Source organism: Mustela nivalis, assembly GCF_964662115.1.
Source record: "Mustela nivalis genome assembly, chromosome: 4".
Taxonomy (NCBI): Eukaryota; Metazoa; Chordata; class Mammalia; order Carnivora; family Mustelidae; genus Mustela; species Mustela nivalis.
In genome coordinates, this window is record NC_139023.1 from 6952591 (window position 1) to 7005028 (window position 52438).

General features: G+C 44.4%; 2 protein-coding genes across 3 annotated transcripts; both read left to right on the plus strand.

Annotated features, from left to right (window-relative positions):
- The first annotated feature begins 4258 nt into the window (after positions 1-4258).
- LOC309862788 (endotoxic shock protective protein U9-ORF-like) lies at positions 4259-26831 on the plus strand. 2 transcript variants are annotated; one of them, XM_082727040.1, is made up of 5 exons: positions 4259-4894; positions 15868-15930; positions 16748-16798; positions 24433-24468; positions 26532-26831. In XM_082727040.1, the coding sequence occupies exons 2-5, from the start codon at positions 15877-15879 to the stop codon at positions 26649-26651; spliced, it is 261 nt and encodes an 86-aa protein (XP_082583166.1). In that variant the 5' UTR covers positions 4259-4894; positions 15868-15876; the 3' UTR covers positions 26652-26831. The 2 variants fall into 2 exon arrangements, with proteins under 2 accessions (XP_082583166.1, XP_082583165.1); XM_082727039.1 differs by lacking the exon at positions 4259-4894 and adding an exon at positions 13930-13994 and having other exon boundaries at positions 15863-15930.
- Positions 26832-30450: 3619 nt separating this feature from the next.
- LOC309863013 (uncharacterized protein) lies at positions 30451-46466 on the plus strand. Its single transcript, XM_082727446.1, has 4 exons — positions 30451-30663; positions 36735-36800; positions 43524-43604; positions 45851-46466. The coding sequence occupies exons 2-4, from the start codon at positions 36744-36746 to the stop codon at positions 46298-46300; spliced, it is 588 nt and encodes a 195-aa protein (XP_082583572.1). The 5' UTR covers positions 30451-30663; positions 36735-36743; the 3' UTR covers positions 46301-46466.
- The last annotated feature ends 5972 nt before the right edge of the window (positions 46467-52438 follow it).

Here is a 52438-nt window from a genome sequence, read left to right on the forward strand (position 1 = left end):
TTTAGAAAGAACAAAATGTCTATTAAATGTTAACATAAATTACATATTTTTAAACTTTTTATTTTTAAATAATTATAGACTATAAGGAGTTAAATAATGCGGAGAGATCCCGTGTTCCCATCACCCTCCCCCAACTCACTTCACTACAGTGAATTGTCACAATCAAGAAATTGATAATAAATAACATATATTAAAGAAAATCAACTATATATCACAGAGCAGAAAAATAGAAGAGTGGCATAGTTTTAATGTCTGGCTTATTGGAAGACAGCTGGATTACTATATCTGCTTCCACAGGCAATCTGCTGTGATGCAGTTTGTTGGCTGAAGTATATGAAGGAAATCCAGCCTCACATAGATATGTAATTGAAAAAGAATAGAGTATTTTAATAACCTTTTCAGATCATTGTGTGTAACCAATCTTCTCCGACACTACACCAGAATTTGACAAATATAGTTTATAGACAAATATTGACATATATTTGACATATATAGACAAATATAGACAAATAGTTCTTAAACATTAGCAGAAATAAGTAATTTAAGCCATAACCATAAACGTTTCATGCAGGCAACACCATACAGCCAAAGACCACAAGGAACACACCTAAAACTGAACAAAGTTAGGTTTGCTGGATGTTCCAACCTAGCCAGTAGCAGCCCAAGCTGAGAACACATGGAGCAGAAGAATCACCCAGCCGAGCCCCGTTGACCAACAGAATCATGAACTATAATAAATGGTTATTGATGTCCTAAGCCACTAAGTTTCGGGATAGTTGCATAAATAACCCAAAACATTGACAATTCAGGGAACTAAAATTTAGCCATGATAATCAAAATGGAAGGATAATTTTAGGAAGTGCTCACACTTACCCAAAACATTGTTTTCTAAAGATATACTAATATTCTTTTTCTGCTTTGAGATTTTTGACATGTCTTCAATTTGTAAGTATTTTGGGGCTTTGTTGTCTATTAAACAATTATGCCTGCCCCCGGACATAGAATACACATGCAAGTATAATTAATGGTCCATAAATCTTTAACAATCTTTAAATGTGAGCGTTTATTTCTGTAGAACTCAAAACTTCTTTAGTTTAATTAATTAAAATTATTTTAATTATTTTTTATTATTACTTTTAAAAATATTTCATTTATTTATTTGTCAGGGAGAGGGAGAGAGAGAGAGAGAGCACACAAGCAGACAGAGAGGCTGGCAGAGGCAGCGAGAGAAGCAGGCTCCCTGCCGAACAAGGAGCCCATGTGGGACTCCATCCCAGGACTCTGAGATCATGACCTGAGCCGAAGGCAGTGGCTTAACCCACTGAGCCACCCAGGCGTCCCTTTAATTAAGTATTTTAATTAATTTAATTTAATTAAGTATTTTAATTAATTAATTAATTTTTAAAAAATTTATTTATTTGAGAGAGAGACAGAGAGAGTACAAACAGTGGCAGGAGCAGAGAGAGAAGCAGACACTCCACCAACCAGTGAGCCCAAAGTGGGGCCCAATCCCAGGACCCTGAGATCACAACCCGAGCCAAAGTCAGACACCAAACCAACTGAGCCACCCAGGTGCCCCTGTATTTTCATTTTAAAACAAAGGCATAAAATTCTCAATCTCAAGGTTATTGTTTTGAAACATTTCCCAGTTACAGACTCAGAGAGTCTTATGAATTGTAAGGGACTTTAGATACTAAGTACAGTCTCAAAACCACTTCCTGGCAGGTGTCTGCTGGGATGCTCCAGGGAGGAGGTCACTGCGCTTAGAGGCTGCCCAGCTCCATTTGGAGAGAGATGTACGTGTTAAGAAGTTCTCTCTGGTGTCCAACATCAGGCGAGTATGAGGATCTGGAGTCAGAAGGTTTGGACTTCAGTTCTTGGCTATGGGATCTGGGAGGTCACCTGTCTGACTCCCGGAGATCCAGCTCTTTTGGGGGCAGAGAGTAGCCCTAAATACCCACATAGGTGTGTTGAGATTTGGGGGCAAATTAACATAAAAACAGAAGCAGAATTATCTTGATATAACCCTCACCTTAGTCTTAAACTAAATGTTACAGAGCTGAAACTCCTTATTACTAACTGATTATAAACCATTTTATTTTTTCTCCCCAAAAGAAGATAATTTTAGGCATGCATTTCTTTTTGCAAACACATTAGAGCCATTAATATATTTCTTTTTATCTTAATTTTAAATAGTTCAAGTGTACTCACTTGGGTTTTTTTTTTCTTTCTTTTTCATTAAATTTATATTTCTGGTATCTTATATATGGGAAATGATATTGGTTCTTCAATTACAGTATTGTGGTTATGTTTTCTTTTAAAAAAGTGTTCAAACTTGGGCGGGGGGGGGCACCTGAGTGGCTCAGTCGGTTAAGCATCTGCCTTCGGTTCAGGTCATGATCCCAGGGTCCTGGGACTGAACCCTGCATCAGGCTCCCTGTTCAGGGGGGAGTCTGCTTCTCCCTCTCCTCTCCCTGCTGTGCTCTCTCTTTCTCTGTGTCAAATAAATAAAACCCTTAAAAAAAAAAAAAAGTGTTCATACTAGGACACCTGGATGGCTCAGTTGGCTAAGCATCTGCCTTTGGCTCAGGTCATGATCCCAGGTTCTTGGGATTAAGTCCCGCAGGAGGCTCCCTGCTCAGGGGGGAATCTGCTTCTCCCTCTCCCTATGCCTCTCCTTGCTCATGTTCTATCTCTGTTTCTCTCTCTCAAATAAATAAATAAATAATGTTTAAAAAGTATCCATACTTACCTGGTAGGGGAAACACCATGATCACAAAGGTGGTTTTCCCAGGGCGAGACTTATCCATTGCACAATGGATGTGCTGACTCCTGCAATTTCCCCAAATGGAGGAAACGCAGCATAATTTGTGGTAATGGGGGACTGCATTCACACTGTCCCCTAAAAAAATAAAATAAAGCATCCACAGAGTTTGGGAAACACTGGCCTTGCAGAAGAAGTCTGAACTCTATGATCTAGTCTGCATCCACCTCTGTAGTCTCAAAACTGAGCAGCTTCCCCAAACCTTTCTAGCCACTTGGATCTCCGTATGATCCCGCAATTATACTCAACCTCACAGTGTTTCCTGGATCCTAAATGGCCCATGTCCCCTTTGGCCCAGCCTCATTCTTCAAGACCCCGCTCAAATGCCTTCTCCTCTGTGAAGCCTTCCAGTGACCCATCCCCTCCTCAGTTGCTCACCTTGGGTTCCTTCCGGTGGAGCTGGAATCACACCGTCGCAGCAGTGACTGGCTTCTGTCCAGCCTCCACTACCTCCTTAGAAGCACAGGGCAGGTGTCATGTCCTATTCGCCGGATGTCACTGGCAACTCGCCAGGCACTAACTAAGCCCTCCATAAATATCATCTGAGTTAGTGAACATTAATAAAGGCCAAAAATATCCTTGTTTCTGAACTGGAATCCACCACCAGCTTACAAATTCAGCATGCAATATCTCTGGAAGACTCATGGTCAGAAAAAAAAAGGAAAAGGATCACAGTGAAGTCAACCTAGTCAGGGCAACAAAAATTCCTTAAAAAAATTAAAAAACCCACAAAGATTAAAAAACAGCTACACAAAGATTTTTACTTAGGTGATGACCTGGTGGTATCATGAGGACAGGGACACAGGCAGTGTAAGGGCCTGCTTAGCCTGAGGGAGTCATTTTGCCTTTATGCAGTGAACTGAGATTGACCCCACCCCTACCAGAGGAATTTACTTGCAAAGCCCAGATACAAGGGCGGGTCAGGCCAAGTGGAGACACCCAATCAGTGGGGCACGCATATATCTACTAGGGTAAATTGAAATCCAATTGGCCACCCGTGTGTAACCTAGCATGACTGTGCAGTTTTCTCTGGGTCTTGCAATCTCATTGGCCACCTGTGCACAGCGCCCCAGCACTGAAGAGAATGCTCTGCAGTCACGTTCCCTGTCCCGCTCCAGCGGTGGTCCGGGGACCTCCCCGGTGCAGTGGCCCAGGAACATCGTGAGCGACATCCTGCGAGCACTCTTACCGCCAAGGCTGCTATTACTCAGTGTCCTCTGAGGTTTTCTAATCCTCCTGGGACAGTTTCGGAATTGAAAAAAATACAATAAAAATACACGTCTAAAAACTAAAAAGGGGCCTCCGCGCCTCAGTAAAGCGTGCTTTTCACGCCACCAGGTGTCGCTCTGAGCAAACGCCCTGAGTCTCCACCGCCGAGGCCAGAACGTGCTGTGGCTCCTGGTCCTTCCGCCGGAAACCGCGCCAGATCCGGTGTCAGGGAAGGCGGACTTCCGGGAAGCGACCCGTCGAGCTCCCGGCGCCGGTGGCTGCGTCGGGAGGGGGAGACAGGGAAGCGGACTGGTGAAGCCTGGACCTCGGGGAGGCTGGGCCGGAGCCCGGAAAGGGATGCTCGCTCGCCCGGCACTGCCCGCAGCTCCTTCTCACGTCGGCCGTAATCTCCGTGCGTGTGGGCCTCCCTGACCTATGGCCTTGTCTCCAAAATGGCTGCCTTCGGGCAAGACCTTCCGGCGCCCAGCAAGGAGTTTGGGGAGAGGCAGAAAATCCAGGTGGAATCTGACCAGAATCTGACCAAATTTCCGGCACTTACTAAATTACAGGAGCTACGAGGCCCAGAGGAGGGTGCCAAAGGACAGCAGGAGTGTGTCGTCCAGCAAAATCCAGGATGGGGACCGTCCCGGACAAACGACCTGGTTTCTTCAAAAATAAATTATGGAGAGACAAAACAAAACGAGAGGAAAGGGCGGCCCTCAGATTAAAAGGGGATCAAGGTTCATATCAAGCAGTTGCAGTGTACTTGTACTGATCCGATCCACTTGGATCCCTGATCAAAGACACTGTAAAAAAAAAAAAAAAAAAAAAATCAGAGATGTGTGACTACTGACCAGGTGTGTGATGATGTGAAGGGAATATTATTCATTTTTAGGTATGATCATGATTTTGAGATTACTTTGCTTTCAAGTCTTTAGAGAAACATACTGAAATATTTACTGGGATTTGTTCCCAAATAGGAAGCAGTGGATGAGATTATAGATGAAGTCACACTGGCCCTGAGTTGATCATTATTGAGACTGGTTGATGATTACATGAAAGTTAATTATACTGTCCTCTTTACGTTCTTTGTTTGAATTTTTCTGTAATGAATTTGAAATTAGACATCCGTGTTCAGGTAGAGGGAGCAGGTTCCACACTGGCCAAAGCAAACAACCAAAGGAGATCTCTAAGGCACAGCTGGAACTAGAGGAGAACCATCAGAGTCATGGAGCTTCTGAGTGGACAGGAGTTGAATAAACACAGTTGATTCATTTTGTGGGAGTGGGGGGAGGGGAATCACCACATCTCATTCAGCCTCAGTTTCCTCATCTGTAAGATGGGCATCGTACAACAGTATTTTCCAGGGGAGGAAATGAGAGAAGCATATGAAAGAGTGTTCTGAACACAGAGATCATTGGGAGATGGAGAGGAGAAGGGAGTTGGGGGAAATTGGAGGGGGAGAGGAACCATGAGAGACTGTGGACTCTGAGACAAATGAGGGTTTTGGAGGGGAGGGGGGTGGGGGGATGGGTGAGCCTGGTGGTGGGTATTAAGGAGGGCACGTATGGCATAGAGCACTGGATGTGGTGCATAAACTATGAATCTTGGAACACTGAAAAAATAAAGTTAAAAAAAAAAAAAAAGAAGTGAAACCCATAGTAAAGTACTACCCAGGTACTAATAGTCGTTTATGTGATAACCCTAGCTCATTTATTCACACACATGTTCCATAAATGTTTATGGGATGCCAGAGGCTGTGTTAGGCACCACAAATACAAAGATGACAGGTTGTTAGCTCTGCTTTGTCTAATTCAGTGTTTCTCAACCCTGGATGTGCACTAAGGATCCCAATGGCTGGGCATCACCCCAGAACAATTGAACCGGAATCTCAGTATGGGTCCTGGCATAGGGATTTTTAAATTTTTTAAGTTTCACAGGTGATTGATTCCACTGTGCATCCAGGTTAAGAACACTTTGCTTGATCTTTGATCAAGGAAGGGCAATGAGCTGTCATTGCAAAGATAGGGTCTTGGTTTATGTGGTTCTCAGACTTTTAATGAACGGAGGGGTCCTCTAGGTGTTCACTTCCTGGAAGGACAGGCTTTGTCCAGCTCTAGAGCCGTGCTGTCCTCTGGCCAATCTGACCTCCTCATTTGACACAAGAGTAAGACAATTCTGGATATTTCCCATGGAATCTCATGTTGGGCTTTTCTTCCTGATAGGGAATTTTTCTTCTCTGATTATAGAAGCTTTTGGGTTTTGTAAACTTCCCAGTTTCAGGCATGAGCAAGAGAGATGGGTCAGAATTCCTGAGTCACATGCCGGGTCAGACCTTTCCGAGTTTGCACCCCTGAGTCATGCTAAACACTGAAACCACGGGACTGGAGGTAGGACAGCAGTGAACCTGGCCGCACCATTCGACCCAGCACAGAATTCCCCGGCAGCAACTTCCTGTTCCATCTTCCTGTTTGTTCAGAAGGCTCTGGAAGGAGAGAAGCAGGATCAGTGGAAATGCCTAAGAAAGGAAAGAAAATCTTGGTTAAGAAAGTAAAACTTCCGAGAGACAAGATAAAATAATGTTGGGAGAGCAGAGCTCCCGACTCTCCAATCTCTGTAGTAGAGGTAGGAGTTGTAGAAAACCATGGAAGTAAAGATCGACTTGCAGTGGCGTCTCACTGGACTTCTCTTTACACATCCAGGCACCTTTCTCCCTCAACACACAGGTTCAAATGCAAGCACCTAGAGGGATCTTCCTGGGCACAGAGGAAGCCGAAGGGGAAAAAAGCTCACCTTGTAAAATCACAGATGCTAAGTGAAATCCCAGCTCTGACCTTACCTGCGGTGCGGCCTTGAGTAAAACGCTCAAGTATTTTCCTATCTGTAGAGTAGGGTTCGTGATAGTACCCACTTAATAAGTTGCTGGAAGATTAAAGAAGATAAAACTTGAATGCAATTAGGTGACGTAATGAATGCTTAGCACAATGTCCACTGAATAATAAACTATAATTAAGTTTTTCAGAGGATCTACTGCCGGAAGTCCCCTAGGCCATTGTTTCTTGTACTTCTTTGTGCATATTGAATCACCTGGAGACCTTGTTAGAAGCATATTCGGGGCACAGAGTTCTAGTTTGGGAAGATGGAAAAATTCTGGAGTGGGGTGTGAGGTTGCACCACAATGTGAATGTACTTCGTGCCCCTGAACTGTACATTTAAAAATGGGTAAGACGGCAAACTTTATGTACATTTACAATATATTAAAAACTTTAAAAAGTAACAAAACCACACATTCAGTAACATTTCTAGTAAGCTCCCAGGCTGACGATCTGGTTTGAAGACCACCCTTTGGGCAGCAAGTTCCTCTAAATAATGAAGGCCTACCATCCCATTCACGCCGCGCTTTATGGTTCACATAAGGCATTTCTATATCTCTAGTCTCTGTGACCCCCACAGTAACAGCACATGCAACAGTAGCTAGAGCAAATGTAATTCTTCCTCACCTGCAGACAACACCTTGATCTTGGTAGTACGGCTTAATATAAAATCAGGGCTGCTTCTTTATATGGGCAAACAGGATCTTGGGGGACTCTCCAGTTTTTGCTGTTTTGCTGCATTTTTTAAGCCAAGTCTCCCACAAAAATGCTTCCTACATCAATTTAGGGCTTTTCTTCACCATTTATGTGTGTGCTTCAGACTACAGATGGGCCCTGTGGCCCAAATTGGGCTGCCTGGGTGGCTCAGCCTGTTAAGCCTCTGCCTTCTGCTCAGGTCATGATTGCAGGGTCCTGGGATCGAGTCCCGCATCAGGCAACTTGCTCAGCAGGGAGCCTGCTTCTCTTTCTGCCTGCTGCTCCCCCTGCTTGTGCGCTCTCTCTAATAAATAAATAAAAATCTAGAAAGGAAGGAAGGAGGGACGGACGGACGAACTTGGCTTGGGTACTTGCCTTCTTCCCAGTCCCGTAGGAAGCATCTCAAACATTTTCTTTGTATCTACGCTTTTACTGATAGGACACATGGAAAAGTGCTGTGTCATATCTCTTGAGCGTGGGGCATGACAGCATTTGCTGAAATTCTTGTCTAGTTGTCTAGACAACTTGTCTGGTTGTCTAGACAACTAACCATTCTGTCTGTTTGTCACTGCTACGAATCTGCAAGTGAAAACAGAGCTGGGATCTCCCCACTACCCTGTGTGAGCCGCACAATTTATGACGCCCCCAAAACATCAGTTCTCCAAGCGTATCCTACTTAAGCTGGCTGGAGTGTCTTCTCCAGAGAGCTACAAATAGGGCCCTAATTAGTGCATTGGCTAACAGCTGTTTTCTGTACCAGACATTCATGCAAATTTAGATTTGGGCTGTCATTATTGTACATCTTTCCTCAGAGTAACCTGCAGTAATATAACCATTTCCCAAGCCACTTGGGAACAAGTACGTGATCCCTGGGCAATCCTCAATCGACTCAAGAGTAAGTTGTCCTGTCTGCTCTCCCAGTACTAGAAGGAACCGAACTATTGTGGAGGCCAAAGTGCCTGCCGCTGCCCACACCCCTGCCCATAATAGGTACCATAGCAACCAGCAGCAGTAGGAATTCTCAGGGGTTTCAAATCTTAAAAGAAAAGAGGCAGGATAGGCACTTCCGGATTCAAGTCTCTTAGAACAGAGGCTCTTCACTTTAAAATCATCTGGGAAGGCAATTGTTTTTTACAAATATGAGGCCTGAGCCCCATCCCAGATCAACTGAACCAGAATGTCTGGAAACTGGGCATCATCAATTATTTTAAAAAGCCAGTCTAATGTGTGGTCATGTTGAAAACCTCTCCCTCAGAGTTTCTGCTTTGTCTTATTTTTACCTTGCTCAGTGCAAAAATGGTAGTCGAAGACAAAGAGGCTGGAACTGTGATCATCAAAACATGAGATGCCAAGGTTTTTGTTCTTTTTTTAAGGATTTTATTTATTTATTTGACAGAGAGAGATCGCAAGGACGCAGAGAGGCAGGCAGAGAGAGAGAGGAGGAAGCAGGCTTCGTGCTGAGCAGAGAGCCCGATGCGGAGCTCGATCCCAGGACCCTGGGATCATGACCTGAGCTGAGGGCAGAGGCTTTAACCCACTGAGCTACCCAGGTGCCTTCACCAAGGTTTTTTAATGACAAAACAGGAGCCCTTGTGTCTGAGCTAAGCAGCAGTTTGAACCATGGCAGTGATGTTGCAGGTGTGTTTGCCCCCAGAGAGGGGATGATTTGCTCCCAGGTAAGAGTTCGAATCAAGAGCCGCCTGCCACCCGGTGATCCCTGGATTGCTGACCTGCCGCTTAAGGGAAGGCCCTGGAGGGCAGGAGAGCCCCGTGAGCCTCCCTCAAGGAAGTGGTTACCAAATACTGGCTGACACATTGAATTTTGAAATAAAAAGCATTTTAACTATAAAAGAGATTTCAAAACTTAAGTCTCTTTTCCTGAGAGATCAGTTGGGAATTAACTGTACAATGAAGTATTTGGCCAATATAACAGAACTCTGTAACACGATAAATGAATTTGCCTAAGACTTGAATTCTGGATTTTCTGTAGCCTTTTCCGCACTCACACTCTCCTCCATCAGGAAGACTGTTTGGACATGCTTTAGAAAAATGACATCCCCAAAGACAAAAGGTAAAACCACACAGCTTACATTCCCTAAATCTATTCTCCTGAGTGGATTTAAAAAAAATTTTTTTTAATTTTTTCACTTTGAGAGAGAGAGAGAGAGAAGAGCAGGGGGGAGGGGCAGAGAGAGGGGCAGAAACGGACTCCCTGCTGTGCAGGGACCTCAACGGTGGGCTCGGTCCCGGGATCCTGGGATCATGACCTGGGCCAAAGCAGACACTTAACCGACTGAGCCACCCAGGCACCAGCTCCTACATTGATTTAAAGCCATATTTAAAGCTTAGAAGCAGGATCCTCCAAACCTGGACAAATAATCAGCTTTGTAAAATGTGCTGAATCAGAATCACCAAGGATGGGGCCTCGGAAGTTGGAGACAGCGCGCTTACTTCCTCTTGCCGCTGTAGCAAATTACCACACTCGGTGGCTTCCAGCAACACAAATAATTGTCTTCCGGTTCCATAGGCCAGAAATCCCATCTGAGTATCGCTGAGTGAAGGTCAAGGTCTCGGCCTGGCTTCCTTCCTTTCTGGAGGCTCTGGGGGAGAGCTCGTCTCCCTGTCTTTTCCAGTTCTCGAGGCCGCCCTCATTCCTTGGCTCACGGCCCCTCCCCCTGCAGCCAGCAAGGGCAGGACGAGCTCTCCCCATTCCACTTTGCTCTGATCCCTTTGACCTCCCTCCTGTGCTCCTCCGTGTTTGAAGGCCTTCGTGATTACCTTGAGCCCATCTCGGTAAAGCAGGGTAAGCTCGACATCTAAGGTCCTTAACTTAATCATGCCTGCAAACTCCCCCTTGCAACATAAAGTAACACGTTCACAGGTTCAAGGGATTCAGGTCTGGACGTCTTTGCGGAGGGCCATAATTCTGCCCCCCACTCCCACAGGTGGTTAAAACTCCCCAGATTAGTCTGAGGACTGTCACTTGGGAACCACTGCTGGAGTCAGACTCTCTCCACGCCACAGCTCTCTGTCCCAGCCTCGATCTCCTTTTGCTGAGATTCTCATGGTTCTGGCCCCAAATGCATTGTCACTCCTGCCTCCACCCTCCATCTCAGTGGAGAGCAAGACCATCAGGTGATTTTAATTTATTCTCTCACAAATACGTCTTATCTCTGATTCACTTTCCCCATTTTACGTAGAGAACAATTTAGTTCTGAGCCCTTACTAATCAATAAATGTCTCTTCAGATAGAATTCAGTCGGGGATTAGTTAATATAATACAATAGTCCCTATAGTTTCTGTCAGAAAATTTATCAGTAGTCCATATATTTAAGAATTTAAGTTGAATATTCAAATTTTTAAAAAATATCCTTTTTACCTGGGATCTTTTGGTTGAAAAGAACTAACTCTTGTTCATTCACATAAGCTGGTGAGGGGGGAAGATTTCTTATAAAGATAGAGATGAACCAATTAGAGAGCTGGAATCAAAGGGCAGAAAATGTAGTAGTTTGGCATCATTCACCTTGGAATTGGAGAGAAAAGAGAGATCTTGTGATCCAATATCATTCTTAGAATATCAGCATTAGAATGACCTCTACCCTAATGTGGTCCCCTCAGTACTACCCAGCAAATTCTTCTCACTTTGGAATAAATGGTTCTTGCAAGGCTAGTTTAGTGGTGATGAACTCCTTTAGCTTTTGTTTGTCTGGAAACCTCTCGATCTCTCCTTCAATTCTGAACTTTGCTGGGTAGAGTATTCTTGGTTGGAACTTTTTTCTTTGAGCTCTTTGACTGTATTGTGCCATTCCTTTTTATTGCCAAATAATATTTCATATTGTGGCTATACCACAAATTCTTTACCTGTTCATCAGTTGATGGGCGTTTAGGTTTTTTCCACTTTTTGGTTATCATGAATAATGCTGCTACGAACATCTGTTTACCAGTTTTTATGTAGATACATAATTTTTAATTCTCTTGAATATACAGAGGAATGAAATTGCTGAAGTGGTGTGCTTTTCTATATAGTCCAAATTTTCTGAGGGGCCTATGTTGGTTTTATGAGATGAAATAAATTTTGTTGAAAAATTAAGTGTGCCCTTATCTTTTCATTTTGAGAACATAGATTAGCAATCTAAAACAGCTTCACCTCCCCCTCCTAGTTCTCCAATGCTTCCTCCTCCTCCTTCTTATTCTATTAAGTTTTTTATGAAGTGGCTTCCTGACTTAGTCATACCTACTAAGCTCAGGAAAACCTACCTTTGTGCCAGCCTTGGCAAGTTAGCACCCAGTGGCTTATAACACTCGTCTAAAACCACCAGAAACACATCAGTGACGCAAATGTTCTGTACCTCCCACTGGATTTCCCAAGTGGTGGCAGAACAAAACTTCAATCATCCAAGATCATTCTAAATTACACTGATATATCATGCCCGCTTTTCTGAGTGGGTAGAAAATCTTTTCATGATTGAGTTGTCCCAGAAAATTAGTTAGAAACCCCATTCTCAGTCCCTGCTTTAGTCTGTTTGCATACTGCTAAGGGTTGGCCCCAGACATCTTCTCTTGTGCCAAACCTGTCTTCCCACTTAACTATATAAGTCTTGGTGTCTTCTAATCAGCTAAGGGACACTGTTTGCTCAAATGCCCCCTAACTATACGATGTTCTACTGGAACATGGTTCTTGGCACACTGGCTTAGAAGCAATGAGGTTCCATAAAAAAATCAAAAGACGCATGCAAAGACCACTGCAACATGTGACAGATAAAATTTTCCATAAACGGATAAGGAAAATATATGTTACACAGTTCTTAAAATGAGCATCAAATACACTGACAGAAATATAATTTGACATATAGACATGTGATAAGGCAAATAGAGTTCATCATTAACAATAGAATCCAGTAGGTGTGTGTATGTGGATGTCCACTGTATTTTTTCCAACTCGGCTCTATGTTTCAAATTTTCCATAATAAAATATTGGGAGGTGGAGGAATTGGATTAAGGTGGTCAAAAGGTACAAACTCCCAGCCACAAGAGAAATTAGTACTGGGATGTAATGTAGAGCATGATGACTATAGTGAACACCATTGTGTGCTATGTTCGAAAGTTGTTAAGAGAATGGATCCTAGGAGTTCTCAACACAAGGAACTTTTGTATCTATATGAGATGATGGATACTAACTCAACTTATTGTGTAATTATTTCACAATATATGAAAGTCAAGTTATTACAGAGGTACACCTCAAACTTATTCAATGTTATAATTTCAATTACATCTCAATAAAACTAGAAAAAAGCACTCTATGTACTTTTCCCCATCTTTTTTTTTTTTACTTAAGATTATATTTTGATGATTACTTCATGGTACTCTATAGAAGTAATCTCCATGCTTTTTTATAGCTGTGTGAGTTGTAATAGGAAGTTTATCTTATAAATGGGGAGGAGGGAGATTGGCTCAGAGGATCCTGAGACCAGAATCACACAAGGAAGTACATAAGGCTTGGCAGAGGAATGCTTTCGCTGAGCTCTTGGTGTCCCGCGGATGTTACTTCAGACTGAATAGCCCAGACTTTGGTAAAAACGCCACAGACACTGAATTGTTCTGTCTGGAACACGGAAGGAAAACCTACAGATGTGGAAAGTATAGAACTTCTCTGAAAAGAAATAGATTTTTATCCTGTCAGACGTACTACAGCAGGAGATGAATGGATTTTTGTTGAAGGAGGGAAGAATTTTCTTCTTCTTCTGGAATTGAGTTAGCTAGCCCTGGACTCTGAGATAAAGAAAATCTGATTTTCTTTGTAGGAACTGAACTGATGTTGAGCGGGTAGAGACAACATAGGGGCTGAACGTGGACTGGACACCAGGGGCCTGACTCTCAGGCTAGTGATCCCTCCATCTACCCAGGTCGGATGTCTCTACCTCCCCACTGAATGAGATGGCAGAACAAGACATCTTCTGTAAATGCATGATTCATGCAAACTTCAATGGGTTTATTTTAAATCTATTAAGTAGAAATCCTCAAGGTCTATCTCCTAACCAGACTAATACATCATGGTACTTTGCTAGTTGTTGCAATTATTCTTCCTCATTGTTCATTAACAAAACCCGAGAGTCTCCTGAAAGAATTATTCATGCCTCAAGAATAACCACAAAAATGTACTGTGAGCGCAGACAAGGGTCTCAGCCCCACAAAGAAGGAGACTTGGGCTTACAAGGGAAATCCCAGCCCTATGTAAATGAAAATCATCAGAACTCATGTCTTTAATGTGCTAATATTATACGTCATTAGTATCTGTATATATAAATATCTTTTGATTACCCAGATCGTGTGAAAAACGAGGCTTCAGGGTAAGCATAGTGATATCGGACATTTCATTTTTCCTGGTGTACAAGGTAATACCATTTTATTTTATTTTTTTTAAGGTAATACCATTTTAATTATCAATTATATTTTCTTATAAAAGATATGGATGACTGGAGAGGTTGAGAATTAAAGAACTGTATTTAATTTATTGACCATAACATTTTAATTTACTTTTTTAGTCATGGCATATGTTTTTATTGGATTCTGTAAATCTTGTCCCATATAGTCACATGTATACATACTTTAAATATGTTATTTTGATGTTTGTTCTGAGATATAGTAGGACTTTAAAATAGTGACTGAAAACAAATTATAGAAAAATAACAGCGACAAAAATTCTACATAAGTGAAATTTTTAAGGTTATTTTTCAAATTCACATTTTTCTTTCCCTCCTCAATATTTTTAGCAATGTATATAAGGAGAATGAGGTGACCATGAAGGATGTAAGCCTTCCTAGCAGGCAATAGTATTTACATAAACTCAGGTCTTCATATCATCTTCTTGAAGGCTCTCCCCATTTCAAATGTTTAATGTTTGAAGATGGATTTTTAATCAGCTGTTGGCAGTTTTGCTGAGTGTGTATTCTCTTCTGGTATTTTGCAGATCTAAGACTGGTTGGTATATGTTCTTATTTTCTGTCTTGATTTGTTTTAAGATTACATTTATAGCCTTCTTTGTGAAAAGTATTTCAAATGGTAGAATTTTTGTAATAAACACTTACTAAGAATGACATTTCTTACTCACAGAAATAAATCAGTTTATATATTCTTGAGGAAAATTAGAGTATTCTGCTTAATGAGAAATATAGCAACTACGTTTATCTTCAAAAAGCCTGATCTCGCGGTGCCTGGGTGGCTCAGTGGGTTAAGCCGCTGCCTTCGGCTCAGGTCATGATCTCAGGGTCCTGGGATCGAGTCCCGCATCGGGCTCTCTGCTCAGCAGGGAGCCTGCTTCCCTCTCTCTCTCTGCCTGCCTCTCCATCTACTTGTGATTTCTCTCTGTCAAATAAATACATAAAATCTTAAAAAAAAAAAAGCCTGATCTCTCTTCTCTTCCCTCAAAACAATACAAAGAGACATTTTGTATATTTTTTAAAGGCATATTATAAACACTTCAAAAATTTTCTTGCTTTCATAGAAAATGAAAATGATTGAAACGAAAGCTGCCATGATACAGTTGAAAACAGAAAAACCTTGTATTGATGGAAATTTACTAATGCATCAAGTAAAATATCTACATTATAATACAGGGGTGTAGACAGGGCAAATACCCACTTCTGAATTGATACTATACTAATGACATCTACCTATCAGATTCATTGTAAGAATCAAATGGAATGATAAACATTTCAAAATACATTTTTAAAAAGTTTTTGTTTATTTATCTGAGAGAGAGAGAGTGAGCGAGCACGAGCCAGAGGGAGAGGCAGAGGGAGGGAGACGCAGACTCCCTGCTGAGTGGGGAGCCCGATGTGGGGCTTCACCCCCGTCCTGAGCCAAAGGCAGATACTTAACTTGCTAGGCGTCCCCCCAAACTGTATTTTTATAAGCAGTTAATAGAATAGAACAATGTTATTTTTAAATTACGAGGAAAATATTCCTACCAGGCATTAAATGTTTTATACTGTACTCGCATGCGTGTGTGTCTGGGGGGGGGGGTGTATGATGTAGACCTTAAATTAGGGTACATGTCATTCTTAGGATATTTAAATCATGATCTATATTCCAACTGCTTAATATTCTCCAGGATCTCTCATTTACACATCCTTTGTTTTCCAACTGAATGATCTGTAGCCAAGCTCCTTAGTAACAAGCCTGATCTGTGGTCATGCAACCTGAGCAGGAAAGGGCTTCCTATTTTCTAAGTTAAGAAATAATACTCTTGTTTTACTTGTAGATAAGAGCTGAACGATGAAGGTGGCGATTCTGATCACTTTCCTTTTGGTCACAGCTCACTGCACACCAGTAAGTAACTTTTTAATGTCTCTTCTGCCAATCAGCCTTGGTTTAGGCATTCCAAACTTTTAGCTATACTCCACCGGCCACCCCCCAAAAAAGCTATCCTTGGAGTCAAAACTATAATTTCCATTTCAAGTCTCTCTGGAGCTGAAATCAGGTCTTTCAACCCATTTTAAAAGATCCTGTTAGAAAAGCGAGAGACTTGAGTCAAACACCGTGGGCAGGCTCTCCTGACCCCGAAGGAGGAAGGGGACAGTGATTCTCAGTCTTGGCTGCACTTTGGAATTCCTCGGGAATCTTTAAAAAATCCTTATACGTGCCCCCCCGCCCACCACCACCATCTGACTTCATTGGCCGGGGCATGAAGCAGGCATGAGGATTATGATAAATGTCTTGGACAATTATGCTATGGGGTTGGCAAGGCTGGGAAGCAGCGCCCGAGGGAGAGGCTGTGGGGGCAGGTTCAGCAGTGGTTGCTCCAGAGAGACCCCAATAGAAAGACGCCATCGGGAGCCGGTTAAGCAACCCTACAGCTCCTATTACTGCAAACAAAGAAGGGAGCAGGCTGAGAGAGTTCTCTAAGACAATATTCCTGGTACTAAAAATGTCTCATGACGCGAACACGTGCAAGGTCCATTCACTCATTCTGGAAACAAAATTTTCCTGACCGTCCAGGAGAGCAGGTGACCACGCCAGGTGCCGGGATTGTGCAATCACAAGACTGAGAGCCTCCAAGGAACTCAGGGTCCAAACTGCCTGACGTGTTGCTCCTTGTATCGTAACTATGTCTTCAGTCTCCAACTCTGCCTCTCAATTTTCACAGATACGAGAACATCATTCTGCAAGGCCCTATCATCCTTTATTATGCTTGAAGGTAATTGCTTTTTATTTTAATATAGATTAAAAATGTTTGCTGTCTCCAGAAAGATATAATATAGGGTGAAAATATTGGACATTTTGAAGAAGTAACATTTTGAGGAACTTATAAGATTTTCATCTAAGGTAAACACTGAAAACCTTAGGCGGAGAGCACAGGAAAGAGCCTGCTTGGCTTAGCTAGGAGTGGGCCGCCTGGAGGCAGACCTTGCCAACTGGGGTCATCTCCCGTGGGCCTGGGTCAGCTCTGGTCCAGGGGAACAACACCCCCCTCAGTATACGTTTTGTTTAAATTCTTTGGCAAATTAAGGGATAACATAAGTCATGAAACTTTTTCAAGTTTAGCATAATCTGATTTTAATAGGAATCCATTAATTAGAGCCCAGAAATTACCAGAACATTTTGTTTTGCAACATAATATTCTATCTCTACTTTTCAGAGGTTTCATCAAGAATGATCCTATAAACACTATCACTGCTTCCCCAGTAAACTGATTTGCATACATCATTGTAATACTTGTAATTCCTCATAAATTTTACAGGGGTTCATTCCTTTTTTTTTTAATTTCTGAAATTTTTAATAAACATATAATGTATTATTAGCCCCACGGGTACAGGTCTGTGAATCGCCAGGTTTACACACTTCACAGCACTCACCATAGCACATACCCTCCCCAATGTCCATAACCCCACCCCCCCTCTCCGTAACCCCCTCACCCCAGAAACCCTCAGTTTGTTTTGTGAGATTAAGAGTCACTTATATTTTGTCTCCCTCCCAATCCCATCTTGTTTCATTGATTCTTCTCCTACTCCCCAAGTCCCCCACATTGCATCTCCACTTCCTCATATCAGGGAGATCATATCATAATTGTCTTTCTCCGATTGACTTATTTTGCTAAGCATAATACCCTCTAGTTCCATCAACATCGTCACAAATGGCAAGATCTCATTTCTTTTGATAGCTGCATAGTATTCCATTGTATATATACACCACATCTTCTTTATCCATTCATCTGTCGATGGATATCTAGGTTCTTTCTGTAGTTTGGCTATTGTGGACATTGCTGCTGTAAACATTCAGGTGCACGTGCCCCTTTGGATCACTATGTTTGTATATTTAGGATAAATACCCGTAGTGCAATTGCTAGGTCATAGGGTAGCTCTATTTTCAACTTTTTGAGGAACTTCCATGCTGTTTTCCAGAGTGGTTGCACCAGCTTGCATTCCCACCAACAGTGTAGGAGGGTTCCCCTTTCTCCACATCCTCGCCAGCATCTGTCATTTCCTGACTTGTTAATTTTAGTCATTTTGACTGGTGTGAGGTGATATCTCATTGTGGTTTTGATTTGTATTTCTCTGATGCCGAGTGATGTGGAGCACTTTTTCATGTGTCTGTTGGCCATCTGGATGTCTTCTTTGCAGAAATGTCTGTTCATGTCCTCTGCCCATTTCTTGATGGATTATTTGTTCTTTAGGTGTTGAGTTTGCTAAGTTCTTTATAGATTTTGGACACCAGCCCTTTATCTGATATGTCATTTGCAAATATCTTCTCCCATTCCGTCAGTTGTCTTTGGTTTTGTTAACTGTTTCCTTTGCTGTGCAAAAGCTTTTGATATTGATGAAGTCCCAATAGTTCATTTTTGCCCTTGCTTCCATTGCCTTTGGCGATGTTCCCAGGAAGAAGTTGCTATGGCTGAGGTCAAAGAAGTTGCTGCCTGTGTTCTTCTCAAGAATTTTGATGGATTCCTTTCTCGCATTGAGGTCATCCATTTTGAGTCTTCATCCATTTTGAGTCTATTTTCATGTGTGGTGTAAGGAAATGATCCGATTTTATTTTTCTACATGTGGCTGTCCAATTTTCCCAACACCATTTGTTGAAGAGACTGTCTTTTTTCCATTGGACATTCTTTCCTGCTTTGTTGAAGATTAGTTGACCATAGAGTTGAGGGTCTATTTCTGGGCTCTCTATTCCATTGGTCTATGTGTCTGTTTCAGTGCCAGCTTTAAAGTCCATAATTGTGATGCCACCAACTTTGGCTTTCTTTTTCAATATTCCTTTGGCTATTCGAGGTCTTTTCTGGTTCCATATAAATTTTAGGATTATTTGTTCCATTTCTTTGGAAAAAATGGATGGGATTTTGATAGGGATTGCATTAAATGTGTAGATTGCTTTAGGTAGCATTGACATTTTCACAATATTTATTCTTCCAATGCAGAAGCATGGAACATTTTTCCATTTCCTTGTGTCTTCCTCAATTTCATTCCTGAGTACTTTATAGTTTTCTGAGTATAGATTCTTTGCCTCTTTGGTTAGGTTTATTCCAAGGTATCTTACGGTCTTGGGTGCAACTGTAAATGGGATTGACTCCTTAATTTCTCTTTCTTCTGTTTTGCTGTTGGTATATAGAAATGCAACTGATTTCTGTGCATTGATTTTTATATCCTGACACTTTACTGAATTCCTGTAAAAGTTCTAGCAGTTTTGAAGTGGAGCCTTTTGGGTTTTCCACATATGGTATCATATCATCTGCAAAGAGTGATAGTTTGACTTCTTCTTTGCTGATTTGGATGCTTTTAATTTCTTTTTGTTGTCTGATTGCTGAGGATAGGACTTCTAGTACTATGTTGAATAGCAGTGGTGATAATGGACATCCCCGCTGTGTTCCCGACCTTAGTGGAAAAGCTCTCAGTTTTTCTCCATTGAATGATATTTGCAGTGGGTTTTTCATAGATGGATTTGATAATATTGAGGTATGTGCCCTCTATCCCTACACTTTGAAGAGTTTTGATCAGGAAGGGATGCTGTACTTTGTCAAATGCTTTTTCAGCATCTATTGAGAGTATCATATGGTTCTTGTTCTTTCTTTTATTAATGTATTGTATTACATTGATTGATTTGTGGATGTTGAACCAACCTTGCAGCCCTGGAATAAATCCCAGTTGGTCGTGGTGAATAATTCTTTTAATGTACTGTTGGATACTATTGGCTAGTATTTTGGTGAGAATTTTCGCATCAGTGTTCGTCAAGGATATTGGTCTGTAATTCTCTTTTTTGATGGGATCTTTGTCTGGTTTTGGGATCAAGGTGGTGCTGGCCTCATAAAATGATTTTGGAAGTTTTCCTTCCATTTCTGTTTTTTGGAACAGTTTCAGGAGAATAGGTATTAATTCTTCTTTAAATGTTTGGTAGAATTCTCCTAGGAAGCCGTCTGGCCCTGAGTTTTTGTTTGGAGATTTTTGATGACTGTTTCAATCCTTACTGGTTATAGGTCTGATCAGGTTTTCTCTTTCTTCCTGGTTCAGTTGTGGTAGTTTATATGTCTCTAGGAATGCATCCATTTCTTCCAGATTGTCAAATTTGTTGGCATAGAGTTGCTCATAGTATGTTCTTATAATTGTTTGTGTTTCTTTGGTGTTGGTTGTGATCTCTCCTCTTTCATTCATGGTTTTATTTATTTGGGTCCTTTCTCTTTTCTTTTTGATAAGTCTGGCCAGGGGTTTATCAATATTATTAATTCTTTCAAAGAACCAGCTCCTAGTTTCGTTGATTTGTTCTATTGGTTTTTTTTGGTTTCTCTTTTATTGATTTCTGCTCTGATCTTCATTATTTCTTGTCTGCTGGGTATAGGCTTTCTTTGTTGTTCTTTCTCTAGCTCCTTTAGGTGTGGGATTAGGTTGTGTATTTGAGACCTTTCTTGTTTCTTGAGAAAGGCTTGTATTGCTATATATTTTCCTCTCAGGACTGCCTTTATTGTGTCCCACAGATTTTGAACTGTTGTATTTTCATTATTATTTGTTTCCATGAATTTTTTCAATTCTTCTTTAATTTCTTGATTGACCCATTCATTCTTTAGAAGTATGCTGTTTAGTCTCCATGTATTTGGGCTCTTTCCAAATTTCCTCTTGTGATTGAGTTCTAGCTTCAGAGCATTGTGGTCCAAAAATATGCAGTGAATGATCCCAATCTTTTGATACCTGTTGAGACCTGATTTATGACCCAGGATGTGATCTATCCTGGAGAATGTTCCATGTGCACTAGAGAAGAATGTGTATTCTGTTGCTTTGGGATGAAATGTTCTGAATATATCTGTGATATCCATCTGGACCAGTATGTCATTTAAGGCCTTTATTTCCTTGTTGATCTTTTGCTTGGATGATCTGTCCATTTCAGTGAGGGGAGTGTTAAAGTCCCCTACTATTATTGTATTACTGTTGATGTGTTTCTTTGATTTTGTTATTAATTGGTTTATATAGTTGGCTGCTCCCATGTTAGGGGCATAGATATTTAAAATTGTTAGATCTTCTTGTTGGACAGACCCTTTGAGTATGATATAGTGTCCTTCCTCATCTCTTATTATAGTCTTTGGCTTAAAATCTAATTGATCTGATATAAGGATTGCTACTCCTGCTTTCTTCTGATGTCCATTAGCATGGTAAATTGTTTTCCATCCCCTCTGTCTTTGGGTCTAAAATGATTTTCTTGTAGGCAGCATATTGATGGGTTTTATTTTTTTTTATCCATTCTGATACCCTGTGCCTTTTGATTGGGGCATTTAGCCCAATTCAGGGTACTATTGAGAGATATGAGTTTAGTGCCATTGCATTGCCTATAAGGTGACTGTTACTATATATTGTCTGTTCCTTTCTGATCTACTACTTTTAGGCTCTCTCTTTGCTTAGAGGACCCCTTTCAATATTTCCTGTAGAACTGGTTTGGTGTTTGCAAATTCTTTCAGTTTTTGTTTGTTCTGGAAGCTTTTTATCTCTCCTTCTATTCTCAATGATAGCCTAGCTGGATATAGTATTCTTGGCTGCATGTTTTTCTCATTTAGTGCTCTGAATATATCATGCCAGTTCTTTCTGGCCTGCCAGGTCTCTGTAGATAAGTCTGCTGCCAATCTAATATTTGTACCATTCTATGTTACAGACTTTTTTCCAGGGCTGCTTTCAGGATTTTCTTTTTGTCACTAAGACTTGTAAATTTTACTCTTAGGTGATGGGGTATGGACCTATTCTTATTGATTTTGAGGGGGTTCTCTGCACCTCCTGGATTTTGATGCTTGTTCCCTTTGCCATATTAGGGAAATTCTCTCCAATAATTCTCTCCAATATTCCTTCTGCTCCCCTCTCTCTTTCTTCTTCTGGAATCCCAATTAGTCTAATGTTGTTTCGTCTTATGGTATCACTTATCTCTCGAATTCTCCCTTCGTGGTCCAGTATTTTTTTTGTCTCTCTTTTGCTCAGCTTCTTTATTCTCTACCATTTGGTCTTCTATATCACTAATTCTTTCTTCTGCCTCATTTGTCCTAGCAGTAAGAGCCTCCATTTTTTATTGCACCTCATATTTAATAGCTTTTTTTATTTCAAATTGGTTAGATTTTAGTTCTTTTATTTCTCCAGAAAGGGCTTTTATCTCCCCAGAGAGGGTTTCTCTAATATCTTCCATGCCTTTTTCAAGCCCAGCTAGAACCTTGAGAATTGTCATTCTGAACTCTAGATCTGACATATTACCCTTGTCCGTATTGATTAGGTCCCTAGCCTTCAGTATTGCCTGTTGTTCTTTTTTTTGTGGTGAGTTTTTCCGTATTGTCATTTTGTCCAGATAAGAATATATTAAGGAGCAAATAAAATACTAAAAGGGTGGCAAAGACCTCAGGAAAATGTTCTTTAACCAAATCAGAAGAGACCCCAAATCATGGGGGGGGGGGGGAGAAAGGGGACAAAAAGAAGTTCAGGAGAAAAAATTTTTTAAAAAAGAAAACAAATTTAAAAAGTATAAAAAAGAAAAAATATATATATATATTAGACTGGTGACTAGAACAGGGTCACCCACTTAATTTTGGGAGTATCTTGGTCTCTTAGAAGAAACTAGCTCCCAAAATCTTAAAGAAGGAAAAACATATATAAAGGTAAACACAATGAAGGGATGGAATATGCCTATACAGATGAAAACAAAATTGTTTTAATTTCTAAAAAAGGAGTTTATAAAGTAAGTTGGTTAGAAGAATAAAGAAAAAGAAAGTGGAGAGATTTTGCAAAGATTATGCAAAGCTCTATTCTATGCCAAGCATGAGAAGTCAGACTGACTGGCCAGGGCCGCCGAAGAGGGCGACCCCTCCCCAGCTTACAGACTACCTTTTATTGGGTGAAACTGCAGCCTGTGTCTTGGTAACTCAACCCACCAGGTTTGTGTGTCTCTTGTTGACTGGCTAGTTTCATCCCCTCTGGTGACATGTTATTCAAGATGACTCCACACTAGGACAGTTACAAACAGTACTTTCTGGGAAGGCTTAGTCAGTAAACATATTCAGTGTGAACAATAAGGTCGTCGTCCTTCCCAACATGCAGTCATTTAGGTTTGGGCAAGACCTTCTCACTGTTACAAACAGTACTTCGAACTGATTACATGTTTCTATCCGGTCTGACTCGTCCTTGTATTCTGGACTCTGTTATCAGGAACTAGCCGACTACATTTTACTGGTTTCCTGTACTTGCTTCTTAGTAAGTTTCTCTGGGGGAGGAGAGTAAATTTAAGTTTTCTGCACAAACAACAAAATGGCTATTTACCCAAGATGGAGTCACTCTGGCTAAAAGGTCCTTACAGAGCAGACTTTTTTTTTTTTTTTAAGATTTTATTTATTTATTTGACAGACAGAGATCACAAGTAGGCAGAGAGAGAGGAGGAAGCAGGCTCCTGGCTGAGCAGAGAGCCCGATGTGGGGCTCAATCCCAGGACCCTGATATCATGACCTGAGCTGAAGGCAGAGGCTTTAACCCACTGAGCCACCCAGGCGCCCCCAGAGCAGACTTTTAAAAGTCCTGATTTTGTGCTCTGCTGCTTCGCCGCTTGCTGGGAGCCGGCCCCTCCCCCCCGTGGTCTATCTTCCTGTCACTTTGGATTCACTTCTCCGCCGGTCCTACCTTTCAGAAAGTGGTCGATGTTCTGTTTCTAGAATTGTTGCTGCTCTTGTCTTCAATCTCCTGTTGGATTTGTAGGTGTTCGCAACGGATTGATAAGCTATCTAGCTGGTTTACTACCTGATGTCAGCCTGCTAATCCTCTGCCATCTTGGCTCCTCCTCCAGGTTCATTCCTTTTAAAGGATTTTATCTCAACTGACAAATTTTGACGTTTTTTGCCAAGCAAGCTCAGAGACAAATTTACACTAACTTTCACTAATTGTCTTCAGCATAGGTTTTGTTCTATAGATCATGGCCTCTTGGTATACTGCTTGCTTCCTGAGATGCTTGGAGTATCTTTAAAAGCTGGGGTTTTGCTTAGAGAGAATTGCCAAAGCACATAGCTCTCTGCTCCCCACTTGGGCTTTCCACTTCCCTTTCCTTTTGTAGTCTGAATACAAAGGCAGATAAATCACTATGTTTCTAGACCGCTGGTTGTTTTTCAACTTGAGTTACTATCTGGAGAAATTTGTACTGTTACTCATCTCAGCTACCTCCTGGCCTCCCCTCTATGTGGTTACAACAAGCCTCTTTACTATTCATAGACCTTAAAGCAATTGTGCAAGTTCTTCTTAGAAATGTCCCACTTTTTTTTCAGAACATTCAAAAATATATTTGAACTGAAACAAAATTTCTGAACAATTAAATGCCATGTCACCTTTTATTCTCTCACAGCTCCTTCAGAGATTATCGAAATGCTGGATCACCTGCGTAAGTTTCCATTTGTGACATTTCTAGCATTCTCAAGACTTGAAGGAAGAGTGAAGGTTCTCGAAAAGAAAGGGAAAGACAAGGAAGTGTGAAATGTATTTTGAAGGTTTTGTCATCACAACACTGGCTGATTTCCCATATATATCTTATTTTTTAAAAGATTTCATGTATTTATTTGACAGACAGAGATCACAAGTAGGCAGAGAGCCAGGCAGGGAGAGAGAGGAGGAAGCAGGCTCCCTGCTGAGCAGAGAGCCCGATGCGGGGCTCGATCCCAGGACCCCGGGATCATGACCTGAGCCGAAGGCAGAGGCTTAACCCTCTGAGCCACCCAGGTGTGCCTGTGTATCTTATTTGTAATTAAGCCTTAAATAATTCCTGGGGAACTAAAAAGGTTACAGAAATGTTAACAGAATTGCTAATTAAGGAGATAACTAAAATTCATGAATCTGTTTGAAAAGTGTTATGATTTCTTGAAAATGTTGAAGGCAGTTATTAACTAACAGTTCTCAAAGCTACCATTGTCTGTTTCCTACTAAAAATATCTGAGAAGGAAATTAAGAAAGAAAACATTCATTTATTTTTTTTAAGATTTTATTTATTTATTTGACAGAGAGAAATCACAAGTAGACAGAGAGGCAGGCAGAGAGAGAGAGAGGGAAGCAGGCTCCCCGCTGAGCAGAGAGCCCGATGTGGGACTCGATCCCAGGACCCTGAGATCATGACCTGAGCCGAAGGCAGCGGCTTAACCCACTGAGCCACCCAGGCACCCTGAAAACATTCATTTAAAATCCACATAACTTTGATTTTTAAAATATCTCTAAAAATTTTTTTAAATTTCTGTGTTTCAGTAGTCTTACTGTAATGTGTAGTTGTTTGTATTTCTCTTCCTTGGGATTCATGGGGCTTATTCAGTCTTTAACCATTTTTTTTCCAAATTATGAGCCTTTATCTGATGGAAGACTCCATCTGCGTTATGCTCTGTATGCTTCTTAAACTTCAGACACACACCCAACCTTCACTCTGACTCTCTATGTCTCTTCTGCTATTTTCTATATTTGCTATCCTTTTGTTTGGCTCAGTATGAATATTTTCTTCTGGTCTATCTTCTGTTCATTAATTCTGTCTTCAGTTGTATTTAATCTGATGTTAGAGCAATTCACTGAAATTTTTTAAAAAGATTTTATTTATTTATTTGACAGACAGAGATCACAAGTAGGCAGAGAGGCAGGCGGAGAGGGGGGGAAACAGGCTCCTTGCTGAGCAGAGAGCCTGATGCGGGGCTCGATCCCAGAACCCCAGGATCATGACCTGAGCAGGAGGCAGAAGCCTTAACCCACTGAGCCACCCAGGTGACCCCCGAATTTGAAATTTTATCACCCACCGCTTGTAAGTTTTTCAAAAGTTCTGCTCAGCTTCTCAGCCTTTTACTCTACTTTTGGCATCATCAATTTCCTTGAGAAGAGCAGAGGAAAATGCCTTCTTGGGATTCTTGCCAATCTTGAGTCTCTAAAGCCTCACTTAGAACTCTGCAACCTTCAGAACTATGCTTTAAAAAATGTCTAGTTTTTCTTCCTGGGAGGATGAGCTGGGACAACGAGGTTGGAAAGACAATACTTGATCTTCTTTTTAAAGATCAGATAAAAGCAGTTGAAATTCCACCGATTAACTGTCACACACATAGAAAATTAGAGAAAGTTGATAATAAGTTAATGGAACTAAAAAAAAATATGATGTTAGCTGAAAATTCTTCCCTCCTTACCTATATAAATTGTAAGGCATTTTTTGTTATATAAGTAACAGCTATGTAATATGTATATACTGAGTTTTTATAAATGCATTTTTTTAAAGATTTTATTTATTTATTCGATAGAGAGGGAGAGACAGTTGCAGCAGGGGCAGAAGGAGAGGGAGAAGCAGACTCCCACTGAGCAGGGAGCTCGATGCGGGGTTCAATCCCATGACCCTGGGATCATGACCTGAGACGAAGGTAGATGCTTAACCGACTGAGCCGCCCCGGTGCCCTTATAAATGCATTTTTGTCTTGACTTTTGTTTTATCAGAGGAAACCACCAATGAGCAGACCTACGACTGTAGTCCCCATGCCACCATTTCCACCAGTCTCTCCTTTGCATCCCGACCAAACAGTCCCTCATACCCCTGACAGACGTGGAGATTCATGAGTCATAAACTTCTGCAGGAATTTCAAGGCCAAAGACAACGTCTTCTTCCTCTAGCTATCTTGTTTAATACCACAGCTGTAGAGCAAAGAGCTTTGTCTAGTTGCGCCTTTTACGACAGTGTATCCTTTTCTACATCGTGGATAAAATGACAGTGCTTCATTAAAAATGTTTGTATCACTATGTCATTCCCAAGTGAAATGTTATTTTCTACCATTATTGGCATTTTAAATTGGGATCAGGAAAATGAACAAAGGAATTTAGGAAATAAGATCAAAAGTTTTTCTTCTCGGAAGTCCTATGCCCAGCTAAAAGTCAGAGGCTCTGCAACAAAGGAAGAAAGAAAGCAATATTGGAGCGGAGCGCACAGGCTGCGGAGTCTGCCAAACTTGGGGAGATGGGAGGGGGCTGTGACAGCAGGATTCTGTCCCCAGCCGTTATCCAAGCCCTTGAAGAGGTTACTGTTTGTTTCCAGCAAAAGGAGACGCTGTCCTGACCTATTTAATTGTGACAGAAATTGATGAAGCCAGGGGGAAATGCCCTAAAATTTCCTTTTGTCTTATTTGGGAGCCAAAGTTCCAAGTCTCTCCCTCATCTGTCTATGCAGATATGCAAAGCAAAGGGGAACAAGAAAGAGTTTACAGATGTTACTCATGCCCCATCTGTGCAAAGATGTGGTCTGTTTTCCAGGAAAGAGAACAGTAACCTTCATAGCTCCTAATTAAGAACAATGACCACAGTGTATTAGTCCCTTCTGTTCCTCCATGTGGAAAAATCATTGTATGGCCTTCCTAGAGGACTTTGCCCTCATCGGGGAGGTTCCTCTCCTCACAAATGGTCGCCATAGGGCCACAACTAGAAGGGAAAGGGAGTGGAGTTCTTGTAGGAAGGGACATGTATCTATTTCATAAAAACCTGAGTCTCAGGCTCAGAAATGATTTTGAAGACCACAGAGTCGACATCATCTGGGAGCTTGTTAGAAATGCAGAGAGAGCAGTCTCCACTCCAGAGTGGAGTGTTGGCATTTAAACAAGACCCCCAGGGTCCTTCCTCCACAACACCATCGACATACAGACATCGGCAGAGTACCTTCTAGCAATGGAGAACTCACCCTGTACAGGATAGCCCATTCCATAGTCCTTTCTTTTTTTTTTTTTATTCTCAATTTTATATCTTTATTCCAGATTTTCTCCAAATCCCAGACCCGTAAGTACAATACATACAGAGCATTTCCACTTGGATGCCTCAGATGCACATCACATTCGATGTTTACTACTGAGCATATATATTTAAAAGTATGCAGTCTATATTGCTGTCATTTATTTAGTTATTTTATTTTTTTATCTTTGCAAATGTAAAAACACTTAATTTTTTATATAAATTAATTTATTTATTTTCAGAAAAACAGTATTCATTATTTTTTCACCATAGTTCTTTCTTGGATAGCTTTGATTGAGGAAAAGTTATTCTTTGTATGGTACTAAAATTTGGTCCTAGCTCAACTCTTTGGGGGTCATATTGAATAAATCTAGCCTGTCTACCCCATGATAACACCTAAGATATATAAATATAACCTCGCAACCTCCAGTTTCTCTAAGCAAACATTCCCAAGCCCTTCACCGTCCTCTTTATGACATGGCTCAGTTTCTTACCATATCCCAGGGGTCTTTTCCAAATATACTCTAGTTTTTATAAGGTTCCCACTCTTGATGGTGGGTTTCAGAAGGTCCACGTAATGCCGCAGATGTGATCTAGAAAATGACAAAGAGGAAATGATCACCTCCTACAACCTAGACCCTACATCTATTAATATGATCTGGGGCTAAAATTGTCTTTTGGGGCAGCCACTAAGTCCTTTCATGCATTTCTGAAAATGTGTTTGGTGTCTTCTGTCCCTGCGCCCTTGTACTGAAGAACCGGACCTGACATTTACCTCTGTTATCACGTATCTGATCAGGCTCCATCTCATCTCCTCTCACGCTCAGAGACGGGTTTCATCCAGATTCTATCATTCAATGTATTTGAGTTCAGGAGCCCAATATATGGTCTTAGTTTTCTCTGTTCAATCATCAACCCATTCAACAAATAATATTTTTTAAAGATTTTATTTATTTATTTGATAGAGATCAGTAGGCAGAGAGGCAGGCAGAGAGAGAGGGGGAAGCAGGCTCCTTGCTTGCGGAGCAGAGAGCCCGATGCGGGGCTTGATCCCAGGACCCTGAGACCATGACCTGAGCCGAAGGCAGAGGCTTAACCCACTGAGCCACCCAGGCGCCCCTCGACAAATCATTTTTTAATATCTACTTGGTCCTCGTCCCTAGGGAAACAGAAGCAGCAAGACATTCCACACCTCCGTCCTCATGGGATTTCGTGGCTTCGAGAGGCAGTATTTGCTCTACGTGGGAGGGTGGGGTTAAACACAACAAGGCATAGTTGAATGTATAGCAGGTACCTGAAAGGCTATGGATTATAGTCTCATGATCAAAGTACTAAGGGCAAATTAAGTACTCAGTAAAGCAAAGATTTACCTGGTTAATGAAGGCTACAGTCACATCCAACTTGAAGGCTGATTCAAGGAAGGAAAAGCCTCCCCCGCACTTCCCAGCCCTGACTCCACCTTCAAGTCATCTAGGAACCTTTAAAAATCACTCCAAATCTTATCCCAGACCGACTGAATGGAAAATTGGGGTTGGGGGAAGGAACCAGGACATCAGTATTTTAAAAGTGCCCAGAGGGTTCTCACGTGCATCCAGATTTGAGCGCTGTTGCTCTGCATGGCTCTCGGAGGCCGGCTGTGTGCTCTTCCGGTCGCCGCAGAGGCTGGCTTAGCCAGCAGACCCCATGAGCAGCTCTGGGTGAAGATGGTCTCCCACCGTGGGTGTGGGTCCGGGGTCGGGGGCAGCGGGTGTGGGACCCCCTGACTGGAGCTGCCTGTTGCAGCTTGACCGTGTGTTAGAATGTGCTGGAAAGTCTGCTAAAGTAAGACTGGGCATAAGCTTCCTCGGCTTCCTCTGCTAGCAGTCAAAGTACTTCTCATATGTACTTGTGCAAGATACAAGTTTGCACTCTAGAAAATTCTGTTGTATGAACTTCCTTGGCAGGATTTATATGTGTACATGTTCTGGTACATTTTTTTTTAAAAATCTACTTACTTATTTGAGAGAGAGAGAGTGTGTGCACATAGGGAGAGAGAAAGGAAGAAACAGACTCCCCACCAAGTGGGGATCCTGAAGATGGGGGGTGTAATACGGGACTCAACCCCAGGACCCTGGGGATCATGACCTGAGCTGAAGGCAGAGGCTTAACTGAATGAGCCCCCCAGGCGCCCCACGTTCTGGTGCATTTCTATGTCTCCACCAAACATAACATTTTGTGTTTTCCTGGCATTTGTTCGAAGCAACGTCGGACAGGAGAAGCAAGTATTGTTTATGTCCTGAGCTGGAAGAATTTTTATAACGAAGACTGAGCAGATTTTAGATCTCTGAATAACAAAATAATGTCTGAGATAAAAGCCAGCACAGAAGATGTGATAGAACTGAATGAAGTTTGTTTAATTAGAATTTGATATCTGCCTTTTATTTTTCTCTGACAACAATTGTAAGTTTTTAACCAGTCGATTGAAAAAAAATAAAACTGACATGTACAAGATTTCAAATGCTAACCTGTCTACAGGGCTGGCTTTGTTTGTCGTAGGGGTTCGCTGGTGGTTAGGAATTCACTGATCTGCGCACCATAGACCTGGCCCCAGCCAGCTCTGGGAGCTTCTATATAATTATGTGCCAAGAGGGGCAGTGTGGTTGGCTGCAAAGCCAGGGGTAAGCAATTCTCTCAAAACAAATCCGGAAAACAGACTGTGGCTCCCTGACATCATGTGCTGTAAAGTCTCTTACACAGAAAACACACAAAACCACAGAATTCTTTGCCAGGAGCGTTCCATGGGGTCAAGGGAACGCCTTGTAGGGGTTGCTTTCTGACAGAATCTTCGGCTTGTCTTAGAACACTCCAGTGGCAGCAGGTAAGTCTCGAGGGGTCTGGAGGGAAGTGTCTGTCCTCTAATCCGTGGACTTTTTCTGGATGTAGTGAACGCTCAGGCCTCCCGCGGACCTGGAGCGATTCTGGGGGGTTCTGGGGGACGTAGCAGATGCGGTGGTCGCTCGAGTAAGAGCAGCGTGTTTGTGTCTGAGAGTGGGCAGCCAGACCCAGCAGAGCAGGAAAAGACTTTTGGAATTTGTGTATTTTAAATCCCTTACTTCAAAACTTGTTTTTTAGTGAGCTCTATAAGGTACATAGTAGATATGTCATGGGACATGCCTAAAACTGATAAACGATTAAGTTATAAATTTCGTTTACAGTATGGATATGTGGTACGGGCTCAAAGGGTTTCGTGGCTTACACGTGTGGTGGAAACAAACAAACAAACAAACAAACAGTCAGGGACCTGAGGTGAGCTGCTCTGTTGACGAGGCCTCCTGGGCTTCCAGTTCTTTCTCCCTCCTGCTCTGCCGTTGCCATTTTGCTGGAGGGAAAAGGCAGACCCAGAAGCAGCAAAGTGTGTGGCTAAGAAAGACTTTTCCTTACATGTCTTGCTGCGTCCAGCTCCGAATGACGAGGCAGTAGCCCTAAGGTGCGTTTCTGCCTCTGCCGGACCGTGCAGGAGCGCCCCGTTTAACCGCAGAAGAAAACAGACCAGTCCCACACCTGCAGACCGGTCTGACCATTTAGGAGCCAAAAAGGACATTGTGCTCAGGTTGTTTACGGTAGCTTTTCTTTTCATTGTTTGTTTTTTTAAGATTTTGCTCATTTCTGTATTTGAGAGTGAGCATGGAAGAGAGCGAGCGAGCCCGAGACAGGGAGGGTCGGGGGACGCGGCGACTCCGCGCGGAGCAGGGGGCCCGGGACCGCACTGGGGGCTCCGTCCAGACTCTCAGGGACCATGACCTGAGCCGAAGGCCGAGTCTCAACCAACGGAGCCATCCAGGCGCCCTACGGTAGCTTGTCTAAAGTTGTTCCAGCCAAGCTTTTTAAAAAAACTATCGGAGGAAGGCTGGGTGGTTTAAATGGTTAAGCTGCTGCCTTCAGCTCAAGGCATGATCCCCGGGTCCTGGGATCAAGCCCTGCATCGGGCTCCCAGTTAGCAGGGAGCCTGCTTCTCCCTCTCTCCCTGTCTCCCCCGCCTGTGCTCTCTCTGTCTCTTTCTCTCAAACGAACAAATAAAATCTTTTAATAAAAACGAACTATCAACAGAACAGGTAATTTAAACACATGCCAGTTACTTATTTAAAAGTTTACTGATTAATGGTTCTTAAAACCCATTTTGTAGCATGTTTGCAAAGAGCCAATGAGACTGCCTCATTTGTAATGAGAGTTTAGTAAGGGTTTGTTTTGTTATTATTTAATTTGTTATTATTTACTCTTTTTAAAAAAATTTATTATCATGACATAGCTCCTCACTTGGCCTAACTTTCCTGAGATGGTTCTCTAGACTTCTGGAAGGATTTGGGGAGAAATCTCTAGATTTCTGGCCGTTCTTTAGATGTAGGGACCCTGGGGATGTATTTACCTCTATTCTCTCTCCAGGCGAGACTGGTTTCAATTCTCATTGTCCCCGACCCAATGTGGGGGCTTCCTTGTCCCCGAGACAGACCATTCTTACTGAGCAGGTCCCTTGCAACGTGCTCGTACCAGCAAGGTTGGTTTTCCTGACTCAGAAGGGACCCGAGGAACTGGCAGTCCCGCTAAGCCTTCAGTATCAAAGATGCTATCTTTCATGTCTATGTCCTGCCGCCTTGCACAGCGCTCAGTCAGTGTTTATGGAATTGAATTGATAGGAGAAGCAGGGTTAACGCAAAGGAATGGTTCTGTGAAGGCGGAATGTCAGACAATATCCTCGGGAGGGGTGGAGGGGTCACCTTTGGGGGTCCATATCGCTCAGCCAGTACGACAGAGTGGTAGCTTCATCTGTCTCCAGAGAGTCTGTCCAGCTGCCTCTCCTCAATTCAGGTGACTGAGTGGGGAGTGGGGAGTGGCCCCCCAGGGGCAGTGCTGGTCAGGAGGGTGGCGGAGGACGACACCAGGCCTCATCGGAAAACGAAAACCAAAGTAGTCGTTGTCATAGTTCATGACAGAACATCGGCTCGCAGGGGCAGAGCTGCCCCAACCCCTGGGACTGCGCCACACACGGAACCAAGGGGCCCGAGGAGCAAGCTGGCGGCCCGTGTCACAGCCTGGCTCCTCCAGCACAGTGCCAGGAGCTGGCTGGATTCAACAGCAGTCGTCCCTGTCTCGCGGGTCTGAAGGCTGGTGCCACCACGGTTGGGTGCTGGGGGAGCTCCTCCCGGGTTGCAGGTGGCCGCCTTCCTGCTGTCTCTGCCCACGGCAGAGGGAGAGAGTGGGAGCGAGAGCAGGCGGCCTCTCCAGTCTCCTCTGATAAGGCTCATCTGACCGCGAGGACCCGCCCACACCACCTCATCCCAACTTCATTCTCTCCCGGAGGCCCGTCTCCCAATATTAGCACCTGCAGGCAGATGAATTGGGGGGGGGCAGAATACAGTCCACAGCAGCCTAAGAACTTGGGCTGGAACCGTGATGGTCATTTCATAGCAAGGACCTGGGGCAAATTATTCAGCTGCACTGTGCCTCAGTGTCCCCACCTGCCAAATAGGAGTAGAAATACTCCCTCCATCAGGGCGCTGCTATGAGGCGCGAACCAATGCAGTTAAAGGAGTTGGCAAGTGTGAGACACAGGGGGGGTTATTTTTATTATTGGCTATTGTTCCCCGGGGAAGTCGGGGCCACTAGACACTTGATTTTTTTTTTCTTATACTTTATCTATTTATTTGAGAGAGAGCGCACAAGCAGGGTGGAAGGAGCCGAGGGAGAGGGAGCAGCAGACTCCCCACCGAGCAGGGAGCCCGACGCGGGGCTCCATCCCAGGACCCTGAGATCACGACCTGACTGAAGGCAGAGGCTTAACCAACCAAGTGCCCCCAAACAGACATTCGATTAGGTGGAAGGCAAGCTCAGCCCTGGACTCACAACGAGCACCCACTGTAGCTAGGACGACATTTACCAGTGGCCTCAAAGTTGGCAGCAAATGACCTGGAAACAGGAGCTTCCAGCACTGGGGCAAGAAGCACTGGTGCCTCCACCTGTCCGCTCTGTTCTACCCACTCCCCGGGGCACAGCACTTGGCTTCCTCTGCCTCCACTGGACCTACCCGCTCCCCCCTACTGCCCACCAACCCCCCAACTGCTGCCTTTTCTTAGCATCTCTCTTTGTCTCTCACTTTTTCCCTTCTCATGGGAGAGTCTTTCAAGGTTTTCTGTGATGGCCAAAGAGCGCTATTCCTTCCTCGAGACCCCTAACCAGGACCTGTGGCTGCCGAGGGGCTGACACCTCCAGTTTCCTCTGCTTGGATCCTCACAGTGGGAACCAGCAGAGACCACCGGAACAGGAGGTGCTTGGGACACAGAGCCACCCCCAGGGCAGCAAGTCCAGACGGTGCTGCCGTCTTTTTAGCTCCCAGATTCTGCGTCGCCTGGTTCTGCATTTTTTCTTCCAGGCTCATCAGATCTTAGAGCCCTTCTAAGTACAAGTATTTTGTGATGCTCCGTGAGTCTCCAGTAATGAAATACATAAATAAACACCATGTGTCTATACGCTTAGCTTAAAAAAAAAAAAAACTAATATAATGCTCTAACTCTACTATGAAGCGGAACTAAAGAGAGTATTGATTATGAAACAATAGATACTTCAGTGTGTCGGTGCTCAGGCCTGACCCTGCCGGAAGACACCGCAGTTGTCAGCTCCTCGTGCTCCCGGGTAGATCACCGTGAACACAACAGGCACAGAGGCAAATGGCAGGAAGTGTGGCCCCTGGGGGTGTGCTGGTCCCAAATGGCGGACAGCTCCTGGGGAAGCTCCAAGGAAATAAAGTTCAGTTTCATCTGGATACAGCTGAGAACCGCTGTCCTAGGCTGTTTCAAGAATGCACCATGTGAATGGTAAAATAGTCAGACGTGCCCACTGCCCTGTCTGACTCCGGAGGGCTGAGTCCGACACAGAGGCCCGGAGACCTGGGTCACTCAGCAGGAATCAAGGGGACTCAGAGAGACATTTAAACCCTGGCTCTACCTCCTACTCTGGTGGGACCTTGAGGAAATTGTTAACATTTGTAACCCCTTGATTTCCTCCTCTGTAACACGGGCATACAATACCCACCAGACAGAGCTAGTGTGAGGACGACGTGTAACAGTGATGTGTGGGAAGCGCTCTGTGCAGGACCTGGCGTCGAGAGATGTCTCGGTAAAGGACTTGGGAGAGAAGGGTAGGCAAGAAATCGTCACAGGAGGAAAAACAGACTTTCCCTCTACGCGTCTGGTTTTCTGGCTGAGGTCCTATCCATCGGACTGGCAAGGGACAGACCAACAAGAGAAAACCAAACAGAAGTTCATTAACACGTGCACCGTGTACGCACACACGGGGGTCCCCGGTGATGAGTGACCCAAACGGGGGTCAGAAGTTGGGCTTCTATACCATCTCAGGCTAAAACAGAGGAAAAGCATTGCGGGGAAGCAAATTATGGGAGGGTGACGAGGAGAGCACGGTAGCAAGGGTTGTTTAGTAAGGCCGACCGTGCAGGTCAAGTCCGTGGGACTGCCGTGTCAGGAATGCTCTTCCCGGTGCCGGGAGGCTCAGTCCGCTGAGTCCTGCTCCCCGGTCGGAGCCCGGAGCCTACTTGTCTCTCTTTCTCTGCTCCTCCCACAACTGGTAGGCGTGCTTCCACGCTCTCTCTCAAATAACTAAGTAAGTAAGTAAATAAATAAATAAAATCTTAAAAAAAAAAAAAAAAAAGAATTCTCCTCTTCCTGGTGCTGGAGAGGGAGTCGCCTTTCACAAATGGGAATTTCCTTTACGAAAGGAAAACCTATGCCCTCTTTTAGAACTTTCCTGCATCGGGTGGTTGTCGATGGTCCCAGCTCAAAACAATTCAGATGCCACAGAAGCCTATTTGCGGGGGCACATTTTGGTACCCTTCGACAGTCAGCAAATATTCACATCGAAGCCCTTCGGAGGGCGCTGTTGCCAAAGGAGTGAAATAAGGCCTGGAGAAGGGCAAGGGGGGGGGGGTGGGTGCTGTCCTCCATTTTCTTTGCCCTCTGGAATGGGGCCCAGTGACTCACAGGGCTCGGAGCGACTCCAGAGGTCCCTGGGGGAGACCGCAACATTGCCCACCACCCTCCAGAATCAGAATCCTGGGGGGATACCTCCGGGGCCTCTGTGGAGGGCAAATGAAATGTGCTTCCTGCCTGTGATGGGGCTGCAGTGAGGCAGGTCAAGAAGGAACCAAGGGTCCCCCAAGGTGGTGGCGTCAAGTTAACCGGAGTCTGGTTTTCTAGGGGCCGCGCACCCATTAGTTATCTCTGCTTTAGGTTTTTTGTTTTGGTTTGGTTTTGCTTTTGTATAAAGCAAATTTTTTTGGCTTTTGGGGGGGGAGCAATTTTTTTTTTTTTTTTTGGTAAAAAAAATTGTCTTCCCACCTAGACAATTGCGCAAGGGTCTGTTCAGGACGGTGTACTTGCCGGCTGTAGGCAGTTTGTGGATTCTCTCCCCAAACATTTAATGAGCAGCTGCTGTGAGCAAGGAGTAAGGCAGCAAGCAGTGCGGGCAGAAACCTTCCTCGGACTTCGTCTCTCCAACAGACTACGAGTTCCTGACACCAGGCCTTCCCTGTATGGGCCCGGTGCCCGGCTCAAAGCGTGGCAGCAACAGTAACAGCTAGACCAGAGGTCCCCTTGTGTCCTACGCACTATTTTAATGACCTCATTCAAATGTCCTAACCACTCACGGAATAGCTCTCACCGTTACCCCCACTTTATAGGTGAGGATGATGAGGTACGAAGAGGCTAGAGCACGTGCCTGAGTCGCACAGCGAGCAAGGGTCAACGTCAGGGCTTCAGACTCAGCCTGGGCTCTACTGCTTGCACGGTACACAGTCGGTGCTCAATAAAGACGGACGAGACAGCATCGATGCATGTACGTGCCCATGTTTATCTGCAGGAATAAAAATTTCTCTCATGCTTTCAGCACCTCAGCATGTCCCGGTGTGTGCGTCTTCTGGTCTTTCTCCACGGAGCGCTCGCACTTCTGGCGGTGAGTAACCACCGGGGTTTTCCCAATTCTGCCCTTGCCGGGCTTCGAGATTTACCAGCAGGAACCCCGAGGCCCGCACCACTTGGTCTTCGTGGCATCCAGATTCGGATACTCTAGAGCCAAGGTTAACCGTGTCACTTGTCCCCCCCGACCCCGCCTTCTTACGCCCTTTTACACTGATGAGAGAAAAAGACTCTCCAAACTTCTGATAGGCAAGGGAAGCCATTTTGTTTTACTCCACTTTTAATTTAATGTAATTTAATTTTATTTTATTTTATTTATGTATTTGAGAGAGCGAGCAAGCGAGAGAGAGAGAGAGCACGAGCAGCAGGGGTGGGGGCTGCAGGGGAGAGGGAGATGGATTCTCTGCTGAGCGGGGAGCCAAGGGCAACCATTTTAGATCCCTAAGATGACGTGACTGTAATCCTTGTGCACACCGACACCGACACCGACACCGACACCGACACCGACACCGGACAGCCGGACAGCCGGCCCGTCCCGCGCGCGCCATGCACCTGCTTTGCGAGTGAGTAGCCTACAGGAGAGCATCTTGTCCTCCAGAGCTTGGTCAGTGCTCCTGCTCTCACATTCCTTTTATGATAAAACTCGGGATTCCTGCCTATATGCGAATGTAATCTCTTGAGCTTTTACAAGCTGTGAACAAAGTATATGACCCGGTAAACTGTGGAACATTTTCTTCCCCGAGAAGGCCGTGTTTCTCAGGCATGAATAAAACTCTCTTCCTTACGTTTCGAGGTTCTGAAGAGGTTTCTTCACTTTGCTCTGACAATATCCGCTCCCTCTTTCAAGAAAGGATCTACATTCACTTTTGGTAAAATGAGGGTGCTGAAACAACTTAGGAATTAGTGAATTTTCAGAAATGTTGGACTTACTTCCTCTTAAGGTGGGGAGAGAGAGGGACTCTAAATTAGATAAGGGGGAAGGCCCTTCTGCTCAAGAAGGTCTCTACAATACTTTCTACCTAGGACAATATTCGTTTTTCTTTCTTTCTTCTTTTTTTTTTTTTTTAAAGATTTTATTTATTTATTTGACAGATCACAAGTAGGCAGAGAGAGAGGGGGAAGCAGGCCCCCTGCTGAGCAGAAAGCTCGATTTGGGGCTCGATCCCAGGACCCTGGGATCACGACCTGAGCCAAAGGCAGAGGCTTTAACCCACTGAGCCACCCAGACGCCCCTATATGGACTTTTCTATCAAGATAAAACCAGAAGAACACTGTCCTGCCTTAGCAATTACCAAGACTAGGTCACTACTCTTCCTACCCGAAAAAGATACAACAAATTAATATTCTTTTTCTATTTTTTAAATAATGTTCATGATATTCACTACAGAATTATTTATAATGGCAAAAAACAATCCAAATATGCACCAATGGGAAATCTTGATACAGTTTGGTTCAAGTGTACAGTGGTTTCCTGCACTAGATACTGCGAGGACAGCGGTCTGCGATGTATTGCCAGATGAGAAAAGTGGAAAAGCAGTATCTACCGTGGGATCTCGTGTGCGTGGAAACACACACACGCGATGTTCTCGAGCACAGATACAGAAGCAGATGGAAGTGATCTGTAGCAAAATGTTAATAAGGACTGTGTCCGGACTGACGAGTAAGGACACTGAATGGTTTGAAATGTATAGCAGTGTGTATGTGTGTGTGTGTGTGTGTGTGTGTGAGTGTGTGTGTGTGTGTGTGTGTGTGTGTTTAGAGGCCTGGGAGAAGAGGCAAGAGGGGACTTACTTTCCCTGTATATCTTTCCCCTTCCCCGCATATCAGTATTTTAATTCATTTTTTTCCCTTAAAATCGATTTATGGAGGAACTAACTTTAGTTTCTTTCAGATTCTATAGATGCTTTATTAAACAATTTAACTACATATATAAGTACGCGTGATCTAGATCTGTGTACGTGTGCATGTTTCCTGACCTACTAAAGGAGAGGAAGTTGGAGAGGGTTTCAAGTTAAAATCTTTCCAAATTAATTTTTCCTGCTTATAAATGTTCTACATGCTCATAGTAGAAAAGTCAGAAATAAAGAAGGACAAAGGACATAAAAACCACCCATCATACCACCGTACGGTGGGGCGCTTCCATCCAGACCTTCTCCTGTGCATTTGTTACCTCCCAGATTGGCGTGTTTCTTTAGAAAACAAGAAACAAAATCGGGATTTAAATTAACTTCTGATGCGTCTCATTACAGTCTCTCTCCCAGAGAGCCTCCCACAGTGTCCTATGTCTGCAGTCATGTCACAGGTGTCACTGGATGATTTTACTTCATAACTTTGTACTGGTTAAAAGTTAAATAACCTATTTTTTAACACTACAGTCGTCCTCCCCTTGTCTGGGGGCGGACACGTTCCAAGACCCCCCGTGGATGTCTGAATCTGCAAACAGCGCAGAACCCTCCATCTAGGGTCCCAATAAAAGAGACAACCGCAACAACTGACTGGACTGAAAGGGATGTGAATGTGGCCTCTCTGTCTCTCTCAAAACATCTCACTGCACATGACTCTCCTTGCCTCTGGTGATGACATGAGGTGATAAAACGTCCACACGATGAGATGAGGTGAGGTGAGTCACGTAGGGCTGACTGCTGAGCTCTGGGCATTCGTCAGAAGGGTGATCACCTGCTGCCCGGCCACGGCTGACCGCAGGTAACCGGAACTGTGGGAAGCAAGCTCTGACTACGGGGGAGGGCGGGGGGGGGGTGGGACCTACTGTCATCGTATGTCATTATCAGGAGGCGGAATCACCACACATTCTCATAGACACTTGCCATTCAAGAACAGCCTAGCCAAAACAAAGGGGGCGATGGTATCCATGTCCTTGACGAATGTCTTTTCCTACAATCAAGAACACATTCGTAGCTGCTTCTCTTTATAATTTCAATAACAAACTGAACCCGCTTCTTGCTCGGCAGGTCTTGCAGTAGGGGGTGATGTCAGTTCTAATCCAAAGCCATAGCTGGAGGGCTGGGGAGGGCTCTGAGAACGAACACGTTAGAAGCTACGTGGTGCATCACAAGAACAAATTCCTTAAATTCCCATTGATGCACACGGTAAATTTAAATCGTCAGGCTCAAGAACCCATTCAAAGGCTGTCAGCGCCAATTTGCAGTTTTTGCTTGAAGAACAGTGTAACCCAAGTAATGACTCTTCTCTGCTTTGAAACAAGCGTCCCGAGGGAGGAGACACATTGTGATTTGAGAAGACACAGCTTGTCGGAGCCACTTTTAATTCGGTTTCCTGCTCTCCACGGAGAAGGTAGCAACTTAATACCCTTTTAGGAATTCTAGGAGAGGATGCGTGAAAGAGAGTGAAGCTAAAAAAGAAAGGATTGAATGGGGGAGATTCCAGAAACAGGGGTAATTTCAGGCACCTGGCAGTCTTCTCCTACTTGAGGGGAGCTTTATCTGTTCTCACACCCTGACTGAGCCACCCTGACTGAGCGACCTTGACCACCTAACGGAAATTCATGAGGAAAGCGGTCTCTGAATCCGTTCAAGGCCATGATCATTATCTTTTCGCTGTTTGTAAAGTCAGAACATTGACATCTCCTCCAGCACTATGGGCTGCTTATTTTGGTTTTGTTTTCCAACCAGTTCTCTCTCATCAGCCATATTTGAAATGTTTTCCCCTTTTCTAGCATCCTGTGGGACACTTTTCAAAGTTTCTAACATACACTGCTAGAGAGTGTCCCATTTTCCTGCTCTTCTGATTACATGTATGGATGTGACCTAATTGTCTACTAGCCTGGTCTAAAAATATGCTGAACTAATTTTCCGAGTCACATTTGCCAATACCAGATGAGCTACTCCTTTAAGTTATTTTAAAATACTTCAAAATATATGAAAATATATCGTCCGGCGATCTTCACAACTGTTCAACAAACTACTGGATACTGCTACAGAATGGCAACAGACAGTAGGTGAATGCCAAGGTCAAGTGCTCAGCTGAGGCCAATTACGGAGTCAGATCAAAGTACTCCGAAGCACAAATCATCCAATTTTTATAGGTAAGAATATTTTTCTTGGTCTTCACCCAAATTTGCTCGTTCTTATATGGCCTGCACCTGGTCAAACACACCTCTGATGTTCTCAAGATAAAGATCTACTTGGAAAGCATCTGTGAGGGGAGTCCCAGGCTGTTCAGACACTAGACTGAAAACTAACTGTGGCTTTGCCACTTTGCCCGACAACAGTGGTTAAAACTAACTTGTGACTCAATGGCGGGAGCAGGGTTCAAATATTGAGGTATTATCTTTGGAATTGCGATTTTTGTAGTTTCCGAGCAAATCACTTTCCTAGGACGGCTGTAACGAATCACACAAAGTCGGTGACTTAAAGCAATAGAAATTCATTCTCCTGGAGGCCAGAGGTGAGGAATGAAGCCTTCAGCGGGGCTATGCTCCCTCCTAAGGCTTTAGGGGAAAATGCTTTCTTGCTTCTTTCCAGCTCCTGGTGGCTCGTAGGGTCCTTGGTTTGTGGCAACAGAATTCCAGTCTCCACTTCCTTCTTCATACAACCTTCTCCCCTGTTTCTCTGTGTCTGAAAACCCTCTCATTGGATTAAATACAAGATGAACTCATCTGAAGATCCTCAACTTATTTATATGGGACCACCCTATTTCCCAATAAGATCACATTCCCAGATACTGAGGGTTAGAACTGGGCTGTCGTTTTAGGGAACACAATCCAACCAGCTATAGTGACCAACACATTGCGGGCATTACACCCACACTTCTCGTGTATCATAATGTGCTTCCTCAGAGGACCTGCTGGGGGGCCAGGGGTGGGTCACCCCACGAGATGAACATGGGTCATCTTCTAAGACTATCAGTTTTTTAGATTTTTTTTTTTTTTGAGAAAAATTTAACTGACAATCTAAAACATGTTAATATTACAATAAATCTACTGTGGTATAAATACACAATTCACATGAATTTTTAAGATGAAATGTGTGAATCCAGCACATTTTTGAGCCAGGCAATATCTGTCTTGCTAGGCCTCTGGAGGAATGGCATTCGCTCTTTTGCTGATGGGGAAGGTCGGAGCAAAGGTTTGGGCTCTACCATCACAGTTTCCATTGTGTGCCTATTCCTTACAGACATCCCTAGGAGTCTCTAATATATCATTTGTTTTTGTCAAGGTAGAAATTTCAGTAGTGGAAGCTGTAGGCTGCTTTATGCAAACAAATTACTGACCTAGTAAGTCCGTCTGCCTGGTCACCACCTTGACCATCCGGGCTCTGCAACATCGTTCTCTGGCTCTCATCCATTCTGGGGCAGGTGTGATCAAACACAAGGTCGTGTGTGATATTTAGAATTTGTACAAGTGATTTATTCAACATATATTTGTTGATCCATGGTATGGGGATATAAGAATGATCAAGAAGAAAACCCCACAGACAGTTCTTCCTCTTTCCAAGCAGATGACAGGCAGAGATAGAGGCATGTGTCTCCTCTCTGTATCTGGACGTAATGGCAAATATGAGCATACCTGCCCCCACTGCCCATTTATCTGACCGGGATAGTCGTTGCTAGATGATCTTGGTGCTTTTTCCTGCTGAGCCCTTGGGTCAGTCTGCTCCGAATGCTGTAACAAAATACCATAGTACTGGTGGTTTAACAAACAAGGATTTATTTCTCATAGTTCTGGAGGCGGGGAAGTCCAAGAACAAGGCGCCGCCAGTGTGTTCCTGGTGAGGGAACTCTTCATGAGTTGCAGAGGAACAGCTCCTTGTTGGGTCCTCACATGGCAAAGAGAGAGAGAGAGAAAGGGAGGAAGCAGGCTCCTGTGTGTCTCTTCTTATAAGGGCATCAGCTGCGTTCACGAGGGCACTGCCCTCATGACCTAAGTACGTTCCAAAGGCCCGACTTCCAAGTACCATCACACTAGGGATGAGGTACGAATCTTAGGAGGACACAAATAGTCAGTTCATAGCAGTCCAGTTATCTAACAAAGGACATCTGTGCTTCCTGTGTACCTTCTTTTTGGGTTTGTACCAGAAACAAGAGCACATTGTTTTAAACACCGACTTCAATAATGGTACAGTCGGAGCCATGCTTTTTATTTATGAATAAGTTGGTTTTTTTCATGAGATATTTTCAGCATCGTTATCCACTTAAATCCATCCAAGGGGCTGAAGACATTTTCAATATTATAAAATGTCACAAAAGGCCCCAGTTTGAAGATTTAAGTGGAAATCCCATTGAGTTCAAAAAAGGAAATTTTTGGCAATATACACACACAAGCCCGTCGAGGGGGGAGAAGATAAAAATCAGGTCAAAACCTGGCTGCTCCTCGGGGCCTGGCTGTGTGTGTGCACGCGTGTGCTGGGAGGGGGTGGTCTAGGGTTATGCACATGGGCTCCTAGACCACCTTGGACTGTCTCTGACATCCCAGAAGGGGAGGGGGCTGGGGCAAGGAGGCTGAGGTTGGCACTGGCGCAGAGCGGGGTGCACAGACACAGCAAGAAGGGTGCGGACCCACGGCTGTGGTGAGAAGGAGGGATGGCCCTTGACTTGCCCCCAGGTCTGTCTGGGATGTTCTCATTTTATCCAAGATATTGTATATCTTGGCAGAGCCACTAACTTACACAATTACTTTGAGTAGCTCTTCTCCGAGTGTAGAGCAGTACGGACCCATTTGGAAAGGAAGCCACAGACTGAAAGGAAAAGGAGGTTCTAAGACAACTGCATTCTCCTTTTCTAGAAGGGGGTGCTTGGTCTGTCAGATGAGAGCAGTGACAGCAGTCCTGGACCCAGGAAAAGCTACTACATCCTCCAGATGCTGGTAAGTCAATGCAGCGTATTGCCTTTCCAAAAAAAAAAAAAAAAAAAAGGAATTCAGTTCCTTTGGATCAGGATTCGTCAAAGTGGCACTATGGACTTTGGGGCCGGGTAATTCACTGTGTCGCGCTGTCCTGGGCCCTGTAGGATGTTTAGTAGCATTGCTGGCCCCTCCAGGCAGCACCTCTACTCCCCACACGTGACAACCGACAAGGGCTCCAGATGTTGCCAAATCCCCTTGCGTGGCAAAATTGCTCCTGGTTTAAAACATTTGCTTTAGATAATTTGCAGGAGAAGTGTGTATTTGATGTAGAAACTTAACACAGTGGTAATGTTTGAGGGGCTCGTAAAACTTGAATGTGTCTGAATTCTTCAAACCTCTTGTGTATGGAACCTGAACAGAAATGTTTTGGATTCTGTGAGAACACTTTTTCCCCCCTATAAAATACATCTGTCATACTAGAAAAATTGGGTATTAGGCTAAATATAAAAGACATAAAGTTGAAACACTATCTAATACCATCCTAAAGGAAATCCTAAGACTAAAATAGCACCCACCACCAACAAAAATTAGTCATCGAGGCATAATGACTAGGATGTTTATAGGATCTAATTCCTGCCTGAAACGTCTACTGGCTTCCTCAGCCAACAGACCTTGGGCTCAAGAACATTTTTTACTTACATCTGCATGGGTCGCATATCCTTTTAATTTAATTTTTTAATTTTTTCATTTGAGAGAGAATGAGAACAAGAAAGAGAGAGGCCTGGAGAGGGAGAGAGAAGCAGACTCCTCGCTGAGCAGGGAGCCAGATACGGGGCTCAATCCCAGGGCCCTGACATCAGGACCTGAGTCAAAGACAGACACTGAACCAACCGACCACCCAGCACCGCAGCACTTACTCGTTCTAACAGGCGTCTGAGTGTGACTATAAATAGGTCCACAGAGAGAAGGAGGTTGTGTACAAACATTTAGGCCAAGTGAAAGGACACTAAAGAGCCCTGGGGTCTGTGTAACGAAGCACCGTTGTGTCTAAAACATTTCTTGGTAGAAACTGTCCTGGTATCAAGGCACCTGCACGGCTCAACTGAGTCATGGCCCCAGGGTCTTGGGATGGAGCCTTGTATCGTCTCCCTGCTGGGCGTGGAGCCTGGTGGGATTCATTCTCTCTCTCTCTCTCTCTCTCTCTCCCCCTTCCCCCCTCCCTGCAGCCCCCACCCCCACTCGTGAGAGTGCACTCTCTCTCTCTCTCTAAAAAAAAGAAAAGAAAAAGGAAAAGAAAATGTCCTAGCGGCGTGTTGCACTGATCATAAAGGAAAACAGTACAATGAAAGGGTAGAAAACATCTAGCCCGTCCTACCCATTGAGTCAAATCGCTGGCGTGGAAATCACGCAGGGGGTGGGAGGCGGCGATCCAGACAGTGCGGGGCTCTAAGCAGGACAGTGCGGGGCTCTAAGCAGGACAGTGCGGGGCTCTAAGCAGGACAGTGCCGGGTTCTAAGCAGGACAGTGCGGGGCTCTAAGCAGGACAGTGCGGGGCTCTAAGCAGGAGAGTGCCGGGCTCTAAGCAGGACAGTGCCGGGTTCTAAGCAGGACAGTGCGGGGCTCTAAGCAGGACAGTGCGGGGCTCTAAGCAGGACAGTGCCGGGCTCTAAGCAGGACAGTGCGGGGCTCTAAGCAGGACAGTGCCGGGCTCTAAGCAGGACAGTGCCGGACTCTAAGCAGGACAGTGCGGGGCTCTAAGCAGGACAGTGCGGGGCTCTAAGCAGGACAGTGCGGGGCTCTAAGCAGGACAGTGCCGGGCTCTAAGCAGGACAGTGCGGGGCTCTAAGCAGGACAGTGCGGGGCTCTAAGCAGGACCGTGCCAGGCTCTAAGCAGGACAGTGCGGGGCTCTAAGCAGGACCGTGCGGGGCTCTAAGCAGGACAGTGCGGGGCTCTAAGCAGGACCGTGCGGGGCTCTAAGCAGGACAGTGCAGGGTTCCAAGCCTTGGTCAGGGCCTGGCGCGCTGATTCGGACCCATCCCCAGACCTGGGGCCCGAGCTCTCAGTTTGTATCGGAGAGGACAGATGGCCTCAAAACGCAGGTGAATCAGGCAAAAGCCGAACCAGTGCCTGGATGCGTCACCCCAGCCTCAGGGCCCCCCTTCGCTTCACCCCCCGCAGGGGTCCCCTGTGCCCGACCCCCCCCCCCCATCTTTCAGGCCTGGACACGGGGCCACCTGTGACTCGGCCTCTGTCCTTCGGTCCGCAGCCAGTCCAACGCGTGACGGGGAATCCGGGGAATGCCGGCGCCGGGAACACGGCCGACGCGCCAGCCCCGGGGCCGTCCCGTGTCGGGGGCGCGACGGATACGGTGAGGCCCGCGGTCGGCGCGGTGGCCTGTGTCCAGCTGCCGCCCGCGCCCCGCGAGCCTCGACGCGACCCGGCCGCCCCCGCTCCGCCCTGGACGGGGAGCGCAGCTCGGGGAGGCCCTGACCCCGCCCCCCCCGCCCAGGCCGGGCTCCCCGACAGACAGCGAGGGGCCTCTGTACCCAGGCACCCGGGGGACCCCGGCACCGTGGCGGCCAGGCTTCCCCCGACGCCCCGAGTGCTGCGTCCTCCGGGTCCCCCCACGGACGGAGCCCCGCGCAGCACCGGCGCCCCCGCCGCCCCCGCCGCCCCCGCCGCCCCCGCCGCCCCGGAGCCCAGAGGGGACACGTGAGCGGACGGCGGCGCCCCTGCTCCGGGGAGGCCCGGCCCGTCCGTGCCGCGGTCTGGGCGCGGGGAGCCGCGGTCGCGGTCGCGGTCACCAGCCCCTCCAGGAAGGAAATTCCTCGGGAAAGAGTTTTCGCAGCCGCAGGAAGGTCCTGTCGCCCGAGCTCTGTGGCTCTGAGCAGTTTCTCTCACGGTTCCCTAAAAATAAACCAGTGCGGCTCTTAAATCATTGCTGAACGGTCTAGGATTTTTATGAAAAAGTCCATTTCGGGGGCGCCTGGGTGGCCGAGTGGGTCGAGCGCCGGACCCTTGATTTCGGCTCCGGGGTGATCTCAGGGTTGTGGGGTCGAGTCTGAGGTCGGCTCTGCCCACTGGGGAGTCCGCCTGGGATTCTCTCTCCCTCCACCCCCCAACACCCCCCTTCTCAAATAAAATCTTTCAAAAAAGGAAAAGAAAAGAAAAAACCAATTTCAGGCAAAATTGGGAAGCCACAGGAATTTGCTATCTGGTGCCCTGTCTCCCCCACCCCCCATTTTTCTTCCTGCCCTGGGAATTAAAATCGCCCATGCTCAAATTGTTTCTACCAAGTCTGGAAAGATTCCGAAGTCGGTCATTTACACTTTTAATGCTTACAGTGCTCTTCAGACGATTAAAATAATCCTGACATCATTGGTTTCTAGTACTGGAGCTGTGGCCTCCGGAGTGAAAGGGAGTAGCCCAGATGGTAACAAACGGAATAATTCTAAATTGGAAAAATCTTAAAGGAAAAGGGTCGGAAAGGGACTGGTTTAGCAGGAAATATTTAAAAACACGCCAGTTTTCGGCACGGTTCAATCAGATTCTCCTTCAAGTGGAAACAGCTGCGCTGACCAAACGGCTTCAGAGAGTGAGAGCGGAGGGATGGCTTGGGGAGAGCGATGCGGAGAGCCTGACACCGCTCGCCCCGCCGGCCACCAGCCAGCAGCCACCAGCCCCCGGCCACCACCCCACCACCGTTAGTGACAAGCTGCCGCAACACACTGTGGCGCAGCTGACACAGAGGCACTCAGACTTTTCGTGGCGTCTTGTGCGCAGCCAACGAAACCAGCAACTGAGAGCTGGCCTGGGCGGGGGGTGGGGGGGAGGCTAACGCACTTGACAAACGAGCCGGTTTAACCTTCAAGCTAAGACCACCTTGTTTAGATGGGGTTGAAGGGACCAAGCAGGCGACTTGATAAGAACTTTCTATGGACTTGGTTGCATCAATCTTGACCTTGGAAGAAGAGGAACGATGCAAGCATGAGCATTTGGTCATGAAAGTTTCATATGAGCAACATTTTGTGGGCTTAGACAGTGGCGTGCTGGCAAGCGGTTAGCACCTGGCTTCCTGGGGTGGTTGGCGAGCTGATGTGTAGTTTTGGCATCACTAGCGGAGTTGTGAGGGGTGTGCAGCTGCCACGCCGTAGCCACGTGTCCTCCATGCAGAGAGATATGATGGGCCCAGGTGACCTCGGGAGCGTAGATAAGGACAGACGTAGCAAGCAATTAGGAACTGGTGAGCTTAGAGTACTTGTCACCTTTGTTCTTAATTTAGTTTATTTAATGGTATGTTTATATATTTGAATTTTCATGAGGCCCATGTTTGAACGCCAGCTCACAAAATCCCTAAAAGAGTAACCAGCTCCAGCACACCAGTAGGCAGGAAGATGAAATCAGAAGGTACAAAGAGGCAGCCACAAGGGAATCTTGCCATAGGAGGGTGAGTCTCATCCAGTTCTCTTACGTCTATGTAGTATCTTATATTCCCAGACATGACACAGAAACATTGAGAAAATTTGTAAAATAAAAAGATTATTTTTATGGTGATTACAATTGTATGGTACCTCTGGAACTTTTCTGCATTGCCCTTGATGTGGGGAAGTGTGTTCACGAATCAAGAGTCGAGAAGAAAGCTGGGGGCACCTGGGTGGCTCAGTGGATTAAGCCACTGCCTTCGGCTCAGGTCATGATCTCAGGGTCCTGGGATCGAGTCCCGCATCGGGCTCTCTGCTCAGCAGGGAGCCTGCTTCCCTCTCTCTCTCTCCGTCTACTTGTGATTTCTCTCTGTCAAATAAATACATAAAATCTTAAAAAAAAAAAAAGGGATTAAGAGTCAAGAAGAAAGGAAAAGGAAGTATTCGGACAGACAGGGCTGTCATCACCAAAGCACGTGCTAGCACGGGATGAAGGAAATAGGAGAAAAGGAAGAAGAACATCGAACTGGGTAAAACCAGAGCAACCTGAGAGATGCAATGTGGCCCTTCTCTGATTTGGAATGATCTCTGTCCTTCAGAGTCTCAGACATCACAAAAGCTCTTGTAGCAAGACATGAAGTTTAGAAATAGAAGTTTACTCTCTTGCGTTATAGACTTGCTGACTTTTAAAGGAGATGTGACAAGAGAAAACATTTTCAAAATCAGAGGGTAAGGAGCTGGGGAGACACGTGATTTCACTTCTTTCTTACACCGGAAACTTCTACCCGGAAATATGGGTTAGCATTTGAAGGGGATTAGTCTACGTCTCCCCGAAATATGCCACTTTGACGTAAGGATAATTTTGAGCGGAAGGCAATTGAGAATTAACATCTTCGGAAGGAGCAGATTCCTACCTTCTCCTTATCTGCCTGAAAGCAGGGCTCCATCTCCCTTGTGAAGGTGCCCTCCCCACCTCTACCGGGAAGAGAAGGGCACTCCTAGCCTCGGGCACTGAGACGGAGAATGGAGAGTCCACGCTGACGTGAGTTTGCATAAAGAAATTTTACTAAAATAACCCTATCCTCTATTGGCTCTCCCCTATATTTCCTACTTCCCCACACTTTCTTGTCTTGTGAACCCCAGATCTACCCCCAGGATGAGCCCTTCTTTTTATTTTCACTTTTTATAAAAAATATTTTAAAAAATTTTAAATTAACATATAATGTATTATTATCCCCAGGAGTACAGGTCTGTGAATCGCCAGGTTTACACTTAACATAGTTTCACTTTCTTTGAACTTCTGTGCACATAAAAGAAATGAATAAATTTGTATTCTTTTTCTATTCATCTGTCTTTTGTTAGTTAAGTTCACAGGCCCCCGTTCATTAAACCTAAAAGGGTAGAGGGAAAGCTTTCTTACTGGACATATTAAAGGTAACTTAGTGGTTTTCAAAGCTTGCTTGAAGATTTACTGGGCTTACCTGTGGCAGATGCATAGCCTATCAAAAATATCTATTCTTGCAAATCAAAACCACAATGAGATATCACCTCACATCTGGCAGAATAGCTAAAGTAAAACCCACAAGAATAACAAATATTGGCAAAGATGTAGAGAAAAAGGATCACTCGTGCAGGTTGGTGGGAATGCAAACTGGGCAACCACTGAGGAAAACAGTATGGCGGTTTCTCAAAAAATTAAAAACAGAACTGCCATATGACCCGGAAATTCCAGTACTAGTGTTTACTCAAAGGATATGAAAACACTAATTCTAAAGGACATATGCACCCTTATGTTTATTGCAGCATTATTTACAGCAGCCAAATTACGAAGCAGCCCAAATGTCCATTGATAGATGAATGGATAACGAATATGATATATAGATATATCATATTCTTTTATATATAAATTAGTATATATAAACATATATTTATATATATAAATTAATATCTATAATGGAATATTATTTAACCATGAAAAAGAATGAAATCTTGGGGCGCCATGGCTCAGTTGGTTAAGCGGCTGCCTTCGGCTCAGGTCATGATCCCAGGGTCCTGGTATTGGGCCTGCATTGGGCTCTCTGGTCAGCGGGAGCCTGCTTCTCCCTCTCTCTCTGCCTGCCTCTCTGCCTACTTGTGATCTCTCTCTGTCAAATAAATAAATAAAATCTTAAAAAAAAAAAAAAGAATGAAATCTTGCCGTTTGCAACAACACGGATGGACCCAGAGACTATAATGCTAAGTGAAAAAAATCAAAGACAAAGATCATATGATTTCACTCATATGTGGAATTTAAGAAACAAAACAAATGAAGAAAAGGAAAAAAAAAAAAAGAGGCAAACTACAGAGAACAGACTGATGGTCACCAGAGGGGAAGTGGGTGGGGATGGGGGATGGGGGATTAAGAGCATATTAAAAAAAAAAAGAAAGAAAAAGAAAAAGAGTGCACGTATTATGATGAGTACTGGGTAATGCAGAGAATTATTGAATCATGATATTGAACACTTGAGACTAATATAGCGTGATATATTAATTCTACAGGAACTGAAATTTTTTTTCAAGATTTTATTTATTTATTTGAGAGATAGAATGAGAGAGAGAGCATGAGAGGGGAGAAGTCAGAGGGGGAAGCCGACCCCCTGCCGAGTCCCTGTGTGGGACTAGATCCTGGGAGTCTAGGATCATGACCTGAGCCAAAGGCAGTTGCTTAACCAACTGAGCCACCCAGGTGCTCAGGAACTAAAAATTTTTTTTTAATTTTAAAAATAAAATATCTGTTCTTTTTCCGTGGTAGACATGACTAATTGAAGAGAATATTACGTCCCACTGAGCGACATGTGGTGTCATGATCTCAGCTCAGTACTAGCTGTCATAGAGTGAAGCCGACTCGCCAATTCTGGCTAAGGCAAGTCATCAAAAAGGCCAACAAACATTGCCAAAGAAATAAAAAGAACAAAAATTTCATGTGGTCATAGGCAACCCATGAGTCCTCTTCTCTGCCACTAAAGAAAATACTCAGCTGCTTCAAGGCAAACTCATGGTTGCAGGGAACTCAGAACCCATAGCCACCACTCTACAGATTGCAAAGAATTGTATCTAATTCCAAGGATGTGGAAAAGAGCTTAATGGCTATTTAACTACATTAAGGACAATTGGATGGGCAGGCCATTAACGGTAGGCTCAGTTTCTGTGCTTGTGCCCAACAGAAATCATCTGCATTTCAAGCCTTTAGAAAAATTGCCGTCATTTAGATTTTAGTCGATAGAGATTTGGGGAAGTTGATGCAGTGACCAGTGCTGGATAGATCCCAGCCGTCTGGTCTGTAATTCCTTACTAACAGGGACAGAGTCCAGGGTGCCGGCATCTGTAAGAACCATCTTCCAAGGTCATCTCTAGTCTAATACCCTTTTGACGACAAGGGCAAATGTTTATTAATATAGACGTACTCTTCTCCTACAATTTCCTTAATCGGTTTGGGTAATTTCAATTATACCGAGTAGGAAGGATAGAAAAAAGAGAATAAAGCCCAAAACTTTCCCGATTTTTTTTTAAATGTAAAGAATGATACAGAGTCAGATTAGTTGCACAAGAACTTAGTTGCTGTGTCATGGGCCGTAGTAAAACTTTCAAAAACAGTGACTGACTATGGGTCCATTTTCCTCCAAGGTCCTGCAAATCACCTCTAAGAATGCTTTCAAAGTAATCTGAACAGAGAGCTCCGGGCTGGCTCCGTTGGTGCAGCTTGCGACTCTTGATCTCGGGGTTATGAGTTAAGCCCCATGTTGGGCATGGAGCCAACTTAAAAAAAATTAATTTGGGATCGCATGGGTGGCTTAGTTGTTAAGCAGCTGCCTTTGGCTCTGGTCATGATCCCAGGGTTCTGGGATCGAGTCCCACCTCGGGCTCCCTGCTCCACAGGAAGCCTGCTTCTCCCTCTGCCTGTTGCTCCCCTGACTTGTGCTCTCTCTCTCTATGTGTCAAATAAATAAATAAAATATTTCTTCAAAAATGAATTTGAACAAAAGTTGCCCTTTTTGGGGCACCTGGGTGGCTCAGTGGGTTAAGCCTCTGCCTTTGGCTCAGGTCATGATCTCAGGGTTCTGGGATCGAGCCCCGCATGGGGCTCTCTGCTCAGTGGGGAGCCCGCTTCGTCCTCTCTCTCTGCCTACTTGTGATCTCTCTATCAAATAAATAAAAAAAAGTTGCCCTTTTTTTGAAGATGCAAAAAAGAACATAAAATTATCAGAGGACTGTAGGCATTGTCAGATAATATAAAGCAGAGGAAAATCAGAAAGAAAGAAGAAAAAGTAGGGAGGGCACAACTCAGCAGACTATTCATCAGAGGACTTAAAGGAAATGTTTCTTTGCCCAAATAAACATAAGTACAATGGAGCACATAAGCCAAAATTGCTGTTCATCATTATAAATAAATCCTC

Coding starts and splice junctions, on each gene's coding strand:
- LOC309862788 (XM_082727040.1), top strand. CDS start 15,877: ATGAAGGTGGCGATTCTGATCACTTTCCTTTTGGTCACAGCTCACTGC. Junction 15,931..16,747: donor TCACAGCTCACTGCACACCA/GTAAGTAACTTT, acceptor CAATTTTCACAG/ATACGAGAACATCATTCTGC. Junction 16,799..24,432: donor ATCCTTTATTATGCTTGAAG/GTAATTGCTTTT, acceptor ATTCTCTCACAG/CTCCTTCAGAGATTATCGAA.
- LOC309863013 (XM_082727446.1), top strand. CDS start 36,744: ATGTCCCGGTGTGTGCGTCTTCTGGTCTTTCTCCACGGAGCGCTCGCA. Junction 36,801..43,523: donor GAGCGCTCGCACTTCTGGCG/GTGAGTAACCAC, acceptor CTCCTTTTCTAG/AAGGGGGTGCTTGGTCTGTC. Junction 43,605..45,850: donor ACTACATCCTCCAGATGCTG/GTAAGTCAATGC, acceptor TTCGGTCCGCAG/CCAGTCCAACGCGTGACGGG.